Source organism: Cyclopterus lumpus, chromosome 16 (genome assembly GCF_009769545.1).
Source record: "Cyclopterus lumpus isolate fCycLum1 chromosome 16, fCycLum1.pri, whole genome shotgun sequence".
Taxonomy (NCBI): domain Eukaryota; kingdom Metazoa; phylum Chordata; class Actinopteri; order Perciformes; family Cyclopteridae; genus Cyclopterus; species Cyclopterus lumpus.
The window spans coordinates 14,897,712-14,969,800 of NC_046981.1; the positions used below are offsets into that span (position 1 = coordinate 14,897,712).

The following is a 72,089-nucleotide window of genomic DNA, read 5'->3' on the forward strand; positions in this document are numbered from 1 at the left end:
CACACTTTTGTTCAAACATTTCAAGTAAACAAATACATATTCTAGTTTTCAAACTAAGCTGAAAGCAAAAAAGAAGATGTAATAATCCGCTGACGCAAATTGCTCACCTCTCCAGGAACAAAGAAACGTTTACTGTAAACTGTACATTCGAGGCATTATATTTATATTTCTTTATATTAATTTATCACATTACTACGCTCCCACATTAATAGTCTGCTTTAGTTCCAAAGGCACTTAAAAACCTTTAAGAGCATACGGGATGAGGGAGAAAAATGCAACAGAACATTTTGCACTGTAGAATGTGTGAAATGACACATGGGTGTGAAATCCAAATACAATGCATGTATTGTCTAATTGTCTGAAGGGAACATTTACTGCACATTTATCAACATGAGATGGTTTTTAAACACAAACTTTTCTTCTAGTTGTAGTGTTTCTTTTTGTATTTACATTCAGGGTTATAAATTTGGTCAGTTACTGAGGTGTCACATGAGACTTATGAGAATAGTAAACTGTCCATCAACTAAGATGTTGTCCCAACTTGCAGTTGACATCGGTCATCCTTAAAAAAGGAGGGATTTTTACCAGAGGTTGGATCAGAGCGCAACTCACAACTCCTTGACCTTACTTACTTACTTGACCTAAATGGGCGTGAATGGAGAGGACGAGAGCTCGGGCCAAGCCACAGAGGCAGACTCCAAACCTCGCCAACGAGCACCAGCCCTGTGAGCGTCAGCTTGGGACACAGATGTATGTTGTTGTTGTTTTCTTCCCTTTCTCCATGCACAGCTCATCGGCCTTCAGTGCACATGAGCCGCTACAGCTGCTCTGCTGAGGAGTCCGTATGCTCTGTTGTGGTACGCTACAATAGGAGCAGAACACATTGAGACAACACATATCACTAGTAGATGAAGAGTCTCCCTTGGTGATCTCTGGGAATAGAAAAGATAAACAAGAATAAGAGTTGTCCATCCATATGATGTTCATTGTCTTAGTTCAGCGTATTAGTGTTCAAACATTTGCAAATTAGCCCCGAAACACAAAGTACAGTTGAGGCCGGTGGTCAGTGGCTCCTACTCTGCCCTCGAGCGTCAGTTTAGGAATGAGTTTCCACTCATATCGTGTCTTTTCAAAATAAATGTCTGTTTTCACAGGCTACAAAACCACTTGGTTAGATTTAGGAAAAGAGCACGGTTGATGTTAAGTTGACTGACTAGCAACATCACTACTAAGTGGCTACACACTCACATGAATAGCAAATGACGGGACATTAACCTTTACTTTTTGTTTGTTGGGTTTTACATTGAGTTCAAAGTCGCCGAGGAGCACTGACCAACCGGCGGTATGCGACGAGTTGTGAGACGGGGTTGGTTGGGTCATTAGTCATTAGTCATTAGTCATTAGTCTGGTCATATACCAAATATTAGACACATTGACATTTTAACTTGATGACGATGTTAGAGGAGAAGTCAGGGGATCAATGAAGTCATAGAGATTCATCCTCTGGGAAACATGAATGTCTTTGTCACTGAGCAGAGAAAGAGGACAGGACCAGGTCTTATCATAGGACAAATTGATCTTTAATATACATTAGATGCTGTGTTGCTGCAGATGCTTGAGCAAGAAAGCATTTCTAAGACGATGTGTAATCACTGAAGATGACAAAGAACCGTACTTGTTATTCTAACGCCAATAAATTAGGGCTCCAACAGATAGGTTAATATAATCTTTAATATTCCAACACCAGACGTATCTCTGGGTTTTCTGTTTGTTTCTGTTTTCTTGTTTGTGTAATTTAATGTTGTAGTCTATTGAAATAAAGGTGATCACTTGAATAACACAATCAAATATTCTCACTATGACTTGACTTGATCTGATATTTAGACATCCAATATACAGTATGAAATGTTTACTCTATGCCATTTGAGAGATAAAAGAGACTGAGTTTTAACAGAACGATGATGAACTATGAATATTTTCCATGGTGGAACATGGAGGCTGCCATAGCTGTCCAGAGACAGAGTTGAACCCTCTGGTTTCTTCCTGCTCTCCCCTGGCCTGTGTCATTACTCAGTGTGGCGTTAGGTGTCCACTTGACAAAGTGTACTGGTCCACCGCACTCACGTCTGTCATATGTAACCTCAGCAGACGTGGGTTAACCCCAAATGTTTGAGGGATTAAACTTTCATTGGTAATTCAGCATACCTCAGTGACTACTTGTTTGCTACTGGAGAAGCTGGAAGATGGTGATACAGAGTCGGAATGAAATGAAGTTACAACGCATGACAGTTCATGGTTTCACTCACATATTGAAAATGTTCCATTGGATAAGCAACAGGGAACAAAAACAGTTGCAAAGACCAGTTTAAAGACACATAGTGATGGATCAATCATGTATTCTATTTATTTAAATATTGGGTGTTTCGTTAAATAAATTCATTATTTGAATAATTCTAAAATACAGTTATTTTCTTGATTTTTAACTTCAGTCAAGTTTGGAAAGTCAAAGAAAAGCTAGAACTCTGGTAGGAACCCGAGAGGTTTATGGATCAATGTGTTTGAGTTTGTGACCTAAAATTACAGCTCATTTTGATGCTTTGCTACTTCAGAAAATATGTTCTGAGATTTTGGAGGTACTGAGGTGATAGCATATTAACAATGTTAATCGGCATTGAAACAGAAGGCACATTTAGAGACAATTGGTGTAAAGGTCCTGCACACGCACGCACGCACGCATGCACGCACTCACACACACACACACACACACACACACACACACACACACACACACCACAGACCACACACGACACACACTTTCACTTACTGTTGGCTACTTGCGCCTCTGCTCATTTTTCTATTGAGGAATGCTGGGAATTATCTGAGGTCACCAATTACAATGACAAGGTGGTCCGAAGAGGTGCAAAATCAAAACATTGAAATGAATTGTTATTTTTAGTTAACCTCTCAATTTTGACTTCCCATATGTGATCACATCTCCTTGTAGACCGGCCACCTGGAGAGGAAGAATCTGTACATTTTCTTCAAGCATCAGTTCAATTAGGTTTGTCATAAATACCGAGATACTCTAAAATCAATTCAATATAAATGTGTAAATATAAAAGTGCTTCAAAGTAAACACCAACATGATTAATTATGTAAGTCAGAAGCCATTAATCGCCATAAATGGATGCAAATAATAAAAATGTTCACACTGCAAAATCTTTAAAAAAAGTCTTCGAGGTATGTTTGACTTGACCCTGAAACCCACAACTCAATTGACATGGTGTCTATATGAACCACAGACCTTCTGTAAAGATTGTCTTTATCATTTTATATATTTTTTCTTTAAAATGCATAGTATGAACCGCGACAATCTGTCATCCAATTCATCCAAGAGAACATAAGCGATGCCTCGAATTTGTATATGTTCAGCAAGCAAAGCTATGAGCTCCTAGTGTCTTGCTCAGGAAGTTAAGTGCCCTTCAGCAGTGAAGTTAAACTTTGTGATTCAGGCTGATAAGACAAGTTAAATTTCACACGCAATATAAACTTTGACATGATTCAAATAAACGGAGCCGTGTTTAGTTTGTGAACTGCACCCGGGTCTCTCTGTAGTAGAAATGTTAAATGACATCACTGGCAGACAGCCTGACATGTTATATCAACTATAGATGGCTGAGGAGGTGCGGCTAGGTCTACTAGGTCTTACATGTCATGTTCAGAGCCTAAATACAAGTAATGCTGTTTGTTTTTGTATCAATGGTTGACGTTTTAGTGAAATGTTCAAATGTGTGGGCCTAATATCTTTTGTGTGAAGAGGTCAACCTCTTGTGAGACGCAAGCAATGCCGGGATTTGCACACCTTGAGTAAATAGAAAAGTGGCACTTTCTCAGACATGTTCTGTTTCTCGGGACTTCTTGGTAAACTTGGGTGACAGCGATAACAAAGATACGGGACGCATTCATCGAGAAAGTGGGTCAGAGGGAGCACGTTGTTGCTGAGTATCAGAAAGGCAGATTTCAGATAGTAATAGATGTAAAAGTTGAACGTTGGCGCGGAGTGCTTGTACCTTATGATACAGTAAACGTCTCTTCTTCTGACCCTTCCTGCTAGCCGCCACCTCCTTCCAATAAATCTAAAGGGGGCCGTGTGTGGAGCCCCCCAGTGAAAGTGCCATGGAGCAACTCCTTCTCTTTCTCGCTCCCACACTCTTTTCTCTCCCACTTCCACCACCAGTCCCCCACCCCCTTCTCCCTCCCTCGTGCAGCTACGAGTTTTTCCATTTCCTTTTTTGGTGAAAATATCTCAAACGCTGGCAGGGAGGAGGACATTTCACCAACTCCGGCAGGAGATTGTGTCTGGCGGTCGGTGTGTGTGTGTGTTCTTCATCGCAGCAATGAAACAGTCGACTCAGCATAAACAACGGTGTTTTCTATATACACACACACACGTTCAGGCACAAACACACAGAGACACACGTCTTTTGCTCTGTGTCTCTCTCTCATACACACACATACAAATATCTTAAGCCTAGAGACACACACAAACGCTTTACTGTCTTTTATTACACACACACACATGGTTTCTCTCGCTAACACTTTCTCACAGATTTATGTCCGTACCCGGTGAACTCTGTTTTTTTTCTCTCAAACACACACACACACACACACACACACACACACACACACACACACACACCGACCGAAAGCTAAATAGGTAATCGATAATTCACTGTAACCAAAAATACACACAGAATATAAACATGTACATTTATTTATTAAGTCCTCGCAAATAAAAATAACCATTTAGCCGTATCAATTATTATCTTTCTTTTCTTTTCTTCTTTTTTTTTTACAGTAAGTTCAAACTGTTATTGCCTCAATGTTGTATTTTCCATCTTAAAATGTATTTTTGCCAACTCTGACTCACTCAAAAAGCTGAAATTATGAAATACAGATATTTTTGTACCTACTAACTTTTCACATACATGTTACAAACTGACAATGAAAAACAGAACACTAACAGTGTTTAGAGCAACACAATAATGACTGATGCAATACACAACGACATTTCATTTCAGCTTCTTGGGGTTAAATGCTGGCTCCTTGAGCAACGGTGCTAAAAAAAAATAATAAACATTCATTACAACAAATGAAAAAGACAGAAATAAGATGAATATGTATGTGTCATTGCAAAGTTCAACACAAGCAGATACAGATAACAAGAAAAGTGGTCTGTGTGCCATGTTTTTTAGTTGTGTTTTAATGTGCACATAACATGGTAGCAAGAGAATATCTTATCAAAAGTGCAAAGGACTTTAATGATCATAACTACCATAAACTGACTACCTCACTGAAAGCATAATTAGCAAAGCTTTTCCACATTTTGGCTTTGTTTTTACTCTCTGGCATATTCTAACTAAAATGCTTAAAACTGCAGTTATAAGAACATTAAAAGAGACAAACAGTATCTCCACCATACTTTGAAATAAGACTGTGAGGTTTACATACTATACTGTAATAGTGTTCTGCCTGTCCTCCCCAGAGTCTGATCTCTACCTGAAGTGGCAACTATTTTATATAAAATATGACAGATCTTTTTGCAAAGTGACTAGCATTTTGCATTTCTTTGGTTCAATAGTGCATAACATACAAGTGTGATGTTATTCTTACGGCACTCCATAAACTTTGTTGCATAAAATCATTAACTTTTTTGTTAAAGAGGAAATCTTCGTGGTGGTTCATTGAAACAATGCAGCACTGACTCATGGATGAAAATCAAGGACCACAAGGAAAAACGGATCTCTTTATATACAAACAACCTGAGAGGCGGCATTTGTTAGCCTGCGTTACCTTCCTCGGTAATGACTTGGGGTTCTTGAAATGCTTTGACGAAGGGTGAAAGGTAAGTCAAGAGATGGGTGACAATGTGGTGAATGACTGCTCTATAGGTTGCTGTTGCAGTCGCGGCACAGGATCCTGTCTGGGCCATCAGGGAAAAAGCCGGCGCCCACAAGTGAAGCAGAGCACTGGGAGCAGGTGAAGCATGGCTGATGCCACTGGCGTTCCTCAAACGAGATGTACTTACCTCCTCCAAAACCTAGGGCAAGAAGAGCAGTGAGATCAAACTGGATGTTGAGCTTTAGAAAATCATGCATGCTTCAACACATAGCTATTGGGAAAATAAATTGGAGGGGGATTTTTGTAGTTTGAGTAAAAAAATGTAAAGCCCCCGAATTATTTCTTTGTAACGCTGATACCCATGACAAAATAAGCACAAATCTGAGTTAAAATAGTTAACCGGCTGCCAACCTTGGAGTCAATCTATGTTTCGCATTTAACCCAAACACAATATCAAAAGTGTGCTCGCACAAATCAATATTATCGTGGAGAACAAAGTCACGTCATCTTGCCTGTGATTGGTTTGCTGCAGGCCTCACACTTCTTGGCATACAGGCTGCCAAAGCACTTGAGGCAGTAAGGGCTCTCGTCTCGGGAGGTGAAGTGTTGCCCCGCCAGCTGTGTCTTGCAGCTGGTGCACACAAAACACTCCTTATGCCACGGCTCCTCCCGATAGGTCACACCACCTTTAGCCAGCGTCTTAAAATGAGAGAGGTCAAAGATCCTTTCAATGCACTTCTAAAACATTTTCCCCGAGCATGTTCCTGCGTGTGCCACACACTTTATTTAGTGCATACCAGGTGTTAATATCAGGCAATCGGGATAGGGCGCCATCCATCCATCCATCCATCCATCCATCCATCCATCCATCCATCCATCCATCCATCCATCCATCCATCCATCTATATAACCCCACTCATGTGTCTCATTCTTTGCATTTTCTATTTGACTACCAGGCGAGGGTCAGTGGGAATTCTTTGATATCTTTACTGACCTTTTTACAGCGTGTGCAGCGCGGGGCGAACTTGTCCTCATAGCAGGACACGCAGTAGTGTTCATCCTTGTCGGGGATGAAAGACTTCGAGCCAATTGGCTGTTCGCAGCTGTGACAGATGAAGCAGCCCTCGTGCCACGTAGAGCCTGCGTACTCCAACTTCTTCGTACCTAGCAGAGGGAAAGAGTGATGACAGGAGGCAGAGAAAGACAAAGAGAAAGGAGGATGGAAAGCAGAGGGAGACTTCACTTTTTGTGTATCTTTCGTCGTCTTTCTTAGGATTGTTATGGACATTTAGTTTTTTTTGGCGGTAACTTTATTGAACTATGAAATGATACACTTCAATTGCTTAAAGGCATATAAAACTCATTTTGTTTCTCTAAGATTTATTTCATTTTAAATGATAATACCACAGGCCCCAAACTTCTTCCCTACTGCTGGAAACTGGCGGGAGGCCGTACAGAAAGGGATAATGTCATTTCTTCTATCCCTTAGCTGTTGATCTTTGTATTATAACGGTTGGTTTATTCTACTGTGACACTATCGTTCCACTACTTCAGGCTATGTGCTTAAGCTGTGTCTCTAGTCCAAATCTGAAAAAACACCCCAGGTCATAAACTTACAGGAATTACAGTGGATCAAGGTGGAACATATTAGCAGTTAGGTATTTGACAAATAGAATAAAAGCGAACAAGCTGAAATGCTAAATAGGTATAAATCTGGGGGTTATTTTAGGTTATTCTCGGCAGGTTACGCATGCACAAAAAACTACAATCTTAGGTCCAATAATTGGTTGGACTCTAAGGTGAAAGGAGTTTGTTCTATTACGGTACTTGGACCTGAAAATATATGCAGGCTAGATTCAACCGAAAATCCATTCATCTCGCTCGCTTTGTTATTAAACACAAACTGCTCCTAGAATAATGCACAAGAATGTCATGTCTTGTTGCCTTTTTTTGTCTTTATGTGTGTCTACTGAACCTCTTCAGTTGATGAAGATCTTATTATTGATTTGATCTGGTTCAATAAAAAAATAAACATTCCATTTACATGGTGTTGGTATTAAGTTTCTTCTCTGCTTCAACTTCAGCTGTTAAACAAAGAGAAGTGTGTCTGTCTGTTTTGAGGGTGAACATATTTTTTTATCACAGCAAAAAGGGGCTGTTAGTTCTTTTGTTGGAGCAACACTCTCTAAAATTGCTCCCAAAGTGCATCTACATTGTTGGTGAAACAGTGATGCTCAAGAGTTTGCAGTATTGTACAGTATACTACTAAATCCCAGAATATTTCCAAGTTAAGATATCATTTCCCCCTCAAGGTGACTCAACTGAACATAATTTTACGTAATGCACATTTGTGATCTTGATAGGAAAAGATACGATTACCTACTGTACATCATGAATAAAGGGGACTGTGTGGGGGCGCTGCAGTAAGTGACTTGCTTTTCTTGTGTTATCATCAGTCTGCTGGCAGCCCACTAGCCCTTGGGATCTATCTGTCTTACAGACAACAAGTCAAGCAGACGGTCAATTACTCTGTCAAATTCAGCCTTGGCTGCTGCTGCTGCTGCTGAATCCTGAACCCTCCGTCTCTTTCTTCTCTTCTTCTCTTTTTTCTAAAACCTCTGTTCTTTATATATCTACTTGATCTGTTACTTTATACTTTTCATTTGTCCCTGCTTCCTGGAATTTGCCACATCATCATTTTCCAAAGTCATTTGCCTATCTATCTTGAAATTTGAATTTGTATACAGCATGGAAAATAACATGTGGGTCAACGAGAGTAATGCTTAGTGGCTGAGTGAAATACCATAATATATGGCACTGTCAAATGCATTTTGCGCAAGGTATGTCACTCCCTCTTTCTCACTTGGGTTTTAAACGAAGCTAGTTCACGTCCAAAGAAACTCCATGTAGTTGGAAAAAGAGTCATTCAGAGATGGGGTAAGCCTTATAGCTCGACACCCACATTTCTTTAAGCACTTATTTCTTGCACCTTTACCTGGCATGACGACTTTGTCGCAGGCCACACACTTGGAGGAGAACTCATTACAGTAGCAGTCATTGCAGAGCAGCGCCTCCTCCTGGCTGGTGAAGGGCTCATCCGCCAACGTGCGATCACAGCGGAAACAGCGGAAGCAGTGCTCGTGATAGTGCCGGTCTTCGTAGAAGAGCTCCTGGCAGGAGAACAGGAGGAGACAACAACAAAATCAAATGACCTTCATTATTATCAGTCTTCCAAATCTGTTTTCATGTTTTACAGTTTTAGAATTGAAGCAGACAAGAAATTTAACAGCAGCAAAGGTTTCTGGTTGGATGGGTGTGGCAGTGACAAGTACTTGGTTACACTATGTGTGTGCACATGTACAGAATGGACTGCATGACTCTGTTAAACACACAAAAAAAAGTATCACAAGGATGAGGAATTGATTGTCTGAAGGTCACTGAGCCAAAACAATGCTGGCTTTATTGTTCATCCCACTGCCCATGAGGGAGTTGAACTCCTTGGCCTCCTTAGCTAAGCAAACTACTAAGCACTAGAGCATGCCCCCTCTGTAAACTCCACTAAGCAGCATATGTCAGTCTTAAATGATCCACTTCATGTTAGTATTTTCCATTAAGGCAAGATTCCATTTAAACTTGATTGTGGGGATTAGAGGGAGAACCTCATGCTGCCTTTTTACAATCTGAGACAAAATTAACCCGTTGGCTTATGTGGATTTAGTGGAAATTGGCTGTATAATTGCATGTTAAATTAGCCTTTACTGTGTCTTGCCACCCAAAATATATAGAACACGCCTCATTTAGCATGAATGATGCATCATTAAATGACATAACTTATAACGATCCAAGGCGATGTCAAAACATGGTAAAAAAGAAATGGCGTAAACCTAACCAGGACTTTAGATTTGTTCCAACTTCTAATATGTGGCTCATATTGTGGAAAGACAAAGGTCACGAGTGCGGTTCATTCCACTGCATGTTTTATGGAAAATGAATCTTACCAGACATATTTAAGTAACATGTAATGTTTTCTTCTTTTAATCAAATCTAAAAATGCTGGTGTTGCAATTGGAACTGCGTATAAACTCCACATGTTACTGTTGAGGAGCAGATAAGATGATTGCAGGTCTGATCATGTCAAAAAAAGATGCCTTACCCTCGCGTCATGGCCGATCAGCTCTTTGCATTCATCGCATGTGTTTGAGAAGCGGCTGTCGTAACAGGGGATGCAGTAGGGGCTGTCGTCTGACTGGATGTACTTGCGGCCATACAAGGACTCCTTGCAGTTGGCACAGTCAAAACTGTCAGCCATTGTAATGTTCTTTAAACCTGAAACAAAGAAAGGAAAGCAACATTTAAAATTAAAATTAAAAAAGACAACAAATGCCAACCAATTCAAACGAGATGAGGAGAAGAAACAAAGGGATGAGACAAAAGAGGAGGAAAGGGGGAGAGAGTCTCAGTCACCTTTTTCCGGCCCAGCAGTAGAGACTTTCACTGACAATGTTTACGCTGTAAATACTTCGGCTTGTACCAGCGATGAAGCCGAGCTCAAACAAAACAGGGCGTGCAAGTGGGAGCAAGTGGAAAAAGAGAGAGAGAAAACAGCAGCACAGAATCACTATTAACTTTTATTGCCTTGTGATGAAAGTGTGGCTGATGCGGAGGGAGGGGGACAAGCGAGGGAGCTGTCACTTTGCTCTCTCTCGGTAACGACCAGAACTCTTTCCTGTCGCTGTCGACCGCTCAGAATCTGCAGCACGGAGATCAAATGCCAACTGAGCACCTCCTCTCATGACTGAGCGGGCATACGGTCGCGTGGCCTTGCATGTGAAGCGCGCACATCACGCACAACCTGCAAATATTCATGAGCCAAGAAGGTATCTGCGAGTAGAGCGTGGACCACCAACAGATACAGAAACCCCGTGAAGCGTTCGCGAGACACTCGGAGCTGTTTGAACACCACTCCCGAAAAAGTGGCTTCCTGTCAGCATAAAGACGCACCGGCAGTAACACGCATGTACACACGCACAGAAAGTGCACTGTCACGGTGCACCGTTCTCACCGCGCGATAGGCCCCTCCATCACGACTAAGCACACAACAAAGTGACAGAATAATATTGCGAAAGCATTATGGCAACAATATCGGGTTGCCATAACATTACAGCATGGCTGGAGGAAAGCCCACTGATAAGTGATACAGCCCTCGGGCACAGTGCGCTGCTGGCTATTCGTTCCCACCACCCAGTAACAATAATCTGATATATTATTCAATCAAACCGCAAACTTGCCCCCGTGCTGCCTGTCTTACACACTAGCACACATGCATAAAAAAAGTCCAACTCCCCAAACGTCATTTACACAAAGCACGTATAGGAGACATGCGAACACACTAAAACACAGGGCGACGCAGAAAAAAGGGAACAAAGACTAAAAGCCAAATCACACGAGATCCTCTCATGTTTCATCCGTCTCAGCCCTCTGAGACAAAAGCTCTTAATGAGTCGGGGTGAGAAAGCCAAGACCCAACAGACTTCAACTGCTCGCAGTATTCATATTTAACCTCGTGACAGGCTTTCTGCTCACACAACACCCCACACCGGAGAGACGCTCTCAGCACCCTCCGATAACATTAAGACGTTAGAAAGTGTAAATGCTCGGCAGCCCTGCAGCCATGTGTGTACACTGGCTTGCATCACTGGGCCATATCTTTCTATCTAATGACTGAATGGATACACTTTTCATCCCCCTGATTGGATACCCTCCATTAGGGGGTTATAGGCAAAACTATCAGAGTAAGCAGCTGTGGTTGGCCTGTGTATTGTACAGCAAGGTGCTGAGTCAGAGTTTTACCTTACATTTCAATGCCTTTGGACACACAATTCTTCAGACTTTGCCATCAGCCCATGTAACCGTAACCTCAGGATTAGATCAACAAAGCAAAGAGCTGAAAAAGAGCATGGTGACCTTAATGTTATCTGCAGTGCTAGTAGGTATGTGCTGCGTTTGCTTGCCAGGTAAGAGAACGAGACGGGGCATGACTCACAAAGCCGGGAAGCCAGTGCTATGACGTCTGATGTCAAATTTAATTTCCAAAGCAAATCAGGCAGCTGTTTATCGCCCTCCCCTATTTCCTATGTATCATCCACATATCCATTTACTAAGAGGTTACAGAAAGTAGGTCATGAAACATCTCAAACGCAGATGTCTAACTAGCCAACCGTCCTGTACCTGAGATGGATCACTCAGGGTGTCCCTGGTTGCATTATTTCCTTCACGACACGTGTTTTTAGGGTCTCCAGAGGGATGTTTGAGCAAGAATAACTATTTTGCCAGCAATATGGTTCATATTAAGAAAAGGAGAACTCACTGAAGCACAGATGGGTATGTTACGCTCAATTGCAAAGATTCCAAAGCAAAGCCTGAAACATAAATATGTAATCCTTTAGAAAGCAGATGAAGGGCTTGTAATCCAGAGAGATTTCACTTTGAATATCATTGTTTGAGTAGCCAATGCAGAGCCTGACATGAACTCCTGATGGCACAGGCTCCCACAGAGAGGGACATGACGTCAGTGCACTGGCCACCCGGACGATGGACTAAGATGTGACTGTGTAGAGTAATCGCTGATTGATGATCCAAAACCCACAACGCAAAAGAGAGAAGAGAAGAGAAGGATCTGGGTCACAATGAACTTCAGTTCTCACAAGCTTTGTATCTGACTGCTACTGTATATGCCAATTTCCCAGCAGAGGTCCATCTCCTTCATGTCCAGAACCCAGTGACTAACAACCCTGCTCTGGGTTAATATTCTTCCGAAATACCAGCGCTGGGACGGAATTTAGCCCCCTGGGAAAAAATGTGGGCTTCAAGGAAATCCCCACGGCCTTCCCACAAGACAATGGTCTAGAATTATTCTACTGAGTTTAAATATAGCATTGCAGCATAAATTGTGAATCTCTATTTAATATAGACAACAGTGCATTCCATTCGCAATAATGAATCAGAGGGAGTTCCTCTGAGAGAGAAACTAAGATGTGTATTTTTAATGGTCAGTTTGAATGACTGTAGAAATATATTCATCTGGTTTTCTTTACCATTGCAAGTCTGTCTGCTGGATGAAAAGCCTTCCAATGGTATTCTCATTGGGCAGTCAATTAGTCTGTTTGTCAAAAGCAAGTCTATCCAAAGCAGATGGATGAATTTGCTGCGGTTGTGCCTTTACGGACGATCTCTAAACCACACAAGCTCTGCCGCTCAGAAACTATATTTAGTGATTTTTCCCAATGAGAAAAACACCATCAAAATGAATTGTTTGTGTCAATTAATTAATATAATTTCTTCGGATTATACGTATATGGCATTTTGTTGGCCATAGTATAAGCATGACAATACCCGCTTGTTGGATATTATACCTTACTTGATGTAAGCAGGCATTTAGACTTTTCATTTATTTTCAGACATCTGACTATGAGATAAAGAACGCCAATGCTAGAGACTCATCACAGCCCTTCCTGACTGGCATACAGGGGTGAAGTTCAGGGCCAATAGCAACAGACCAGTGCTAGAAAGCAGGCTGTATACTGTTGCCGGGCAACATAGTCCCAGTTGGTCACCGACGGATCAGTAGATATACCCTGTCCAGTCCAGTCTGGTCCCAGATAGGCCCGTTAATCCCCAGCCAAAACTTTGCTTACGCTCCGCTTGATTCTAAATGATCAGTCTGCACCGCTTGCTGGGAACGAGCCCGCCAGTGCCTTCCACCCTTCCCCCGCCATGCATGAGTAGAATGCCTGTTTCACTAAGACAAGAGAAATCAAATGACATCATGCTACGTCAACAGAGGAGGGAGATCACCTTGGCCGTAGCGGGCGGATGGCTGTATGCTGCACAAGCTGAATGACAATGTCAACCATAACATGTCATCTTTTCTAATGTCACTCAGTACGCTATTCTTTACACCAAAGGAGAAGATTGCACTATTGTGTACAGACTAAGTAGAGAACATGTATTGTGAAGTGCAATTCATTAATTGCACTGAAAATGTTCACACGGGTAGGAATGGCATGTAAAAGTCTCTAAATGTTTAGAAGGTATGCAGGAACCTATTGTGGATAAGCTTGTGTGTCATAGAATTCAAGTATCATTGTTCTATTGTAATATTGCATCAGGCAACAGCCCAATTTATAGTTAAAGGTAAACAGAAAAAATACAAAATCTAACTCTAGGTTTACAATTAAGCACAAACTCCAGAACACACAACATTTTGAGTTTCCTACTATAATGAAATTAAATTATACTTTAAGCTAAATGATGAGGATTTTCCAAGAGTCCATACAGTTAATGTCACTTGTTGACATCGTGTCAACAAGTGACATGCAGCTCCCTCTGTTCTTTTCTTCTTTTTCTTACAACAACAACAACAACAACAACAAAGCACACATTGTGTCTATGATATTGCAGGGGCCAATGTGAGAATGTCATATCTCTGACACACAAAAAAGTCACATGGCGAAAGTGGTGCAACTGTATCCACCCTGATAAGACAACATGACTCAGTCGGACGATGATCCATGACACATTTTCAGATTGGATTATTGCCAAGTGGGAAACTGCTGCAGAACGAGGTCTGCAAGTAATACAGTTAGTCGGAAACCATTTCACAACCAGGGCAACTGCTCTATTTGTTAGGTCTGTGTTTATTGGTCCATTGTGACTCGTAGGCTTTTATGTCCAAGTGTATGCTTTAACAAGTGTGGATGTTAGCGTGCAGAGTGATTAGGTCTGATTTACTCTAAGAAAGTGGCGGCTACAAAGCCACTTAGTCACCTGTAACTGTTTGATCGTTCTGCAGTAAACGGAGAACGGAGCGTGTTGAGGGTCCTCCTTCATAGAGGTCCCAGAGGAAGTGATGGAGGAGCGGAGGAGAAATCAAACACAACAGCGGGACAAGAGACAAGAGAGAAATAAAAGAAAGGTGACAGTTTAGAAGCAAATGAATGCTGGAGCAAGTCTTAAATTAAAGTAGAGTATAGTATAGAGGAAAGTACACATGTACATTTTTTTAAATAAATAAAAATAGAAAACCTTCCTTTTATAGAGCATGCTCTTTGCACTTACATGTTAAGTGTAATTAAAAAAATAAAATGTATAGACATAAGTAAATACAGACATAGTTGTTTGAAAGACAGATGTGGGATTCTGTGAAATGCACATAAAGTGCTGTTAAAAAAGAAATGATGCTTGAAAATGTCAACAGAGATTGCCTCTCTAATGTTTCGGGGTAGGCAGTTTCACAGTTTGGGAGCGTAAGTGAAAAAAGATGCATCTCCATTTTTTTTTTTCGAGTGGTTTCGAGGAACTAGAAACCCTGCAGTGGAGCATCTGAGGGTTCGTGGAGGAACACAGACCAACAGGGAGTGTGTGATGTCGGCCGGTCCTAAGCTGTTTAGAGCTTTGTAGACAAGTAAAAGAGCTTTAAAATCAATACTGCATGCTAGAGACAGCCAGTGCAGCAGAAGTTATGGGTTTGCTCTTTTTTTGTTCTTGTTAGCAGTCTTGGAGCAGAGTTTAGGATAGTTTGCCTCTCAATAGATTTCTTTAGGAAGACCAGTAAAGAGTACATTGGAGTAGTCTACTTGAGATGATGGCGTGCATTACGTTTTCTGCATTGTGTGTAGAAAGTGTCCTCGATGGACGAAGGCCACTTTGGTTACTTTATTAATATGGGGCACAACACCTCTGTTGTGGTTTGATTAGGTGAGTTAGATGACCACGTTTCTCCAGTAAAGCATCCCTCTTGGGTTTTTGAGCCAACTAATATAATTGCTGTCGAAAGAAGTGAGACGGCTGCGTTTGGATAAACACGTCGCCTTCTGTCCGATGTCTGGACATCCTCCAGAGACAGTAAAGCTTCTTGGCTGGCTTTGAGATGTAGAAAAAGTACAGCACTTGAGGGCCTGGTTGAGCGTATATCAAAAATACAATGTCAAAAACACACTTCAGAATAGTTCATTTGTGTCTTCGTCCAGTTGCCACTTGAAAGGAGCCTGATGGAGAAGTCGTCTGATCTTATTTATTCCAGCGCCTCATGACCGTTGAAGACTTTTCCATTTCCAAAAAGACTTTTTTAATGGTTCAGAACTGTCAGAGGGTTTACATTCATGTTTTACTTCAAGGGACAGGAAACTGAGGTCAGGTCCTCTGGGAGAAGCTTCCAGATCCACACTATGTGTGAAACCAGGCAATACACAAGCTAAATCACATCAACATGGCTGAGCGTGTGCATGGACAACTAGTCACATCCATCCGGGGTCAACGAATAAACAATAAAACAACCCAAAAGGTGGACATTTAATTATTATATTATATTTGTTATATATTAGCCGAAGGTTTGGTGTGCATCAGATAAATGTAGACCAGTAATTGAAACGACACACAGCGGCAATGAGTCTTATCACAGGAAGCGGAAAAGAAATTGCTCATGAAGGAGAGATAATGCTCATTCATAAACAGATGTCCTTATTTAGACAAGCTTACAAGTACTGGTTATGGACATAAAAATACAAATAATTCTGATGTTAAAAAAGAATTTAGCTCATAAAAAATGTGAGTTTAATAAAGCACCATGCTGTCGTCGTGACACGGATTCCAAGCCAGAAAAAACAAAACTGCAATCATAACAGTGACATTTACGGCTTTGAGCAATGTGCAGTCATAATTTTATACGATGGTGTCAGCACTCAGCGGATGTTCAGATGAAGTTGGAAAACAACCGGTGGCTCCACTAAGAGTGTTGTCATTTTTGTAATCTCTCCGTCTTGCATGAGAGGAGAACCATGGCCACCCACATTCTCAGGACACGACTGTGAGCCTTTGAGCACGAGGCCACGGAGAACAGCTTCATTTTCTGACTTTTCTTCTTCTTCTTCAACAAGCTGTGGCAGGGCAGAGGGGCGTAAGAGTGTGTGTGTGTGTGTGTGTGTGTGTGTGTGTGTGTGTGTGTGTGTGGGGGGGGGGGGGGGGGGGGGGCACCTGAGACTGCTTCTCTGTGGGAAACTGGGTCAGACTTGAAGACACAGCACAGGCTGCAGGACCAGACACTGGAACGCTAACCTGTTATTGTCCCGGAGTGTTTAAACACCACTTGGTGGAGTGGGACAGAGCAGAGGGCTCAAATGAAAGCCAACATCGTAAACGTAAAGGAGGAAAATGACTACCTGCAGCGTAAAATGTCACCATGGCCTTTGTAATTTGTCCCTCCTTGGCTGCTTTTAATGAGCGTGCTCGCGTGGGGATACGACGTGATGTCTTCTAATATTAGTCTTGAATCTGTTGTGCGGTACACCCTGCAGAGCTAGAGCAAAGCTGGAAGTAAACTGTACGTCAAACCTTCTGGACTCAATTATTAAAGAGATTTAATGTGGTGATTTAAATGTGTACAAAAAGATAAACAAAAGCACAGCACAAGCCGGCGCTGACGTATGTTTGGTTATACTTAAAATATACATTTGTCATAATCCAACAGTTGTTTGGCACACAGAAACTTGAGGACGTGCTAGCGAGGAGGCCTCCATGTGCATATGGATGTCAACGCTTTCCGAAGGAGAGAGCAGCTGAAAAGGCAATTGTCACGACTCATCGGTCCACTTCCTCAGGCCTGTCCCAATCCCAATGTTCCACAATACGCCACCGGCACCAAACAATAACATCGCAATTATTTTAAATCACACAGTACTGCTCCAACCACCATGAGGGAAAGTTTGGAACTCAGGAATGGATCTGAATTTATTTTTAAATCACTGCGTCTCTGGATGACCAGGAGACTACATTGTTGGCCTACATTTGTCTTCCTTTGAAGAAAAAAATGTTGCCATACATTACTGCTTCACATCTGGTTTGCATTGAGGAAACTATGCAGTCAACTCCTGTGTGCCAGGGGAGGTTTTAGAGAGTCACTGCCTGGAGAATGCAAGAAAGGTTCTCTCTCTCTCTCTCTCTCGCTCTCGCTCTCTCTCTCTCGCTCTCGCTCTCTCTCTCTCTCTCTCTCTCTCTCTCTCTCTCTCTCTTACTTGCGCTCGCTCCGTGCTGGTATTTGTCAGTAAATGTTTAGATGGCAAAGGGAAAACTGCAGCAAGAGTGATAAAAGAGAAAGAAAACATAATCTAGACAGCATGCTAGCTGATCTTTGGATAGGAGGGTGAGGAATGCAGAAACAAAGGAGTTAAAAAGAGTGTGTGATAAACTTCCAATAGACAACCAAAAGATTAAAAGCCGTTGCCTGCTCAACAAAAGTGCACCGCCACAGAGATAAGAATACTGTATATAAGTAGAAAGGTGCTGAAAGATCTCAGAGTAAGTTTTCTCTTTTTAGAATAAATAAGTAGAGTAGGGTTGTTCTAAGGCCTCTCTATGAGAGGACGGGTATATTATTTGTCTTTGAACAAACATGGCCAATAATCCCATGGACCCCTTTACTCCAGAGTTTCCCAGGGCAGATGTGTGCCCAAAAATGGACATCTTAGTCATTATCCTAATATCTTCACATCCTCCCTGTCATCCATTACCCTGTGATCCAAGGGGTAGGGCATCCCTTTGAAATGTCAAGCCTCTACTGTTCAGTGGAGACCCATCTCAGTGTTGACACCTGCTTTGTTTTGCAGAGAGCTGTTGTTTAAATAAATGCATTCGATTTTAAAGCACCCTGTCCGACACACACATCCTGCACTTAACATGTAACACAGTCCATTCATATCGGAGTAAAACGAGAAGAATGAGGAGTGAGGTCAGGGTACTTTCTCTTGCAAGCTGGGTGATTCCGTTACTGGTTTTGCAAGCCCCTGGAGAGGATGTTGTTTTCACAGGCCAACCTCCAGAGGGGGGACAGAAAGAGACCTTCTGATGCAATATCTTCAGTGACAAATCTGAAATATCAACGCTTGTGTGCGTCTTTGTGCCTTTAGAGGCCAGGCAGACATAGCAAATGTCCTGCAAGATGCTACAGTGGAGAATGACCTCTGGGCCGCTCCTATAAATAAAAGAAAACTGCTTTCAACTGTCAGAGCCAAGACATATAGAGGCCAATCTGGCCTCCTTTGATTTACACAGGTCCCAAAATGGATTTAAAGGCACGTGCCTTTGAGTTGTTGCCATGGAGTTTTGGACCCTGAAATCTGATCACGGAGGAATGAGGATGCTTTGACTTTGTCGTTTGTGTTTTTTATATGATAGAAAATCGGTCATGGACCTTTCTCTTTTTCTTGTATTGAGCTTTGGCTATGTCTTTATTGTTGCACTTTGGGAGAAGTGCATGTTATGCAGTGTGTGGCCTTGACATAAGCCCAAACAATACAGTTATATCAGTTGGTTTTGTGTTTTGTCTTCACTCTCATCTCATGGTAATGATTTAGATCTCATCAACTGAAATATAGAAACAGTTCAATTATTATAGATATGTATATGAACAAAGTATATCAGGCTGTTCTAATACAACGTTATGAAAAGTGGAGCACTATTATTTGTATACAACCCACTTACTCTTGAGTCAACACCGGGGACGCAGAGCAAAGTCAGCATTGGGAGGAGATTGGGGTGGACGGGTGGAGTCAACGTTAACTTATTTGTCACTTAACTTCCAAACCACAATCTCTTCCTGAACCTAACCAAGTAGTGCTCTGCAGGGGCTCGTGCTGGACATTCATAGGAAAACTAAGAAAACCACTTTTCCTAAGATATCATAACAAAGTTGTATGAGGATACATTGCAGTCGTGGAGGACAGAAAAATACCCCACATATGCTCACTCTTTAGCTCAGCTGATACCTCTTTGAATGCAAATGCAATTCAATCTGGTCAGGATAAAATTATAATGCATTTGTATAGTATGTCTTTATACTTTAAAATCAACTCGTTAAAAGGTAAAAAAAAAAAAAGAAGAAAGAAGTAAAAGCCCAGTAAGCATGACGACAATGACTGCACCATCATTTGTGACGTAAAGGTGACAACGTGTGTTCGTTTGATCCCTCTATCTACCCTCTAACGCACTACCTTTGTGGCTGACCCACAGGGACCGAGGACCAAGGCTAACTGCGAACCAAAAGACCTAAAATGGCTCCGGCAGACCGGTCATTCCCAGGTGGTCTCCTAATGTTGCTGAGTCAGCATAACCAGGCAGGACATCAAGGAGCTGGGATATGGTTTCACAGGGCGCACACTCAGCAATCTAAGCGTGCCACACACAACTGTGCAGAGCACACCCACAACTGCAAGCAATTATTTATAACACATTCAGACTTGCGGCTCGTGGCTGCAGTGATGGCACCTGACCTTGAGGTTAATGCCCGGACAAGGCTGGTAATTGTTAACGCCTACATCCCGACATCCCCAGACATGAATATTCACCATGTTGTTAGAAGCACGTGGATGTTTCCAATCAGTGTATGCTTTTCATGGGTCTTGTACAATATAAGCAGTAAGAATGATCTACGTCCATTACAGCTGCACGAATCATCTCCTACAACAGACCAACATACTCACCTCTCTTCCTGTCTGATTCTGTAACCCTGAGAACCCGTGTGGGAAGATCATATGAAGAAAGAAAAAAAGGATTACGTTTTCTTAGAAAATCGAGAGGTGCCTGCCAAATGTGAAAAAGACTGGGATGCATGTCCAAGAAGTCATTTCCAGTATATACCGCCATTTTTTTCCCCCCTCTCAGACACATTTCCATGACAACGTGCAAACAGTGCCCTCATTCCCCTGGACCATAAACCTCTTGGCAGTGGACGCTCAGCTCTCGTTTCATGCTGACTGAGGGTGCAACCCAACGTTTCATTGTGGCAATGTGAAAATGGATGTGTTGTGCTATAAAATATATTGAAGCCACCAGGGAACTCAGATATCAGTTATTAATACATTCCAAAAGTTAGATCACTCAGGGAGATTATAGTTCCTGCTATTTTGAACACAGATGTAGAACATCAGGTCAAACTTACCTAAAATAAATTAGACAGTTCACCAGGACATACAGTTAAATGTATACTATTATATTGGTATTTCAAATCACCACACAGTAAAATCCCACAGCATAAAACCAAAGATCTAAAGATAGACATGATAATGTAAGTTGAAACATCCATGTGCACCATTTTACTGTCATAAACACACAATGTCTTCTTCCTTTACTCTGGTATGTGTTGTGAGAACCAAATGTGGGTTGATTTCCTACTGGGCAATAAACCCTTTTACACACACACACACACACACACACACACACACACACACACACACACACACACACACACACACACACACACACACACACACACACACACACACACACTGTGCTTCTTCTTCAAGACATCTGTAGGACTTCTCAGAAAGTCGGTCACACACATATTTGCAAAAACACAGTCACAATGAAAAAGCAGCCGTATTATGTCTGCAGACACTGACACAGTCCTGCAGAAGGACAAAGTCACAAAGTCACAGAGACACAGACACACCTGCAGCCATGTGCATGAGAAGTCACACACCTACTGTAGTGTGCACACGCACACACAAACATGCAAAGCTGGGGGTAGATAGAGGGATCAAACGAAAAAATAAACAGAGCAGCCGAACTGGGGGACAATGGGCGACTTGTGCAGGAAGAGCAGACACAGTGAGCAGCTGCATACACACACCCTCAGTTTGTTTAAGTCCCTTTGTGGGGACTTCCCCTCGAGTGTAATTACTACTCATATTCACAATCCCCGGCTTTTCTGCTCACATGAATGGAGCTGATAAGATCAAACAATTTAATGTATTTAGGAAATGAGTTTCAAACAAAGTGGGAAGATCTTGGTTATGACAATCCAAACACATCGAGTAGCTGATAAATTCTAACCAGACTGAGGCACTGGGACTGACTACTGCCAAGCCACCCGTCTTAGTCCTCAATCCTCACCATCAGAGCAGAAGATGGAAGCTCTACTTATTCAAACAATGATGTCATCCTTGGTGAGACTACTGGAGCGAGAGATTTAAACGGCAAAGAATGATGAAATCTGTTTCCATTCAGACTGTACTGCAGATACTATACATTTCCCTTGATAATTCTGCATACTGCGGCAAAGAATAAATAAATAGCTGGGCTCTGTAGGAACACATCTCTCTTGACACAATTTTTATGATCCCAGAGAGGAGACGCCTGCTTTTTCCTCTATGTCACTCTCCCTGTTTCCTTTGACCTCCAAATAGGTCACTGTGGAGGGAGTCACGAGTCCATTGGATGCCCTTGCAGCTCATTTCGGCTTGTTGGAAACCAAACACACTGATGAATTGCCACATAATCAGGAAGTGCATATGTGAGTGGTATAGTGGAGGTTGGTGACCTCAGGGTCATTTATCCCCCTCGCCGCACCGCCAGGAGAAGGTCCCTGCTCTGAATGCAGCAGGCAAGCTGTGTGGCTGGAATGAGCTCACTTCAAAGGTGTCCATAAATCATGCTGCCATGCATCCCAACACTGCCTCCACCCTCCACGTTCCCGAGACGCTCACCCACCTACCCTTTCTCTTTTTCTCTGTCGTCTGTCCAGCCTAGGTTCACCGAGACCTTGAGCCTTCGTGCGTTACCATTTCTTACTTCTTGCTTACCCACACCGCCAGGAGAATTGCATTTGATTGTGTGGTACTCTGGCGGTTAGCAGGTCGTGTAGAAATCAATAGTAGCAGAACAGTGGAGCGGTGGAGTGGTAGCGATAGATGTAAACATGTACTCGCCCAAAACTGATTAGCGGTGGTATCAAAAAGCAATACTCCCTTTGGTAGACAATGGGTCCCAGGGGATTTATCTGAGGTTCATTTAAGTCTCGAAGAGCTGCAAGTTCACAAATCCTATAGCTAGTTTCTCGACTTTGCCAGAACAAAGCTGCAATCCGTCAGGTCCTTATCTCCCAGTGTCACACACTGGGATCTCTTTATCATGCAGCCATGCAAAACACCATTCATCTTCCCCACCTAATTCATTATCAGGGATAAAATGCAAAGACCCAGCTGCAGTTGTTAAATGGAGAGGCGACGTGGGAACAGGTGCTTTGGTAAACACTGATAGCGTGGTTGAATTATGTTGCTTCGCCAGCAGACCTGTCTATCTCTTTCAAATCTAATAACCACAACTCTCGGCCGACTCTTGTCCGACCTCATTCCGCCTTTATCCCGCTTCTCTTTCCTACAGGGGTATTCTTGGCTGCGAGGGATGCGGGAAGACTGCTGAACACAAAACAGACACAAACAAAGTGAGAGGCAGCTAGTTGAAGGCACCGTGGCCTCTTCATCCATCAAGTGAAGTGCAAAAGTATGGCACGCATCGTGTAAATTATATGCCTCTGCCTTGATTATTGGACTGGCAGAATCCAGTGGCACTGGTGGATGAAGGTGAAAAGAAACACAGACTCTAACTTACAAACAGGGTTCTGTAATACTCCCCTGACAGATCACCACGAGCACAGCGTGGTGTGACCAATGATCATCATCGTGCATGACATCTCATAATGTGGGACACTTTTTCTTCAGCGATCATTAAACCTTGAACCGTTTCCACTCACTGTTGAGAAAGCGTACGACAGGATGAGGGATGGGTTCTTTTTCCAGGGGGGTTGAATGCTTCCACAGTGAAGTCATGGTGCTTGTGTCATTGGCCCTCTGCTATGCTTTGCTCACCGTCTGGCCCCCATTTTACCCATTGATCTCATTTCCATTGCCAACATTGGATGTGGTTCTGTTTGAAGCTGAAGGCTTAGGCCCATTAAAGCACTGACAGAATTGCAAACGTATGGTGGACCTTAAGAAAAGTAAAGAAGAAAACAGCACAGTGATGCTTGCCAGACCCTTGGAGTAAACAGAATGTACAGATTTGAGTGAGGTGGGAAAACCTTCGATCCTTCTTGTTAATGAGCTGCTTGCATCCTGGCTCTGAGCTGGTTTCAAGTCATGTTAATGAAATGAAATTGAAATGAAACTAAATCTGAATTCTCTTTCCCTCACGAGACGACTAAAATCACCATTTATTTTGTATATTGATTGATGTTGATGCCCAAGCAGCATGCCGCCTGTTTGTACTGCTTGTGCATATTTCGGGGTTTGCGTGTCACAGCTTATGCAAATGTCTGTAGCATGTACATTTAGATTGATGGAAGAGATGTGTTACATTTGCTCTTTGCTGCTGCTAAAGACAATAATAATGCGGTCAAGCGACATCTCTGTAGGTGGTTTGGCCGAATGCCCAAGACATATACACTCCATCAAGCTGCCACTTGTGCTGGAGGTTTTTATCTGTCACACAAGTTCACTGTCATCACAGAGAAGGCTTCATTTCTAGGAATGACTCTAGGAATCTTAATGCTCAGATAAGACTAAATACACCACACCATCAATAACTTTTGGAAGGGAAAGCTACGACTGAAGACGTTATTAAGGGTCTGTTGATGTTCCAGAAGATAAAAAGAATGAATGACAGGATGAAAGACTTTCCAAAGACACAAACATATGCATTTTTTCAGGTTGAAGATACCATTCACGACAATGAGGTCCAGACATCTGTAATTTGTGCCCGTCTATTGAAATGAAATTGCTACAAAAGTCACTGTTATTCTACTTCAGTGTACCGTCTGTAAATGTATTGCAGAACCATATGCAGTGCAGCGAGTGCTCCTGACTGTTCCCATCTATGCTTTTCCAGAGAGACAGAAGGATATCGTTTGGAGTTTCTTTTCATATAAACTACATTTATGATTATGCATATGCGTATTTTTGTCATCTCAAAACCAGAAAAGAGTAGCATCGCAGGACTACATTTTCTTTGCTGTAAAAATATATTTTTAAACGTTTAAATTCTTTATTGGCTTCTGACTTTAACGTACAGCTCCTTATAGCAGTTAAATCGATAGAAAATAGGTTTTTACTGTATATGTATTTTATGGATTATTAGGGGGATTTATGGATGATGTTTTTTTGCTTCATATATCTCAGATGCACATACTGTCCATAGAAGAAATATACAGGAAAAATGCAGGGACAGGCATTTAAAATGTAATAGTTGTTTTTGAGGATGACCGCCACGTCCGGGCCTAAATCAGAAGACGAAGAAGAAGCTTAGTAAAAAGAAAGATGGTCTGGCTACAGCCCAGATTTCCTGTTTATCTAAAGGGTCTTTCAATAACAGATGATTAAGCTACAGTAACAGTCAAAGCAACAACAAAAAATACAGAATGATCTGGTACTGGAGGTCTGTGAATCATTTGGTTTGAATGTAAATGCACTGATCTCCCACTGTACTGAGTTATGTCCAATTACTACAAACATCCTGAGCTCAATATGATGTATTGGTTATAAATACGCTGTCAAAAAAAGCAGTACTTCACTGTAATGTTTTCACCGCAACACTTTGGAGAACTTCAATGACATCCGGTGAATGAGAGCTGATGCCGGATGCTTTGGGGGGAGTCACAACATGTTCTTTCTCCTGTGTACATTTGTTATGATGAGCGTAAATACTTTCTGCACACCAGCAAAAACGTTCCCAAGATGGAGAGGTGTGAACTAACCACAGTACGGACTTGCATTCGTCTTAGATTACGCCTTTCTGTGTTGTCAGATGTGCCCGCTGGCAATGATAGTGCACTCGAGGCTCTCCTCATCAGTTCATTCTCTCCCTCGACTTCACCCGAAGAAGCCAAGAAATCCCTCCTCAGCTCTCTGTGACTCGCCTCTTTCGTAAATCAGCGGCATCTTCTCATCGGGGTGCTGACGTTCCTTTTATAGCCACACCAAGGACACTTTCTGCCATTTATGGGTCCTCCAATGCACCATGCGAGGGCCGTTTAGTATCCCATGAAGGTGAGGGAACACAGGGAAGCAAAGGAGGCCAAGAAACATTCTGCCCGCGTTCTTCCTGTATTCAACACAACTTTGACAGCTCTCAAAATGTGTGCCAAAGTGGGGCCCGAGAAGTGCCAAGTGCACTCTTTGTGTATTTTGAAAAAGGTGCTGTGTCGAATACAGTCCAATTTACGGACTAGTGACTGACATGAGTTCACACCACAGTGTACGTAGCGCGTCTGGCTTGTCTAAGCCTGTCTCTGTCGAGGCCTTTGTCTGTCCAACAGAGCCATGGAGATGAAAATGAGAGGGTGAGACAGTGTGTGTGTGTGTGTGTGTGTTGTGTGTTATGTAGCGGGAAAGAACGGCGATGGTGTAAGACAGACTGGGTAAGTGGTCACATTCTTGATCGCTCGCTAGTTTCATCACGCAGAGCAGGCGTTTTTTAACAGTGTTTACTTTCAGCGAGGGGAATGCTCTCGCTCACGGCTGCACTCTAAATAAACAGTCTTGTGTTCATCAGAGACTAGATAATACACATCTAATCAGGACGAGTAGCTGCAACAAGTCCGGTCCTTCTGGTTCACCCCTACAAGACGGTTGCCCAACCAAGACAGCATTACTGCACATTTGAATAAAAATGCACATGCGAAACCGCAACACTTTGCCATACGGCCACACTCTCATGGCGGCACGTCCTCTGCCATGATGTCAGTCTGGGTTCATTATTTGCAGATGTGGGAACCAACCCCATAACGCTTCTGGGAAGCAATCAACACTAATGCAGTTGGCATTGTGGCAAACTGAAGTTACTAGCCATAAAAAGACATTGAGGTATAGTGGTGGCATGGTGGAGCAAACAAAGCACGGATACAGTGCCAAGGCTTAATTACCTCTCCAAGACATCTGTTATGAGAACAGAGTCCTGCTAGCATGCTGTTGTTTCTCAGGGGTTTGAAAGGTGACATTTTGAGCCTCAGGCATCGTTGCCTTGTTTAGTGCCTGCTGTGTATCACTGCGTGGTTAAAGACTGCATGACACATGGTCTCAAATTATTGCCCAATTAACTTAAACTTAAACCTCCAATGGGAAAGGTGACGACATTGCTGCTCCCAGAGAGATAAAACCATTCTGCTCTTTCTAAGGTTGCTGTTAAATGATCGCAGACTAAAACGATTTACTGAGTCGACAATCAGCAAATAAAGCAATGTTATAGTGATTCACTTTTGACAGAAGCCATGGTAATTGTAGGTCCGTGGACCAGTGATTCCCTCAACAACAACATTATCCAGAAGAAGATCCCACTCTTATCCCCGATATAAAGATGTGGTGTAACAGTATGAAGTGCAAGCTTTGGCTTTTAACTGTGTCATCTCTCTTGGTGAAATAACATCTTATTGCCTTGCGTACGATAAATTCTCCTCACCCAACATTCTTGGGTGCCTCCGTTAACCATAGGTTATCCTATGATTTAGCCATTAGCCACAGCCCGACATAACCATTAGTTATATGAATTCATAATACACATCCCATTACCAGTTGTATAAAAACCACTGCAATTTGTCCGCAGACTTCAAATTTGTGCTTCCCTCTCAATCCTCCCTCCTCCCTGCTGCTTGAAGGGACTTACGTAGTTGCCTTTGGCCAGTTTGCTGACTGAATATATCCATCTGTTTGCTTATTTATGGGCTTTCGCAACATTTATTCGCTCGTGTAGAAATGTACCATTTACCAAATGACGTCTTTTTATGGGTGCTATTGTATTAGACAAGCAGTAACGTGAAGCAATTCGAGATAGATTTGTACACTATTTGGCAATGATTCTTTAAAGACCACAGCAGGGGTCAGGGAGTTTAAAGGAAATAAGAAAAGGTTTGTATGGGATCTTATTTCCAAGAACAAATTGCGTCAGGTACATGAAAGTGGAGTTGGTAACAGTCGCACGTTTTGCATCATAGCATTCCTTTCATCAGAAGCTGCACATGCCACACTTCCATTGGCGCATGACCCTGCCCTCCTCCCTTAAGGCGAGGGTGCAGGGCACCAGTCATGCCTGACTCATACCTTTCCTCAAGCTCACAACATGACCGAATGTGATGACGCAGCAGGACTTCTGCACCCGAACAACATCCGTTTCATGTGAATCAGAGCAAAGAAAACACCGATAAGTGATTAATAATATAATAATGTGTAATAAATATGGCAGACAAATGAGGCAAAATGACGTAGATCAAGTGATGCAAAGCATAGCCCCATTCTTTCATAACATATTATTAGTTTGTATTAAATTAGTAAGTGTGTAGTTATGAGGGATCAGCAATTCTGTGCTTTCAATTAGGTATTTCCTTTGAAAACAGCACTTCCTTTGAGTGTAGCAGGTAAGTGCTAGGTATAGACCTGTAATTGAATCCCTAAAGGAATGTAATTACCCCATTAGCACAGAGTCAGTTACCTTTCACACTCCAGAACTGCCCGTATGAAGTTTATTTTCTCTTTATATACAGAGTGAACAAACGCTGTGGAAGAGGGTGCACAACGAGTGAGAAAGAAGAGAGGGAAGGAGAGCGAGGAGGCAGGATGACTGGATTGTGAGGGGGGGCATATTACCTCCCACAGGGGCCCTGGCGCAGCGGATCAAGTTTCAGACGTTTACCAACAAAGCATCCATGGAGGAAGCCTTGCGCCCCTCACAATAACAACCCAGCACCTGGCTATCCCCACACAGGAAACCCGAGGACACTTCCTCCCTTTCAGGGAAGTCAGACACACTCCTGCTGCTAGCCACGCGGCCCCACAGCCTACTGGAGAGGGTGCTGGCCACCAGGGGGAAAGACTCAGACACACACATGCAACAAACTGAAAAGAACGTCTGAATTAGGATTAAAAAAGTGCAGCCAAGGTTTCACCGATACAGTTCAAAGAAGAGTTGTGTGTTATGTTAACACCAAAGGAGAAAAGGCTATAATTTGGTCTCACATGTAGCACAGATGTGATGTTTTTTGTGTGTGTTTGTTTTAGCATTCTGAAGAACTAAAATCTGGTTTGTTTAATTTTGGTTGGAGCAAAGGCTGAAAACAAGATATGCATCTTAATAGCTGTGCTCAAACTTATGGATTCTCAAAATGTTTGCAGAAATTTGGACAAGACCCTACGAAGAGAAAACAAGAGGTTGATGATTCGAGAGACAAATCAGCAGAAGAAGCATCATAGTCCGAAGTACAAATCATCAAATATGACCAGCAGTTTGGGACGTAAAAACGTACTGATTGAACGAAGCCGGACACAGAATGTGCCCTCTGAAAAAGAGCATGGAGGGTCAGACAGCTGCAGGATGTCCAAAGAGAAAGGCTTCAACATGAAATCTAAATTCTGCTCCATAACCACCTGCAAACACTTGACTGCCGATTCTGCATCAACCCCTAAAAACCAGCCTCAACCCGCCATTTAGCTGCAGTTGGGAGCTGGCCGGGGTCCAACCGCCATGCGGGGCTAACCTTTGGAAAACACTCAGACCTCCGAAGAATGTGACCACGGTCAATGAAGCAGAGCAGGAGAGAGGAAGAGGAAGAGGAAGAGAGCAAACAAACACATTGCGCAGCCCACGCTGTCAAGGCCAACTCCCCAGATGTGGAATGGGACAGAATGACATGGCTTTTGGCTGCAAAGGGATTCTTTCTGCTCGTTACTGTGACAAACAGTTTGTGTAAACATATATTGTCAGCGGTGAACGCACAGCGTGATGCCTCAGAGTTCAAATTCCTCCAAGGTGTGACTTCTCTAGTAACAGACCGAAAAGAGATCTTCATTATTCAAGCAGTAGTTTTTGCAATGGCTGTGACTTGCAGTTTGAGGAACTGAGTGGTCTTGTATCAGAAATGTTCTATTTAGTCCTTCATCCTACATCAAACTGGCCTGTATGGCTGTATGTTAAAAAACAATTAAAGCTTCACTAATCCATAGTTTTACATTAACAATGTATCAAGTGACTATGGAATATATAATGATTTGCTCGTAGTGACAAAAATGATCAGCCAACTCTGCAGTTCTCCTTATCCCGACAGAACATTGTTGCATCTCTCATTAGTTTTTTTTAGGGCCTGCAAATGTATTGTTTTTATTCAATGTCACTGCTTGCGTCAACCTCATTTGCAGCAGCAGCAAATTAGCGCTGATAAATCCACTGTACAGTACTTGCACCAAACAGTCAGCAACGTAGCTGGTGAACACCGTGAAGCTAGAGATGGATACAATGTTGCCATATGCTTATAGTAAGATATTAAAAAACGAATTACTTTCAGTCAGGTATCATAACATCAAATGTTCTTCCAATTGTAACTTCCGTTAGTCTTTCAGTGAACTTTAGACAAGCTTAAAAGCAACATTTCATCTTTTTTTTTTCACCATTCCCAAAAGTATTGAAGAAAAGACGACACATTCCCAAAACAACATGTAAGATCTTGATCAAATATTCCCTTTTGGCATGTCCCGACACTTGACTTTCCCAACGAGCCCACTGCGCCCTGATGACGCAACAGGTGGAACACCAAACAACCGTCACGAGGATGATACCACGACTACTACTACGATGTGCTGTGATGGACGGCCAAAACAAAACTAGACGCATGCAGCACAAGACACACCCTTCCTTCCCAGATGCCCGCTGACATGACCCACTTCCTGCTGCCGAAGAAAAGACCAGATTAGCTTGAGGGATTTTGCTCTCTCCGGCCTTCACATGCCGCTCAGCTGGGAGCTTCTGTGACACAACAGTTGTTCCTTAATCCTTCCTCCACACAGTTCAGTGGGTCACATGGCCCAATGCAGTCTGTTCCTCCACCGATGGGATACTGACACGAGTGCAGGTGTGAGACTGTGATTAGCTCGGCAGAGAAAAGAGAAGAAAAAGGCTGAAACAAGGGAGGCAGAAAAACATAGAGGCTGACACAAAATGTCCAGACTCTGTCTCCTGTCACAGGAAGTGGGTCCTCTTTAGTCAGGGTTTACTCCCCAGGCAGCATGTTTGACTAAGGTGTGAAGCATCAAGGCGTGTCATAATGTCAAGCCCACGCCTGCCTTAATCTTTACACTCACAGCTGTTTTACTAAACAGCAGCAGAACCTCTCAACATTCAAAGTAAAGAAACAAATATGAACTTAAGGTGTTACGTTATATGTTTACAGATCATAATTACTGTGCAACTAACCATACTGCCACTATACTGACAATAATAATAGAAATATAGATATGAAAATGATTTTATGAGAGGCTGTTATTGCCATTCATTATAGATTCAAAAAGTGATACTATTGCTGTGAAGTTAACAAACTCCAGTGATTCTTTGTGCCATTGATTTTCATTGTAAAACCATAACCACAATCATTACGATGCTTGAAATCAGATTTGGTGATAAACTAGTGAATGTTCCCATCAAAAACACACACTTTTCGAAATAATCCCCGATTGTTTAAACAGATCCTCAAACACCCACTGAGGTCGAAGATCCGGACTCTGAAAAACGTTTTTAAAAAAACCTCTCTACATCGGTATGAATAAAAAGTGGAGTCCTACCGGGAGTAAAGTCAGAAGTGAACTTGACAGTGCAACGCGCCTCCCTGCCTCTGCCAGCGGACACTCAGATCAGGTCTGGGATCAGTCTGCAGGTCGCTACTCCGGCAGCGTTTCTTCTGACAGTAGTCAAATCTCTGCGGAAGAGAGTGATGTCGTTTTGCCGGCTACATTTGTCCTACTACTGAGGAAGTTGCTGATGAGTCACAAGATCCGCCCTCCAAAAAGAGCCTTTCCTCCCTCCCTCCTGCGACTTCAAACGAGACCAGGACGTCGGAGCAGCGGAGGGTGATGGGAGCTCCCAGCAGGGCCCTCTGGCTCTAATAATCAGCCGGTGTTTATTGGTGGAATGGCTTTATTAGGAGATTTCAACAAGGGAGTGTTCTTGACTGTTTCGTGCTTTAGAGCTTCGTTTTAGCAAATCAATTATTCAATGAATCAATCCTCTTTAAGATAGTCAATGAAAAACTACAAGCGTTGGCATTTTTAGCAATATAATCACCTGAGTTTGAAGATAGATTGCACGTGTGTGCAAAGAAAGCCCTTTTCTGACGAGAATCTCCTTAGTTAGGACAAGACCATCTGGGTTCAAATAAACCTTCTGTCAGAGATTCCTGAAGACAAACCTCTCACCTGTGAATCAGAACGGTTGGATTAATCACTCACAATGGGTTTTGTTCACACTTTACTTGGAAAGTCTGAAACTTTGCTATCAAGTGACCACATAATGTCAGTAAAATGTAAAAAAATAAATACATTTAAAAAAACTTCAGGGATTTAGAATGAGAAATATAGCTTCTTGTAGGTTATATTTTAGGTCAGGGTTTGGTTAAATATGGTTCAAAATCAGATTAAGTTGAAGGATAAGCATAAATTAAGGTTTAAATATATATGTAAGATACATATTCTAAAATATTTGAGCATTAAATGGGTGAAATGTAACAGTTTTTGTATGAAATAAAACCACCATATGACTTTTTTTCTGTTTGTACGGAAAATCCTTTGTACGCCCTGAAACAGGGTGAAGAACATGACCCAGCGGTTTCCGCTTCCTTATTCTAGAGTGCGGGTCCTTTCTCCAGTCCTGATGTGTCATTTTTGTCATGACTCAAAAAGAGTGAAGGGTTTTTACAGCTTATCATTTGAGTCATTACGGTAACCACGGTGTTGTTGGCCGAAGCACCACCTGAAGCCTAATGAACACTTAAAGGCTATAGCCTTTATAGAGAATGCCATCGGTCCATCTGTAACACAACCAAAAGGGTCAGATTGTTTGACGAGGTTAGTTTGGCTGCATTATTGAAGAGGTTTCTATGCTCTGCTATCATACTTGTTCCAACAACACTATAGTTTAGGTCTAGTGAAAGTCATACAATTAACTAAGTAAGACCATATTAGCATGAAAACATAATACCAAAAGTAAATGTATTCATTATGCATAATGGCGCATTTCAGAATATAAAATATTGTTGGGTAAAAAAAAATGTCATAAAGTGTTCATCACTTTAAAGGGGCTTAATTCAAAATCAGAGTATTGATACCAACAAACAATTATGTGCAGTACCTATTAGCACCTACTATGTTGCATTTGGGGTTTATACATGGCCCATTACAAATAGAAACATTTCTGAAGGACACACTAAATCCCTTTCTCAGTATTTTCTTCCAATGAAAAGGGTTGGTGTGAATGTCGACACAAAATAATAAATATCGGCCATCAACTAACAGGTTCCTCAACCTCTAAATGACAAAAACGGTATTAAAAAAGGCTGTTTGTCAGTGGCTTCAAAAATAACCTTAAAATACAAAATATAAACGTAGTATGCTATAACTAATTATGTAAGTCACACTGGGTACACTTAATTAAAAGTGTTAAAACACTATTGTAAATTTGTGTTATGTCTTTAGAAATGCAACTCCTTATTATCAGGCTGCTCTAATAAGTCTCTTAAATCCCTCCAGTTGATCCAGAATGCTGCAGCTCGTGTACTCACAAAAACTAAGAAAAGAGATCACATTACTCCTGTATTAGCTGCTCTGCACTGGCTCCCTGTAAAATCAAGAATCACATTTAAAATACTTCTCCTCACCTACAAAGCCTTGATTGGTGATGCACCATCATATCTTAAGGAGCTTGTAGTACCATATTGCCCCACTAGAGAGCTGCGCTCACTCAATGCAGGGCTACTTGTGGTTCCTAGAGTCCTAAAAAGTAGGATGGGAGCAAGAGCCTTCAGTTATCAAGCTCCTCTTTTATGGAACCAGCTTCCACTTTCAGTCCTGGAGGCAGACACAGTCACCGCATTCAAGAATAGACTTAAGACTTTCCTGTTTTATAGTGCTTATAGTTAGGGCTGAATCAGGTTTGCCCTGGTCCAGCCCCTTGATATGCTGCTATAGGCTTATAGGCTGCTGGGGGATGTTTTAGGATACACTGAGCACCTCTCTCCTCTTCTCTCTCTCCTTATGGATGAATTTACATCTCTCCATTGCACCTTATTAACTCTGCTTCCTCCCCGGAGTCGTTGTGACTTCACGTCTCATAGGGTCCATTGGACCTGGAGGTGTCTGATGCCTGGTGAGCCGGCCTCCCACCTTGGCCCTGCTGATGCCCCGCCCCCTCCTCTCTACCTCCTTCTGTTTCATGGATTGGAGTTCCATTCATACATTGTCATATTCATGTAATGTGTTTATGTAACTTTGTAATGCTGTTCATTCTGTACACATGACATCTATTGCTTCTGTCCATCCGGGGAGAGGGATCCTCCTCTGTTGCTCTCCTGAAGGTTTCTTCCCTTTTTTCCCTGTGAAAGGTTATTTTTGGGGAGTTTTTCCTGATCCGATGTGAGGTCAAAGGTCAGGGATGTCGTATGTGTACAGATTGTAAAATCCTCTGAGGCAAATTTGTAATTTGTGATATTGGGCTATACAAAATAAACTGAATTGAATTGAAATGCAAAAGCAGCTGCTAAGTGTGACGTGCATATCTCGTTAAACACAGAAGATCTTTTCCAGCAACTGTTCAAACATGTGACTCCTGTCTTTCGTGGCCCTGTGACAACTGAATGCGTGGTCTGACCCCTGTATTCCTCACAACCCCTTAATTATACATTCTAATTTTACACTCTGAGGCGTGGTCCTGTCAGACTGTGTGCAACAAATTAGAGGATGGATGCCTGTCAATTAATCACGGGACAAATGGCTTGATGACTCTCTAACTGTTTCTTTCTCTGTAAAAAAGAAAAGAAAAGAGAGCTCTTAATAGAGCTCTTAAGGGAAGCTCTTAATAAAGGGGAACTTACAAAGCATCAGTTCAAGGTGAGAAAGTTTATATTGAAGTGAACGTAAAAGGAACAAAAATAAAAATGTATAAAAATGGAAATTGATAAATATTCTTTTGCTAATCAAATGTAACTTTATTTAAGATTTTTTTTCTAAGAATCAAATTCGATTTAAAACCTTCCTTTTGAAACAGCGTATGAACAGTAATGATGACAACTCGACTATACCTTGAATAGGGAAGGTAGCGCCGTAGTAGCACTTTAGTAGCACTTAAATGTCTCTTACTGATAGCACTTTGTAGATTAACTTTATTGAAGAAATTGTACTTTCTTGATTCTTGTTGTTCTGAGTTTGTACTCATGGTTTAATGCACTTATTGTAAGTCGCTTTGGATAAAAGCGTCAGCTAAATGACATGTCATAAATTGTAAACCGTTTGTAGCATTAGTGGGCATTATCTTTAAAATGGCTTTTAAAGATACGATCGAGACAAACTATCAACTGAAAGATCCCTTTGTTGATATTGGTGATAACAGCTCTTTTACGGATCACTTGACGGATGCTTTGCCTCATCTGAAAGCCATCCACTTCTCGCCACTTCACTGCTGTGATGGTCTAGTATAAAACGACTCATGCTATAATAGACACTTCAAATCTCAAGCAGGGAAAATAAGCACTGCATTAGCACTTAATTGTAGACAATTTTTGTTTTACAAGGGTTTGTGGTGATGCTGAGAGTCCCACCCAGGAGTGCATCTACTGTATGGCTCAGGCATCGAGAAGAACAGGGGAATATTGGGAGCTTAGGCCGGGAATGTCCAATAACTAGGGGTGAAAGAAGTATTCAGAACCTTGACTTCAGTAAAAGAACTAAGTAAGTATCAGATATAAAAGTACTTTGCAGGAAAAAAAAGGTCAATTTGAATGTAACATTATTTGATGTTACATTATTAGATCGTTAATACTAATGCATCAAGGACTGAACTGTTGTAGTTGGTTGAGGTTGAGGTAAATTAAAGTAGCAGTACCTCAAAATTGTGCTTCAGTAGTTTCCTTCACAGCCAACGTGTACCTTGTGTTGATTTTAAGAGACGTGTCTAAATCATCGCACAGGAGGAACTTCTGGCTCATGCATTTTTCAACAGGGCTGGCCTGGTGTCTCGCTGCAGATGAGGACCAACCATGGTCAGGGGAGACATACCAAAGCCCTGAGCTCAGCCCAAGTGCAGCAGTCTTACAACATGTCAGCAGTGTTATTTTTACAGGGTCATATTAGAAAACCAAACGGACCTGCATCTGCCCCACAAGGGCATTCCTTCATTGCTGACCCTGAACAAACCCACAACCTCTCGTCCTCCTGCTCTTATATCAGCTTGCTACAAGCCCCTGATTTCCAAAGTAGTATTTACCCCTGTCGTAGCTCACCAGGCAATGCACTTGTAATGACAAAGACTCCCATGAATTAAACAGTAAGTAGTCAAATAAGTCGTAACGCAGACTTATTTGATTACTTGTACCTTTAAATTCTGGCAGCTGTCTGTGCCCAGTTAAACACGTTAGATAGTGGTTGGGTGGACCAGTTGGACCTTGGGCGGAAACCTTCACAGGAATCGGGGTCGATTGGCATCAGACTGATAAACAAGCCTGTGACATAATGTGGAAACACTGATCCCATTCATTGGTCTAATCACCCGCAAAACATTCTACATGCCGGGCAAATCTCACACATATAAAACAAATTCCTCGCGGTTGGTGAGGGGATAGTGAGCAGCCATGGGGGGAAAATGTCTGTTTAGTGGAATATCACTGTCTGTCCTAAAGGCTTCTTCTCCCATCCACAAAGAGTTGGAAGTCTGGGTGAGATTAGGAGACTGGTGCCATTGCGGCTTTGTCTTCTACCCGCTACTCAAAATATCATGTCAGAAAGTTTGATAGTCTTCTCCCCCCAGTGTAGAGTGAAGACCCCCTCGTCGTCCAAGTTCCTACGAGCTCCCCCCCCCCTCCTCTCAAAACGGAGAGAAAAAGTGTGTGAGAATGTTTTAAGGAAAATTACAGAGTTTCTATGTAATCTCTTTTCGTTCTATTGGTTTGGACAGGAATCAGAACAGGGGCCTGGAACCCCAACGGAAACACGCAATAAATGTCCTTGTTGGAAAAACATAAACTTGTTACCAATTAGTGTTAACTGTGCACTCTGGCAAATGCAGGCCCTCATTATAATGACCTAAATAATTTGTACGAACAGTGCAGTCCAAACATATGAAGTCAGCAGCACTGGGATGACCCTCACTTGTTCTAAGCCAAACCTGTGCCAAGCCTGGCTTGTATACAACTTTTAAAATGGCAGATAAATTGCATCGGTCTTCTCTGATGAATATAATTAAACCCTTTTTCCCTTCAATTCAATTCAGTTTATTTGTTTATATACTTCAGGTCTTGAATATCTAAAGCCAGATTGAATATTACAGGGCCTTGAACTTGATCGACATGACATGATCATATGAGAAACATTATTAAGGAAATTGGATGATTTAGTTGTTCAAAAGTTATTGAAACCTCATCCATTTATTCATTATCAAATGATGTATTCACATAATACTAGCAGATGAAGAGGTATTCATATTCTTAACTGAAGTAAAAATAGCACAACACAATATAAAAATACTTTCAAGTTAAGGTACGAGTAAAGGTCCTGCATTGAAAACCTTATTTAATTAGAGGTATAATTTTGCAGCAGAATGGCCTTTGTGAATGTAATACTATATGAATAGTAATGTGTGAATGTGCATTAACATGGGAGATGCATTTTGCTGTTGTAGCTGGTGAATATGTAGCAAATCATACAACTGTAGCGCTGTTAAATCCATGATAAACGTTAATATTTTATAAATGTACCATATGTTTGGTTTTGTAGCTACAATCTTTTATTTATTTTATGCTAGTAACCAAAGCAGTTGTGCAGTTTATGTGGGGGAGTAAGAAACACCGCTTTACCCTGTGAAATGAGTACTGTGGGTATAAAGTAGCTTAACATGAAAACACTTAAGTTCAGTACAAATACTTAAATACTGTATGTAGGTACAGTAGGCTACTTGAGTTAATGTACTTAGTCCGCTATTGCGTCTACTATGAGTGCACTCTAACGTTTTAAATGTATGCAACAGCACCACCTACTGTTTATTACGCGCTTCTGCAACAACACGTAGGACGAATATTAACAAATAACGAATATTACAACACGTTATTATATTTAAAAATCGTTTATTTCGTTTCCATTTCTTGTCAAATGTTCCAAAAATAAATATTGGAATATTATGTTTGTAATAATACTATTATTGTATGTTTCAATGCGGCTTGAGTTGCGAATCTGCGGTAAGGAAATGAAACACAACCCAGTGTGATGAACCAGGCAGGAACCAGGAACCCACATGTTCTCGCGCTAGACCCGAAGCAGCAAGAAGGTTTCAGCGTCTGCGCAGCTTCGAAAAGCTCCGCGCGTACCTGCTTTGACTAACACATTTTGTTTTGTTACGCTCGAGGACATCTTTTCACAATGTCGTCGTTCAAGAAAGCGTGGAAATCCCGACAGAAAAACCACCATGAAAGATCTCAGGTGAGCGTTTCACTGTTTGGCTGGCTAGCTTGTTAGCATGCTAGCAACATTTGAGCCGCCTACATGTTATTACTGACGTATTACATGTGATGCCGATAAGTAAATATGACCACTGAGTGTGTATAACTTGAATTAAATGTGTCGTTTTTGTTCTAACAGCCTGAGTTCAGGAAACATTTGGGATTGCTGGAGAAGAAGAAAGACTACAAACTCCGCGCAGAGTGAGTTTAATGAAGTTTAAGACACATGTCTTATGTTTGGATTGGACTTTTAATGTCACGTTGTCGAGGAATACGTTTTGTAATTGATTTATTTGCGTGTTTTAAAGGGATTACCACAAGAAAGAGAACTCCCTTGCTGCTCTGCGAAGGAAAGCTCTGGATAAGAACCCAGATGAGTTTTACTACAAGATGATCAGCTCTCAGCTGCAGGTAAGAGATGTGTCAGCATCACAAGGCAGAGAACATGAGTTGCCCTTTATGAATCCCAATCATGTGATCTCTGTGGCTGAATGATTTTAATATGCTTGTCTTGTTTTGTGGCATGTTATCAGGATGGAGTTCACATAATGAAAAAAGCCAATGAGGAAGTGGCGATGACGGAGGAGCAGAAGAAAGTGATGAGGACGCAGGATATCAAATATGTGGAGATGAAAAGAGTTGCAGAGGCTACGGTAGGTTTATTTTTCCCGCAATAGAGCATGCTTGGATAACCTCTTGTGCCTGACTAGCTTGATTTAACACTTCAACATTTTGAATAAAAGAACACAACAAAAATGGACTTAATTATGCACTGAAAATAAAAAGTACAGATTACAGCCATTACCCGTGTAAATAATTCTTCTTCTTTTAGAAAATTGAGAGGATGAAAGGAGAGCTCCATCTTCTGGATGCAGACAGCAAACAAAGAAACAAGCATACATTTTTTGTGGGTTCCACGGCGGAAGGTGAATATACATGTACAGTAGTTATTTACGATGTGAACGAACGTCCTTGTCTTTGTGGGCTTTCAAAGTTATTAGGTTACCAGAAAAGTTTCAATGAGCGTTTTTCTGTCTCCCCTCAGTGCAGTCATTTGACCTGGCAAACCACCTGGACACAGCTCCTGAGCTGGTTGACAGAGTGTTCAACAGACCAACTCTGAAAACGCTGGAGACCAAGAGCATCCAGGGAGCTGTAGAGCCTCACAGTTTGGCGGTGTGTGTTTATAATGCATTGCAGTTCAGCTTCATTTGCAGCGTGACCGTCTAAACGGAATACATACGACATACCCACTGATGGTTCATGTTTTCTCCTTACTGACTGTAGAAGTTGGCCAAGCAGAGGAATCACCAGTATAAGATCCTTTCCCAGAGGATTGACAGAGAAAAGAAAATGTTTGTAATCAGCCAGAAGATTCAGACCCGCAAGGACCTACAGGTGAGGAGAAGATGTTCTTCATCACAACAGGCATTTTGCTTTCAATTTCAAATGACTGTCTTAACTTTTCCTTTCTCTGTGCACCAGGATAAGAACAAGAAAGTGAAGGTAAAAAAGGAGACGCCCAAGGCTGCAGCCATCTACAAGTTTGATGCCAAGAGGAAGCGCTGAGAGGGGAGTAATCATCATGCTGAGAAGAAATCACCACGTTTTCCAATGAGATATTGGTAAAATAATGGACTTCTAGATCGCAACAAAGACCACAGACTTGGGATAATTTTCTTTCCCTCAAATGTTGTTGCAATTTTGTACATATTTATCAATGACTTTTTGTTTCTTTCAAATAAATATCAGAAGAACATTAATGTGGTTTCTTGACTTACATTCCATTAGAATTGTGGCAGTAGATTGTATTTTGTTTTGTACCAGTAGGTGGCATTAGTGTTCTTTATCACATTATTAGGGGGGGGGGGGGGATCTGTTGGTGGCTCGAGGCACTGGAATATGCTTCGAGAAAACAAAGAGCTTGAAGTCACTTATTATGACCCAACCTTTAGACTTCAGAGGTTAATTGTGGTTTGATGGTCACTGACGTGCTCTGTCTTTGCCTGTTTCACATACGGCTCTCTAGTTTAGAAGGTTGGAAACAGGACCTGAACCCCCTCATCCAAATTTCAAACCTGTCATAACTTTAACTGATGTTCCATTTCAAAGGCATCCCCAAGAAAGCCATTAAGATGCATTGTTTTTCTGCCAAAATCTGAAAGACACACCGTTGTTATCCCTCACCATCCCCCAGCTCATTGCAGGCAAATTGGTTGCATTCAGGTTGTCTCATTAAGTCAGAAAGTATTGCATGTCATTGTCATATTTATTAGATATTTGAATTAATGTGTTCATCAGTCACTAGTAAAAGACATGATGTGAAGCAGTGAAAATGTCACTCCAATTAACGAATTGGAGCCGGACTAAACTCCCGCCATGATATGTTGTTAATCCCACGGGGATATTTATCTGAGTTTACTTGTCAGTTTGACGGTAATTTGTGTTTTAAAAATATTTTTAGACCACAAATGCACATGTATAGTCCGTGAATGTGAGGCCGGACTCTTGTGTAGTGGAGGCACAGGTTCAGCTTAAGTTTTTGAGGGACACACCTTAGGTACAGGCTTTGATTTAGGATGCTGCATTCCTCTCACATGTCACAGCCGGGTAGACCCAGCTGCAGCTAATAACATTAACTATGATTTAGGGGACAGTTAGCTTGCATTGATAATACTACTATTGTCAATGCTTGCTCATTAGCTCACTTTAATCAAAATTCCCGGCATTTTATTTTATTAGCTACAGCTGTGCTTATGCAAAAATAGCTCTGGTGATAGGCTCCCTTGAGAGACAAATGTAACTATTGTTGGAGCTACACCTGTTTCTACAGTTTATTCTCACTCTTATCTTGATGTGATGCTGCCTTAGGTTTGCTACAGGTCATCAGATATCTTATTATTTATTAACCAAATCAGTGCCCATACTCCTAGGCCTTTTTTTCGTCTTCACAGCAGAGATGTTGACATTGAAAGAAAAGCAAAGGTGTTACATCCAGGTGTCCCAGTAAGCCATGACAGCGAGCCAGCATGCACAATACCAGAGCCAGAAATTGAAGCCGCTAAATGGATTTCAACCGTCACCAATTTAATTAATTACACCTGCAACTTGTCAAAAATGTATTCTGTGATAAAAGCCTACAGGAGCTGTCATTTGCCATGTCTTCCTTACATCGTTCTGTTCTCCCAAGACTCTCCAGCTCAAACAGGCAAGTCGTCTTTGGCTAATTAGACTTCCCAAGAAAGTGTGTGCGTGTGCTGATCAGTTTGCCCGAGTGCCATGGTGGAGTGGGGATTAGTTTAGATGTCTCATTGTAAAACGATCCCTGGTTTACTACTAAGGCCAACTCTTCAGTTGCTCCTCCTGCCATCCGTCCCTGCCCTGACAAGTGAAGTACTCCATGAACTGAGGTACCACATTGCAGATGAGGCAAGCCCGTTTCAATATTTTTCACCAAATGTATCCTTTTCTAGTTCTTTACAGTGCGGTCTTTCTCCATTAACCTCAATGTGGCCATGCATGTGCATGCCGCGAGTACTAACACACAGTACGTGTGGTTCCTCCAGCCTACAGTGGGAAATAGACTGAAGACCTGGCGCCACAGTGACTCAGGTTTGATTGATCACTGTGGTGGCAGCAGCTTCATAAACAGGGCCCATCCATCAGCCTCTCCTGGGAGCCAGTGGAGGGGAAGAGGGGAGAGAGGGAGCCAGCCAGAAATGTCACCGGGCGCAGTGAGAGGTGGAGCGGCTGGAGGAGAGAGACCAGAGGCCTTGGCCCAAACACTGCTGACCAGAGCAAAGGTAAGCCAACACCTCATGACGGGCCAAAAACAGGGGAAATGTAACGGTGGGTGTCTGCTTGGACGGGTTCCTCTCATTTAAAACTCAGCAGTTTCCTAATTACAGTATGACTGTTGATGTCATTCTTTTTAAATTCAAAAATATAGTATATATATATATATATAGTATAAGACATATTGTACACGTACATATACAGTATATGAATGCACATAAGGGACGGCAAAGTCCTCCCAGTGGCATTTCGGTGTTGACCATTCATGTCAGAATTGTGGCGTACCCAGTAACAGAAAGTGATTGACGTCCTTTGGCCAACTCTCCTCCCCGCCCCGCCCTCCTTACTTACCCCTTCCTCCCACTCTCCCGGCCCTCTGCTACTGCGTCACACAGCTGAGAAAGTGTGCGTGTTTCGGGACCCTTGGGCCCAGCATCCATAAGCCGAGGGGGTCGAGGTCGCTGAGGAGAGCCCAGGGGTCAAAACACTGTGTGCGCAGTTCCGGGACCCCTATCCGACTGTGTGACCCAAGACACAGAAAGGCCCCTGTTCCTCCTCAAGCTCTTCTTTCATTCCAACGCAGCAACGGGACTCTTATGCTGGGATGCGGTGGCAGGGCTCCGGGGTGGGCGCAGTGGGCGACCTTCTGATTTTAAAGATATAGACAGACATTTCTCTATTGTCAAAAGCCTCATAACTCATTTGACGACTGGCACAGGCCATCCTGTCCCCCACAAAGGCATCTCTTAAGTTAATGACCCTGGAGGTTTGCTAACAAATAGTCATTTTTGGAATGGGGGGCAGTTAGAAATGGAGTGCTGTGTAGTCGCACAGCTGCAGCGTATGACTTTGACCCTGAAATATAGTAACTGAGAGTAAGTGTGGCCTGGTTAAGAAGGGGTACAAAACAATGGATCTCTGTTCTACAAGTTTAGTTATTGCACATATTAATGAAAAAAACACTCCTTTAAATTAGGGGAACATTTTGTGATCCTTTTCTTTGACGCCAATGTATTTAATGCTGTACTATATTTTAAATTTGAGATAAACTTGCATTGTTTGCAGCTTTATGGTGTCAGTTATAGCAAAGATAAACCTTTTAGATGCTTTGATTAATATATTTATCTACGGGTCAGTTCATGCAAATTACAAAAAATATATTCTCCCACTTAACATGCGTGTATTTTACTGACTTATACATTTGGTTTTAATTTCCCAGGTTTTGAGATGTGTATCGCTGAGATTTTCCGCCACCAGCCCAATAAAGTAGAAGTGAACAAAACTCCCTTCTTGCTACTTGCAGTATTGAAAATGTCATCCTTCTTTCAAGAGACGATGTGCTAGTTATTCTACAGACCTCAGTATGAACAGTTTCCATTGGAACTACTTCCTGCTGAAGCATTGTCCCCATGAGAGCTGTGGACAGTACGTCCTGTGCATTGCCCAGAGTGACAGGGACACGGTTTCTGGAAAGTGATGTAACTGTTACATTTTAAAACATAATATTAACATTTTGACCTCAATTGTATTGGGGTGGCAGCATAAATCTCAGAGATATAAATATCTGAGCAAATAAAAAAAAAAAGCATTTTACTATAATATTCGTGTACCAAACTTAGGTTTTTTTTTTTTTTCATTTTGTGGTCACATTTCCTTTTAATATTAGATGATACAGAATACAATATGGTCACAAGCACTATCACCTCCCCACATGGTTTTAACCTAGCACTTGATCCTTGCAAACCACAAGTGCTGCACCCCCACCCTCCCCATTCACCAACACAGCTCTGCCCTGCTCCAAAGCCAGCGCACAGAGCCAAGGTTAAGGATGGCTAAGGACAATACTAATCGATCCCCCAATTACAGAGAGTTGGAGAGCGAGAGGTGGGGAGAAGAGAGAGGTATAGCCTGGGGTTTGAGTGTTGGGAGGGTGTCTCAGAATGCAAGGGGTGGGGGGATGAGAGGTAGTCTTTATCTTCAGATCCCTCTCCCCTTTAACTTGAAGCTGGGTGTCATGGGGCTTTTGAAGTAGTGGATAGCGCGGAGGGACAGAAGAGGGGGGTTCGGCGTGCAGGCAGGGTCTCTCCATGCCAGGGGGAAGACGTCTGAAGGAAAATCTTTACAGTCCTGACAGTGCCCCTGACGTGTGCTTTTTTGTGTACTTGTGCGTGAGTATTTGGACATGTGTGTGTATCTTAACATGTTTGTGTGTGTGTGTGTGTGTGTGTGCATGTGCGTGTGTGCCTGAGTTGAATGTCTGGCTCATGCAGTGAGGTGGGGATCACAGAGCCCCCTTTTTAAATTGCCGCTAATGAGGCCTGGTTGGCGAGAGGTACTCGAATTGATTAAATTTGCATGGGAGCCTAAATCATGACGGGGGCCTCATACTCGTGCCCCCTTCACCCCCACCTCTAGGTGCACACACACACACACACACACACACACACACACACACACACACACACACACACAGCACCCCTGGTCCCCCCCCCCCCCCCCCCCCCTCCCTCATCCCCTCCAACCTCCACATATCAGACCTACAGGGGGTATCTCTCTGCAGGAGAGAGGGACAGGATAGACCAGGGGGAGGGTGTGTACATGTGTGTGTGGTGTTGAAGGGGGCGTGGAGGGCACCCATCTGCCCCGGTATTACTGTCAGTCCATCATTCAGGGGAATGCCAGGCGCGCGCCTCGGGGACGTGTTCATTACGCTTTAACTACCGGATCTGTCCTTGTCTCGCAGCCTACCCGTGTCATTGTCTGCCAGAGATTGCGCGTCTCTCTCTCTGTGTGTGTGTGTGTGTGTGTGTGTGTGTGTGTATATTTATGCATGTGTCTGCTTGCATCACAATTGAACGCACCCAGTTCTAGTGTATGGGGGTGGGGGGGCATTACTCTGGCAACACACACGCACACCGGACACTGTACTTGGGTTTGATACTTCAGGTGTGAAAACTGCTCATTAGTTCCCTCCTTCGTCAAGCACTGTTACGCTTCATTATAATATTCTCAGTCTCTTCATTTCTACTTCTGTCTTTCACACATACACACTCTGCTCCCTCCATGCACTTTTTTTGTCTCTCAAATTTGTTGGCAAATGCGTGGCAATGCGTGATGAGAGCTACTCTTTGTGTACACGTGCGCCTCGTATGGTGTGTGTGTGTGTGTGTGTGTGTGTGTGTGTGTGTGTGTGCGCGCGCGCGCTGGTGGGGGACAGTGCATGTGCGTGGTTAGCCTGGGTGATTGCAGTAATCAGATGGGGGTGTTAATCAGAGTTTGTTCGTCAGTGGCCTGATGAGGGGCGATGAGGGCCGCTGATTGTAATGCGATGCTTCAATCGGTCTCTCTGACGACGACAGAGACAAACCGCCAAGATAATCATTATCATACCGCACACTTTTTCCCCCCACTTTTGGAACACCACGACAGACTGCCAAAGTGTCAACAAACAAGCAAAACACAACACTTCTGTAAGCATTGAAGTGTGCCACTGAGAAGATGCAGACTCAATTATTATAGGCCGACTCTATTATTATTTTACAGGATCTTTTCATTCCAGTGGACACAATGTCAGACGATGAGTTATAGATCAGTATTTACGTGTCAGTGTCACCCCTGTTGGATAATAATAAGAGCAGGGGGAAGGGATGTGTTAGGTTAGAGGGAAGAAAAGACATAGTTGAGAGAAAGGTTGGGGGTGGGGAGGTAAACGTGACCCCGTGGTTTATAGTCCTGTCTTGTCACTGACAGGCTTGCATCAGATCTTTTTTTCCTCTTTATCTTTTCTATTATTTTTTCTTTTTTTGCAGGGGCCCCGATCGCTGCTGCTATTACGACTGCCTCATCAGCCAAGTCCCTACAAGGGCTGATACAAATTAATTAACCTAATTAGGGGCTGCGATTGCGGGTGTGATTATAGGGGCTGGAAGGGGAGGGATGGCTCATGGTGGTGGGGGTGCGCTGGCAGCCAGGGCCCAGGCGATGATGAGCTGGGAGGTGTGGGAGCAGAGCCAAGATGCTCTGCATGGCTAATGAGGAAAGCTAGCTAGCTTCAGCCTTCCCTCCCCTTTCTCTTTTCAATTCTTCACCTTCTATTTACATTTCCTCCTCTTTTCTTTTTTTTTCTTCCTCTTCTTGTTTTTTAAATTTATATTCCACCTCTGTTACGCTTCAATTTCCTCCTCCTCCTCTTCTGCTTAAGTGTAATTTAATATTACTGCACCCGTTACTCTACTGCAACTTCTGATGTATTTCCTGTGAATTGTATGTGTTGTTATCATTATTCCCCCCTCTATTTTGTCCTTGTGCTTTTATTTGGATGGCTGAATTATGAAACAATAATGCACCTGTTGTAGTGCGCAGTTCAACTGAATGCATTCTGTTGTCTCTTCCAATTAGTGGTTCAGGCCACTGGCCTATCTGAGCCATCTTTTGCGCCTTCATTTTGGTTTGCCGTTGACTTTCAAGACCTTTTGAGGCTGAGAGCTTGTGGCATCGTTGACCATTTCCAAAAGTGAGGTAGTAGTAGAATCCAGATTCCTCTACACATCCTGTGGTCTGTCTTTTGTTGATGTTCTGTAGTATCCCGCTGCATAGGGTGCAGTGCAGCACTGCATATTGTTCGCTTTAACTGTACTCCACACAAGGAACAGGAATACCCACTGGGAACACACACAGTGTCACACACACATACAAGCTCACACAATTCCTCATCCTTCCATGTGCACAAGCAATCGCGGCTCACCACACAGATGCACACTCTCCAGCTCTCTCTCTCTCTCTCTCTCTCTCTCTCTCTCTCCTCCACAGCCACACTCCAGAGGAGCAATATTTAAATCTCCTTCTATTTGTATTGGAAACAGAACAAAGATATTCTTCAGAACCGAAGCAAAATGTGTTTTTTTTTCTTGCCGGCATCAGCAATTTGAATGTTTTTAATTAGTTGGAGGAGAAGACGAGCGACTGGAGGGGTTAGGTACCAGTAAATAAAAAATAAAATAAGGAATCAAAAGAAAAGTAACACCATAAATATTCTTCACAAGTGCAGTTTTGGGGCTTGTACGGTTCTTAAAGTGCGGAAACCCGTGCCAGTATTGTCCGCTGATTGCAATGTCACCTCTGAATATTGTCGCTCTATCTCTGCCACACTAAGCATGCAGTGGATTGTGCCATTTGATTACCAAGATTGTGCCTTTAGCTGTCTCTGTCTCTGTCTCTCTCTCTCTCTCTCTCCGTCTCTCTCTCCTTTCCCTTCTTCTTGTTCACCCTCCCTCTCACGTCCTGTTTCTGCCTTAGTATCAGTTGCAGGAATGTGATTAGGAAGCCACGAGTAGTCATTGATAGGGAGGTGTTCATATCACTGTTCTAATCTGGAAAAAAGAAAGCCCCCTTCTGTTTTCCTCTCCCAAGGATTTTGCATTGTAAATTCCTGCAATGCTCCTCTTTATACATATAAAAATGCAAGACAGCTTTTTATCTTGCATAGAGATAAAATACTGCTGTAATCAATATTTTTATGCTAGCAATGGATGAAATGAATGTGGAAGCTCATAGAGACGAACACAGTGAATTATTGTGCGACTGCGTTGCTCCTCGGCTCTACGGAGCATTTTAGCATCTTGATTCAGCTCATTGTTTTGGTTTTACAGCAACAACAAAAATGCAGTTTTGGTACACGCATCAGAATTGTTTCCAGCACAAGCGAGCTGGTGAGCGTAGTGGAACATTTAGCTGGTAAAAAGCCACATATTTGCTTTCTGCTCTCCCTCACAGCCCGCGAGCTCGACGTTTTCTCGATTCCCCGTATAGCGCACTGCACTACATTTAGCATTTAATACATTTGCAGCATTTTCATTAACATCTTCTTTTGCATTGCTTTTTCTCTCAAAATTCCATGTAGCACATTAGTGATACAAATTATACTAGTTTATGAGCATTTGCACTCCTTGTTCTAAACACCTGGGTGTCAATTACCTTTTTCCAGGAAAAAAATCCTCTGGCACACAGAAAGTGAAATGTTCCAGCAACAGTGAAAAGTCTTTGTTTGTTTGGAATTAATAGAATAATAATTAGCATGACTCACTATAGCCACATGACTGAACACAGGAAATTCCCTTTTCACACACTGTTATGTTGTTTTGTCTTAATGAGGTGTCACAAATGTTGATTTAGGTACTTACTGTATGTTTCATTAGATCATTTAAAGTCCTGCAATTGATGAGAACCAATGTGAAGCATTTGTATTCCACATGCATCAAAACAGGAAGAGAGGCGTCACAAGACGGGTGATGCTGAGGTTGAGAAGTGTGTGTGTGTGTGTGTGTGTGATTGAGGCAGAGGGGCCTGAGCGATTACTCAGGCCTTTGAGAAGTCCCTGTCTCTTGGCTCCAGTATACTCTCGCCTCACTGATAAGCATGAGCCCTGTCAGAGAGGAGGTAAACACGGCACTTAGGGATTCCTCTCTCATTTTGCAGTCACATTTACGCTTTAATTAAAGCCAGCAAGAGAGAACGGGAGAGAGCGATAGCCCTGCAATGAGCCGATGCTATCAGGGGGCCAGGCAGGTAGAACCACTGGGAGATGTGGGGCCGATATCTGGCCTCCGCCCAGTGGATGCATGTGTGTATGTGAACAAGAACAATACGCACAATTTAAATGTGTGTGTATGTGCACATGCACATGCTTTCTGGTCAAAACGTGTGTGTGTGTGTGCGTGTGTGCGTGCGTGCGTGCGTGTGTGTGTTGTGTGTGTTTGAATGTGTGTGTATGTATGTGTGAGACGCTTTACGTTGCTCTTCCAGCAAAACAGCTGTAGCAAGGCTGCTATCAGATATTTATAAGCGGCTCATGAATATGGATGGGCGGCGTGATGGGACTGATGTTTGTCCTCTAAGAGGGGATGAAAGGAGAATGTGCTCCCTTCCCTGAGAGACCCAGTCAGGGCCGCTCATAGAGCAGGGGATGGGAGCTCTGGATTGGGAGTAAAACGGGGATTGGGAAGGGTGCTGGTGGTTCAGGACAGATGGTAAAATTTAATGAAATGTGATTTGGATACTCAAGGCAAAGCATTTCCCTTATGGATTTCTAAATGAAAAACTTGTTGTTTAATATTAACACTCATCAGTATGACCGAGGGTTCTTGCCACCTCCCTCCCATATCTTCCATTTCAAATTTGTATTGCTTTTGAAATTCTGACATATTTACATACATAATAATCAAATGTGATTCTTCACTATAAAAAAAGGAAATATGTTGAGCAGTACTAATTACTTAATTTTTTAAAAATGTAATAATTATAAATGTGTCATGCGCTGTTCTTTTGACTGTCGGTGTGTTGTAGTAGATAATCAGAACCCAGTATGTACAGTTTCTACATTTACATGTGCTTCTTGAGTCCACTTTTGTTAGGTTAGGTAATGAGAAGGAAACATGTGCCTTCCCTAATCTCTATCCACAATTATGTCCTGACGGCCAAATGTAAATTAAATATGCTTTTCAGCCCTTAAAAAAAGTACCTTTTCTTTGTCATTGTCACAGTGAATAACGAATGCCCTTGTCCATAGAGGTCACTCTGATTCCCAGCAGCAAACATTTGGTCAGGGACATGCGTAACTGACCTAAGTATCCACAGTAGAGGTACATTGTAGTGCAGCATTGCTGCACTACAATGTACCTTTCAATGCTAATCACTGAGTCATCTATCAGAGCTAAGACATGGGCGCTAAGCAACCTGTACATGCATTAGACCTCTGCAATTACCATAATGGGTTGGTTTTTAATATGGCTAATAGGCTGGCACGACCTTGCCCATTCACTTAGCAGGTACATGCACCCAGCCAATGTGAAAAGGACATATTTAGAGACTAAATGACCATTAGAGACTTTTAGCTGTTATGGGTCCATAGTTACGCATCTGAATAATGGAAGGAAGGATAGACGGACGGACAGAAGAATAGATGACAAGCAGGAACATTAGTGGCCAAAAGACAATACATTGAGAGGAGAAAGGCTGAAATTGTGATGTGTGCAAAAGAGAATGGATATTATTGGTGGTTTTGTTCTTTATAGTACAAAACACAAAATGGCTGTTTGATGGGGCAGTGTTTTGACCAAGCAGCCTTCTTCATATCTGAATGTGCTGGTGTAGGAGTGGCATGTGGGCATCGATGGGAAGTACGTCAGTGTGGGCACAATGTGGTACCGGGAGGGTGGCTGGGCAGAGAGGGAGAGAAGGGGCAGAATCTGAAAAATGTGCCTACGCAAAACCCCGAGGGGTTAACATTTTGATTTTCTCTGTGTCTTTGTGGTACAAATGATCCCAGGAGTTGAACAATAATGTTTTTATGAGACTCTAAATGTTGAGCTCAACAAGGTCATTGTGGGAGTGTAATGGCCAACACGTGGCCAGGCTTGAACTCCAGCAGCCTCGCAGTTGGTCCGGGGGCCAGGGGTGAGGATAGGAGGGGAAGCAGGGAGGAGAGAAGGTGGGAGGAGAGCAGGGACTCACCCCTCCGGGTTTCTCCAACAAGCCAGCACTTTGTTCCTTATGGAGGACAAGAGCCACTCAGAACATAAAGTACCTAGATGACCAAACTGTGCCGAGCCAGGCCAGACTGGGTCTTGCAAACTGGCCCAGAGAGATAATGTTTCCCTGAAGCTAATCTGTGCCTGGATGCCCACGCCCTGGCATCTAGTGAACAATAACCCCTTCCTGTTTCAAACAAGAATCCTTTTCTTGGTCTCTCTTGGGACACGTCGGACTTTTACTGTCTGTCGCTCCTGTGTGTGTGTGTGTGTGTGTGTGTGTGTGTGTGTGTGTGTGTGTGTGTGTGAGAGAGAGAGACTGTGTGAGACTGTGTGGGTCAGAGCTGAGTGATTTATCTGTTTGTAAAGTCATGATAAAGGACTTCACTGTAGTCTGGCTCACCACTTCACTGTGGAACAAGGTACATAATGGTATCTCACAGAACTTCAAGATGTTTAATATATCCTCATGGAATAAGCTTGGGTCACACATTTGGTAAAGCTGTTGTAAATTCATTGTTGTTTTTTGGTAAAGCTAATAGTATCGGCACCCTGTGACTGATACAACTCTGAGTACGATATGGTGGTGTGCGTCTTTTGGCAATCAGTGCTCTCAGTTTTATCTGATGTTGAGTACTGTAAAGAAAATCTAGAGCAAACTGAGCAGCGGAAGATTTACTTTCATCTGGAAAATTAGTTTCTTAGTACTACTACTTTCCCCTTGTGTCTTTTGTGAATTGAATATCAGTGACATAATTTCATCTGAAAAATGCTGATATGTGACAATAAATTCAAAGATCTAAACAGTCCGAGAGCCTTAAAATGTGTTTGACGAAGCATCGACTTCTTAGATTGGCCGAACAGATGTTTAATAGGACGGAGCTTGAAGAGACAACCTGGTCTTGTCTCTCCTTTGTCTCATTGTCCCAATAGTTGGATTGGTAAATAGATGGACCTTTGGTGTGTGTGTGTCTCTGAGGCCCCAGCTTCATGGTCCCCTGAGTGAAGCCGTATGTCTGCTGTTAAAAAGGGCCGGAGCACTGGACAGATAATCAATAGATCAATCATAACATTTCCACTACAAATTAATTACCCCGTGACTTCCTATCAATCTTTGTTCCTTTGTTTCAATAGAATGTGCTTCATCCTCTCAGAATAATTTGCTTAATTTGATGCATTATCAAGAATGAATCAATTGTTTTTTTTCGGGGTTTTTTGTCTTATATATTACATCATATTTGGTGCTCAACGACAATTTTAAAGCTACGATGAACGATTTGCACAATGAATATTACATCTATGTTTGCAGAGGGGGAATGATTCAAAGGCAAGGAATAAAGAGTGAGAGTGGCAGCGAGAGAGAGGGATGGAAAGATAGAGAGAGAGAGAGAGAAAGTGAGTAATAAAGAGTGAGAGTGGCAGCGAGAGAGAGGGATGGAAAGATAGAGAGAGAGAGAGAGAGAGAAAGTAAGTAATAAAGAGGGCACATTGTTTCCAGTCTGCACGCATGAGCTTGTCTTTTTGACAAGTTGAATTCCAGCCATTCAGATGACTGGAGTGCGTAGGCCAGGCCTCCAACGCGTTTCCCCGTCACCATCACAACAGTTGCCATTCATGAGGCTCCGCTGGCTGTGGGGACATCTGCACCACAACTCTTGTCATCGCAGCACCCCCCCCCCACACACACACACACCTTCTGCTGCACACTGCTCCACCGAAACAAACACACGCACACACACTGGCACAAGTATACGCGCGCACACACTCAACTTCTGCAGCTAAATGCCAACGCAGAGAATCAGAAGGGCATCAGAGATGGCTGTTGTCTGCGTACGCCCTTGTGTGGGTTTGTGTGAATGAGACCCAAGGGTGGGGAGGTCTCTGATACCACAGGGTGCTGACGGGGGTGGCACATTGCTTGGCCCGCTCGGGTGTGTCACGATGCTTGGAGGGTTGAGCGGTTGACAAACTCAAGGTTTTCGACCAGAACGACCCCCTGGCATTCCACACGGGCTTGTTACATCACAGTGGCCCAGGTGACCTTTGAGCCTATGAAGTTCTCTCATATGTGTCCATTGTGCCACTGAATTCAATTCAATTCAATTCAGTTTATTTTGTATAGCCCAATATCACAAATTACAAGTTTGCCTCAGAGGGCTTTACAATCTGTACACATACGACATCCCTGACCTTTGACCTCACATCAGATCAGGAAAAACTCCCCAAAAATAACCTTTCACAGGGAAAAAAAGGGAAAAAACCTTCAGGAGAGCAACAGAGGAGGATCCCTCTCCCCGGATGGACAGAAGCAATAGATGTCATGTGGACAGAATGAACAGCATTACAGAGTTACATAAACACATTACATGAATATGACAATGTATGAATGGAACTCCAATCCATGAAACAGAAGGAGGTAGAGAGGAGGGGGGGCGGGGCATCAGCAGGGCCAAGGTGGGAGGCCGGTTCACCAGGCATCAGACACCTCCAGGTCCAATGGACCCTATGAGACGTGAAGTCACAACGACTCCGGGGAATTCTTTATCAATCGCACATCTGCACAGTATGGATATCATTGGGTTCCTATTGAAAGCTTATGTTTAGACTCAATACAAAGTACTCGCGATACAGCCAAAACTGAAAATGATTCAGATGACTTGTGAGTTATGTATTATTTCACAATATGTACGACAATAAATTAAGTCAAACACTCCTGATCTGCAGTTTAAAATCCCTGAATTATGCTGTAATAAAGGAAAGTATTCTATAAAGTTCCCATTCATGATATTCCCAAGATGGCTCCCCTGCTGGTATTTCACACCATTGGGTACTGGGCGCAAACACAGCGGTTTGTTGGATAAACATCCAACGCTGAGTAGGAGCGCCAAGCATCACTGTTATTGTTACTGCTTAATGCCATGCACTAGCATTGTTGTTTTGCAGCAATCAACACATACATATGTAATAAAGCTGAGAGGCAGTAGGACAATACACGCTATTGTAACGCCCAACTCTGATCCGCACAAAGGCCCCCCACCAGTCCAGATCGAAGCAGACACTCGCTTTGCATAACTGTTTGCTAGGACTGGAAATGACTGTTTCCTATAGTTGAATGTGCAGAATAACGCGATTGGTCCCCGTTGGGAGTTACCTGGCATTTCTCATGATCTTATTGGGAGCCATCTGTTGAGCGTGTTGACATTTTGGTGAATGATGAATGTTGATGGATAGTGATGAGAGTTCAATGGACGGTACAAGTACAAGAGGGGACGGGACATTTTGGAGAGACTGCAACGGTATTGTAGATCGGCCATACGTGGGCGTCTGTGTGTGTGTGTGTGTGTGTGTGTGTGTGTGTGTGTGTGTGTGTGTGTAAGGGCAAACGTCGATGACTGTGTCAGGGGTGAGTGATAACCGTGGTCTTTTCAGCACTGCGGGCGGGTCAGATGGGTGTGATGGATGGCTAGCAGTCTGGCCCCCTTCCTCACGCCTCTCCAGCCCAGTGTCTGGAGATCTGGGCTGGGGTTGAGGGCTGTAGGGGCTGGGCTGGGTGGTTGGGTGTGAACACGTCTGGCCCTTATTAGACAAAGGTTGCCTGCACTCAAAAAAAAAGGAGCTTATTCAGTGGTTCTTTCTAGGCTAAACTAAATAGAACAATCGCTACTAGTTAAACCACTTGAATTTCTGAATGGAGCTGTCGGTTATTCAACATAGCACCTGGAATAGCTCTCAGTTTTGACATTGACAGTTAACAGATAAAAAAGTGCTTCAAATTTATATGGAGAGGTGTTTTTCCTCTGCTTAGAACGTGTGAAAAGTGTTCTTCAACATGTCTATATATGAAAAACACACTTGACAGTAAAAGAATATGAATATTTCAAATACCTTCAAAGACTTTTATAAATCACTTCTTTTTCATAGATGAATTTGCTTTTGTGACTTTTGTTGTTTAGCCTGAGCGGCATAAACGAAATTGAGTCAAGTAAATAATGTAAAATAAATAAAAGTAGGAATATATAAAAAATAAATTGTTATTTTTGTACTCCCGTCATCCTCATTTTCTTCCATTAAAAATTCCTTCACAAAACTCATCCTTTCTTATATTCTTTATCTATTCTTCTTCCTCCTCATCCTCCTTTTTTTCTCCTCTTTTCCTTTCCTTGCTCGTTTCCTCCTTGTCTTTCTCATCGTGTCCGCTCCTCTTTCCCTTCATCTCTTTCCTTCTCCTTTTTAATCCAGTTCCCTCCGTGTCCTCACTTGCCTCCTTTCCTTTCTCTTAGTACAGTCCTCCTCTTCCTTCTCCTCCTTCACCTACACACAATATGCAATTACTGTATGTACACATCTCAGGCACCATTCATCTTTATTGCACTGGCAGAGGTGATGGTGTATCTGACACAGCCATCCTTTTCTGACGGAGGTTGGATTTCCATGGCCGGGCCTTCATTTTCCCTCCTGTGTTTGTGGACTCTGTGGACACTGTGGTCTGCTGCTTCAGGCCCAGGCAGGCATACAGAGGGGCAGACAGCTACCAACACCCTAGAGAGGAGCTACAGTAACCTGCCTCATGTCTTTTCTCAATCTTCAAACACGGGGGAGACAGAGAGAGGGAGGGAGAAGCAACAAAGGCCCATGTGAAAGAGCACGAGGCCTTCGCACACCCGGGCTCACTAATTGACGGCTGCAGGGAGTGGGGGAGACAGTGGAAGAGATAAGAAAGCCACCAGACCCTGCTTATAGTCTGCACATTGTCCATTCAAATGTCCACGCAGACACATATTCACAAACATGCGCACATAGCACAAGTTTTAACAAATATAATAATCTCAATCATTTACCTTCATGGTGTTGATTCTGCCATACCTGTAGTCCCCCACCCCAGTGTTCACACCTCATAAAATCACTTCTGTAGACACATGCAGAATTTGTTTCATCTCTCAGGCATATGCGCTTATTTGTGGGCACAAGTATGGAGAGAAAGGCCCAATTTGCTGCTTTGTCACTGGTTTTGTAATGTTGAACTGAAGGCCCAAGGCCACTATTTAATTGCTTTGGCCATGTGCACCAAAGAGGTGCCACACCAATTAATCCCCTCGGTGGCGGAGTGTCCTGTCCCACGCCTGCACCCCGTGGTAGAGTTGTCCCGCAGGGAAGAGGTGAGTGGGTTGGAGTGGGTGGAGAGGCACATGGGAACCCACTACCAACAATGGGTACCAAATCCATACCACGTGCTCCGCTTCTCCACCATCCCCCCTTCAGCATCAATGGATCACCTTTCATCATATGCAAGTAACGCAGCTGCAACAATCACATTTGAATTGTGAATGTAGAAGCTTGACAACAAAGATCTGACTATTTGTATTTATTGCTAACACTATGGAATAAGTATTCTGATTATTTGATGAGGTGAAAGTAGCAATACCAACAGATAAAGATACTGTTTTACTTGTGTGAAAGTACAGAATCAATGTAGTTATAATATTAAAGTAAACGTACTCATTATGTACAAGTGGCTACTCAAGTGAAATAAGGTATTATTATTATTATTGCTGATGAATTAAAATGGAAGAAACAGTTTTAAAGGTGGAGATTATAACAACTGTATATACTGTTGGATAGTTTAAGCTTTAACATTGCATCATATTTTAGAAGCTAATAGTTTTCTTGCAATCTAAGTGGTAACTATAATTGTCAAATAAATGCATTGGAGTAAGAAATACAATATTTTCTTCTCGATTTAGGTCAAGTAGATTTATCAAGTTAGCAGAAAAAGTAGTGCTTCAGTAGTGTTTGAGTATTTGTATCACTGGTCGCTAATTTATACAATGAATAAACACAATTTCCTCCAGTTACACATCATTCAGGGGGCTATGAAGGTTCAGGATTTGATGAAAGTGAGAGATTCCCATACCCAGTCCTTTGCCTGCCTACCCATGGGTCATGAGTCTTTACCCCAACAAAGGACCTGTCACCTCTACCTATCATCCCCTCATCCCCAGGCCCCTTGACTGTGAGTGGGGAGGCTAACCTGGTCTGACCACTGCAGGGAGAGCAGCAGGTGGACAAACAGACAGACAGACGCAGGCCGATTAGAAGGAAAGAGACAGACAGAGCGGATTGGAGAGAATTGTTTATTTGCCTCTCTACATAGGTTGGAGACGGGAAGAAAGGGGTGTAGAGAGGAGGAGGGCTGTGGGTGGATGCAGCATCTGGCTGATATGCAGCCGTGTACTGAGGCGATGAGGCGCCTCCAGCCCAGGAGGAGGTAGAGGGGAGTTTGTATGAGGCCATCAGAGATAGCCAAATAGACAGACAGTGACAACAATAGCCTCCTGTAGCCCACAGTCATTCGCGCCACTGACGAACTCCCTCGACCATATCGTTCTGTGAACTTCCCTTTCCCTAAAACTTTGCTCCTCCTATTCATTCAGTATCAAAAACGTAGGATCCATCGTGAATAAAGAGGAACCGTCACGTTCAGGGAGGGAGATCACGACGAAGACAGGTCAAGACGCTGACTGACCTTTTGTCTTATTTAAAAATCAAAGGGGTGCCGCTGCCGGGCCCGTGGGGGAATAGGGGTGGGCTGGCTGGAGAAACCAGAGTTAGTGGGGGTGTCTGGGTGTTAATCCATGGGACCATCGATGACCCTTGACCCGTGGGGGCATGGGGTTGGGCTCTACCGAAATGTGTCTGTGAAAGTCAGGCCTTCCCTCTGCTCTTCAGGCAAGCCAGGCCCTCCACAGCCCTCGGCCCAGTAATGATTTATGGGGCAGGGTGCGATCGACACACGCTCAGCCCAAGGGATGACCCTAAATGGTAGTTTTGACACCACTGAGAGACGGGGTTAAAGGTGATCAATAACAAGCCACTGGAGGGGGAGTGGCAGAAGGACAGACAGACCGAGGAGGAAGAGTGTGAGAGATGGTAGATGAGGAGGAGCAGAAGGAGGGAGCTCTTTTTAATTGGCCTCTGCTCATTACTCGGGTCTTTGTAGACCATCGGCTCTTTTGTGCACGTCCCGGCCTCTCGCTCTGGGCACATGTGTGTTGGGATTTTAGGTCTTTTCGCTCAATTCTTCTCGAGCTGACCTCAAAATGTGGTGTTCTCAAAAGACTGGTTTGAAGTTTGACCTGAAAGCGACTCAGACTTGAACAGAGTAGAATTGGAAGACTCCTACTTTCAGTCAAGTGTAGTATTACTTGCTATCTATGCATCTCAGAAAATCTCCATGATGAGGGCTCCTGCCAACTCTTACTCTGTCTCTCCTTTCATTCTCCCCTTTATCTTCGCCTACATGGCGCTGTCTGCTATACTCTACTATACGGTACCCTCTATTCCTCTCATTCGCCATGTGTTTTCATCATTGCAAGTCTTTGACACTAGCTGAGCAGCAAGGGTTCATAATACATGCAGTACAAACAGTTATAGCTCCCTCTTCAACCACTGGTGGCCCCTAATTCTCACCATAAACCGATCCTGCATAAGTGTTTTTATTATTACATTTGTTTTATTCAGCCAGGATTATCCCATTGAGATTTTGAATCTCATTTACAAGGGGGTCCTGGCCAAGATGGCAGCATAAGTGTTTCACACGTGTACCACATAAAAACCACAAATAACATAAACACACAAAAAATACAATAATTGTAGTTTAAAATGTCTTTATAGCTCACAGCAAAATGAGGGAGCTTTCACCAAAAATCTGTGTGGGAACGACGAACCTAATTGGTCCACATGATTGGAGGTTGCATACTGATACTGATAGAACTTGTTGTCAGTAGAGAACATGGATAAGGATACAGTACGTGTAATATGTCCTGATAAAGAAAAATGTACCAATGTTCCATTCTACAGTAAAAGGAGGACGAGACAACTTTCTGTGTGCGGAAACCCGCTTCAGAAACTTTTTTCAGAAACTTGTAACGCGGTGTGATATACCGAATGTGACATTTTCAGCATAGATGCACTTGCATGCATATATTAAATGTCCCCATAATCAATAGCTGACGGAAGCATGTGATCAAATTACGTGTCTGCTCGTACCCATCGCTATGTGTTTCCCCATCTCTGGATGTCTCACTTAATGTGCAAAATGATGTATGCCATCTTCTCTAGTGTACCCTCCCAGCGCTTGTGCTGAGGGGAGAGATGCCTAGTAGTGAGTAACACCCCCACTACTTCTATGAGACACACACACACACACACACCAGCAGTCTTGGAGTATCTCTCAGAAGTGAGCTGATTAGGCCTAAGACTGGGGACTGCTTTGCCTAATCATATCGCTGCATCCAAATCATCTGTGTACATTTCTAATTACACAGTGGCACGCGGTGTCCTTGAGCACAGTGGCAGGTCTCCATTTCATCTCTGTGCTGTGTCTTCCCCATTTACTTGCCTTATCCCCCCTCACCCTCTGCTCCATCCTTATTTATATATTTATTTCCATCATCCTTATCTTTGTTGTTGTTGTTTCGCTTGACTGTGCGCTGAGCAACAGCACTCATTTGCCCACCGATCTTCATCCTTTGAACTCGGCATCGCAGGGCACAGCTGACTGTCGGGGGCAGTGGGATCATCTTTGATGATCTGTTTAATGTCCGGCTCCAATTTGGCGAGGTGCACAATATAATATCCATTCCGGCATGCATAACACGAAGGATCAGTCATGGGTAAATGACCACAGCAAAAAATATTGTTTCGATCATAGGACAGGCACACTACCTCAGTAGATTATCCATATGTCTTCTTAAAGAAACCATAGGGCCGTTCAGGGTATGCAGAGAGGAGGTCTTTCAGCATATTCATTTGTGAACTGCCATATTTTAGCCATGTTTTTTCTTTTGGAATATCCTTGATGAAGGAAGGCCGTCGCAGTGTGCTCCAGGGTTAGATGACCTTCCTATCGTTGATCGCTGTGTCTCTTAACTGCAAGGTCTTATCTTTTCTTTCACTCTCAGCAGTGAACCTTGTTATTGCAGTCAAGAGGCATCGCAATGCCTTTGCTGCAGTTGACAAAAGCCCAACTTGAAGGTGAAGAGAGGGGACAACCTTTAACATGGGAATGGCAACAATTAACTTTGCAACCTTGTGTGATTTCAGACCTGAAAAAGACAAAAAATATTTTTAAAACATTATTATTTCGGCTTCATTTGGTTAGCGTGTTATCCTCAATATGATTCCTTAGGCTATTTGCAACCTTTTGTCAGACATCCTCCAAAATGAAGGCAGCTTGTGCAGTACGGATGATATATATATATATACCTTTCCCACTTTGCTCTTATCACCTGTAAAGCTTGTCATATCCATTGTTTAATACCAACCAGCTCACTGAATCAGTAGTAATTTCTGCTGCCAAATGCCTCAAAAGTATGACTTTCTTCTCATTGTATGCCACCAACAGTAACATCGATGTGCTGCTGCCTGAAGGCAAGTTCCTGAGATATTAGTTCTCCACTCTCGGAACTGTTAGTCACACTGACAGACACCTGAGGTGATATAAAATGTCCCTCAAAGCCATGAAAGAGGGAGACGGGCCACTTCTCTTCTTCAAAACCTCAGAGTGGAGCAAAGAGATGCAGAGGAGTGGGGAGAGCTGCACTTAAACCCTTCTCGCATATAGGGGCCATACCTTGGAGTCGACATGAAGGGGGAACCCATATAGCTACAAGGCCCAGTATCATAAATAAGACACGACTTCTCCTCTCCTGTCTCCGTCTCCTCCAGTTCACTGCTGGAGTGTTTCATATGGTAACTAGGTGTTCACTGTGTGGCCACATTGTTGCCCATCTTTCAAGTGGCTCAGAGGAGGAAACCTTGAGGTATAGGGAAGAGAAGGAATTTTTGATGAAAAAATGCATTATTCTGTTCTTTTTTCCAGTCGTCATCCCACCTTCTCTGCCACTCACATGTGGGAGTGGAGTATTTATTACATAAACGGTAAAGAAGGAGAGGAGAACTCGGCTGGAGGAAGAAGTAGTAATAGAGAGTACATAAGCTGCAGGCTCCTTCGCTGTCAGGTTAAAAATCTGGGTTGGATGGAGGAATGAGCACTTTGTTCTTCTCCACACTCTTCTTACAGTGTTATGGCTATGCAGAGGATGTATAATGTAGAGGCCCTCCCTCTGTAATTTAATCAGTGTCAAGCATATCTCGGTACGGATCCAATATGACATAAAATACTAAAAGGATGCATCTATTTGAGAATAAAGTGTATTTTGAGCCTGCTATGATGAGCACAGTGTAAATGATCCATTTCTTCATGTGCTTCTTTTGCATCTGTTGCATCAAGCTTATAAGCACTTTCTAATAAGGTATGTGTTTTAGTATTTATTGATGGGTAATACATCACGTATTAATACTTTATATATAAGTAATATGTATAATAGGGATAATTCTGGGGTTGTCAGGTTATGGACTTGCAGGATACACACGCGTTGGGTTATTAGGGAGTGAGTTAAATATTAATATAGATTTCTTTCACTGCAATAATAATACGTCTGGAGTTGTTAATGGATGGCTTTTGGTCCTGGTGCTTTTCTTCCCCCCCCCCCCCCCCCCCCCCCCACCCCCCCCCCCCCCCCCCCCCCCCCCCCCCCCCCCCCCCCCCCCCCCCCCCACCCCCATGTGTAAGTGATGAAGTTTGCTATTGGAGGGGTCTTTGTGGTGAATTTGAAAGAGCAAAAGAGAAGTGCTGCTGTAGGAGAATAAACATCAACCCAAGAGGGATTTCACAGTTTAGCAACCCAAAACGTGTTCCTACAAATGGCTTATTACTAATCAATAAAGCAGGCTTAAATATGTATTGAACAGTATTAAAGCCTTGGCCAATATATAAACCCCATAATGCATGCCTTAGAAAGTGGTACCCAAGAACTACAGGCACCTCTGCCTCCCAGTATGTTGGCTCTCCGGCATCATCCCATATCTCCGTACATGAGGATGATCTGGAATCCCAACCAAGTAAATTATTCAGCCGCTCCCATTATTTCCATAATTGCGAGCATTGTAGTGGTGTTTGTAATGTCATTAATAACAGGCGTTGGCGTATAATACGCTTAATGTTATTTATCTGTTGGCAGATAGCTTGATGCTGCTAATCCTCATTCATTTGCTGTGGATCAATGCAAATCCGCTAGCGTGAGTGAAATCCCCTCCCCCTTCCCCTCCCAGAGCTGATGGTTCTTAATGTATTTTCCCACCATTAACCAGCCATAATCCCTGCTAATCATCACTAATCCACATCTCCTGTGTGTGACGATACTTCCCCGATGAAGGAGGCATCGTGTTCACGAGCGCCCGGGCACTGCTGAGGCTGGAGCTCCTCTGCAAGTGCTGCCGAGGGCCCACTCAGTGTAGGAGAGCAGACTGCTGAGAGGGGAAGAGGAGGAGGAGGATGGGAGGATGGAGGAGAGGAGGAGGAGGAAAGGGCGAACTGTGGTGATTCGTAAGGTCAAATAGCTGGGTTTTGCTGTTTTGTGATGAGTTCTGCTCATGTATTATTGATTTATCAGCATAATGGGGGTTGTGTCCCTCCATACGGCACAGAATAAAAAATGCATATCATCATATAATAACAGTTGGTATCAGTCACCACACTCTCTCTTGTCCGGACAACTCTCTGTGGACCTCTATTTCTCCGTCGATGTTCACTCTGTGTGTTTTGCATTGCATTTCAAAGCATTTCTATTGGTCACTTAGAGGCCCTCGGTGGTCTGAGTGGCTGTCCTGTTACTGGGGGGGTTTGAAGTAAAACGAAATAAATGGGGCCTGATGTCTCTCGGCTTGGCTCACTACAGCGATGAAGAAGTGACGACTGAGGTTGAGTTCAAAGCGGGCAATGCCACTTGTGCAACTGCACAGAAACAACAGTTTACCCCCAACAGTGCTGTACACCTTAACCCAAATTATATTTATTCATGTGCTTGATATTTGAAAACGAAAACCCAACTTTGTCTCTGTTGTAAACTTCTTATGGTGCAGAACACCATGCTTGAGTAGGTGGAGTTATTGGTCATGCATGTTTGAGCTGGGCGTGTTTCACAGAAACAAACAGGTGAAATGGTGTTGGCAATCATGAGTGAGTTGTTTTTCTCGTTGTATTGTTATTTCTGTTATTATTTTTCATTTCTATCATACTTGGAGGTAACCTACAGCGTTGGTGATGCAGTACTCTCGTTATGCCAGCAGGGGGCGCCTGTGACCCGCTGTTCTCTGACAATTGGTTCGCTTCCTCACGTTGGCCTCCTCTCTGCCCGTCTTGACTATCTCAGCCAGTGCAAATACACTTTTTTTTTCACTTTTATCACAGAAGCACAAAAGGCCGATTTTAAAACGATCCGGTCTTTATTTTTGTGTCTCGTTGTTTCCAACGCATGGCGTGGCGGAAGGCTTCAAAGGACCGCACACAACATGTTCTATACCAAAACATATATATATATATCGCATTACGCAAAATGAAGGAACATGTTCGTGGATATTGAGTGTCACGAGATGTGTAAACGGCATGGAATTTAATACGAGGCTAGTAAACGTCTGTCTATAACCTGAGTTGCCTTAAGAAGTGAATGTTACATCAAACTTTTTATCGCGTATTCTTTGTTAGATATCGGTTCGCTTCCCCTTGAGAAATTAGTCAAATAAAATATAAAACTATTAAAAATAACGTGTAATTAAAATAATAGCCCAAATATAGACAAGTTTGGATATTTAACTATCTTTAAATGCATAAGCCTCGTGGACGTAGAATTGGTTCCAGCTTTCACTTTTTACTGTTTAAATGAATAAAACCGTTAATGTGTTGTAAGGAATTAAAATTCAGCACCTGCTATGAATCTCTCATGGACCCCAACTGTACACTGGTCTAATGTGTAGATCATGCATAGAAACAATGCCGCTGTGGCCCGTGATTCTACGGAAGACACAAGGGCCTAACTCTAAGACTACATTTAAAATATGATTAAGAGAAACTCAATATTTATTTAGGCTCCAAAAAACATTAAAATAGATGTTGCCTGTGAATGTAGGCCTGTCTCTAGTCCTATTAAAGTTTAGGGCCTTGCCGTTTTTTTTAATTTTTTTTTTTGGTACATCCTTTATGGGTTTTCTCTCTATCTTTGGAAAAGAGGCTGACTTTTTGCCTGCAGGCCTCTCTGTCTCAGATCAAAGATTCGTCACAGTTCGCCTTTTAAATGCATAAAACATGACAAGTTAAGATGATTTATGTAAGGAAAACAGCCCAATATGATGGAAGGAGGCCTCTGCTCCTCAAATAAACAACTCACCTGGCCACTATACTACGACTACTAATACTGCTAATAATCGTAGTAATATAAGTAATAACCACTCAATGAAAAGACAATAAGTCCGTATTGATATTGCACAATTTAATACTGCGATTATTACACAAAGATATGAACAACGTCAGAGACTGTGTGAACTTAGCAGGGAATGCCTGAGGTAAAATACGGTTGTCTGTTCCCTTTAACAGCACATGGACACAGCTTGTGATTTAAACGAGCCCCTGTTACATAACGAATCACTGCTGACCGCCTCGCGCTGCACTTATGCGCATGTTTTACCTTGTTTGCCTGCGAGGCCACAGCAGACAGCAACAAAGGACCAGTGGTTGGCTCTTAATGAAGACAAAAGACCATTTCTTGTATATATGTTTTATGTAAGTAATAAAATATTACTATAACATAAATATAAATGTGACTTTGCAGTCTACATTTAGCAATCAAACATACAACAAATGTAGCTAAACAAAAAGAGAAACATACTGAAATCCACTGCAACATAACCATTAACAGAGCCGAACAAAAAGCTCCAAACACGTTAAGAAATAAATATATATATATAAATGGTCAGATTCATAAATGAAATCATATTAAAATATCTTCTTGGAATTAGTAAAGTGTACAAAACTGCCCGGAAAGAAACAAAAACAAAACAATATCTCAGAACAAATACAAGTTTACATATTGGACATATTTACACATCGGAATAATCCTGGCAACATTTTCTCTAAAATCTTTTTTTTACTATTATTATTTTTTCTTGAAAAAAAAATGCTTCCCTCATCTGTATTGAATAGCACTGCTTTAGACTTTTGGACTGGTCCAACATTGAGAACGACACACAACGCATGAGATTTTCAGATTTCCTTTCAGGTCAGAAAAAAATAAATATATCTAGTTAAGTCCCTTCATCGCTCCCCCTTGAGGAATTATTATTTGCTTTTCTCCGAATCCAGCGTTTTTAATATAATACAGTGGATTTATGGGACAAAGGAAAACGGTGTGGTTGTAACCAGATTGGAACGTCAAAAACACAGGATCCAACAAAACAAAAAAATCATCTACAGGCGTGATATTCCGACATGGGGCACTGAAGTTACCTGAGTTATTATTACTTTTCATTTCGTGACCAATCTCTCTTGAAGTGTTTGGAATAGAACAGGATTATCAGGCAGGGAGCAGTGTGAGAGACAGCGCTCTGTGGTGACAACCAGGGACCTGTAAACATGGGATTTATTGTGTTTTAAGCCTATGGCGATCAGACCCACTCTCAATTTTATTAACAAATATAAAATTGCTATAATAATAATAATAATAATAATATCAACGAAACAATAAGTGCTCCATGCAAAGAAAATAATCAGTTGAATCCCCCCCCCCCAAAAAAAATAAAAAAATAAAATAAAATGCGTTTTTATTTTTAAATAATTCCCCTTTAGCGGTCTGGTGCAGTTTGCAAATGTCGACGTGGTCAGCTTCAAAGCGTGAAATAGTATTTGAAGGCATGCAGTCAGAACTTAAACGTCCTGTTGCATTGGGCATTTTTATGATTTGTGTTTGGCCATAATTATGAGTGTTTCGGGTGCCATAATTTCCATCACTTCACCACCATCAACTCCCACTGAGTAAACAGGACAACAAAAAAAGAGGCTTTCTCTGAAGAGTCACAGTGCCTACAGCAAATAATGAAAGAAATCAAAGAGAGACAAGTTAAAGTATTTCCAAACCAAAACATCACACTTAATAGAACAAAGAAAGTATACACTAATATTCAGAAATCTGGTTAATCAGTTCAAGGCTGAAAAAGCAAAGTGTTCATTCAGTGTAGATCTCGATGTTGGTCGTTTTCAGGCAGCCACCTCGTTCTGGTGAGCGCCGACAGTTCGTGGTACACCAGGAGGAGATGCCCCGGTGCCACATTGAATTACTCCCCATTTGAAATAGCCATGGGATATCACATTTACTTTATATGCCTTCTCCTCCATATCATTTTGGTAAATAAAGATCTTTGTTTCACTTTAAATGCGCACGGAATCAGAAATAGCGAATATTTTTTTGTGTCTTTTTTGTTGTTGTTTTTTGTTGTTTTTTTCTTCCTCTTAACATTTGCTCTCTTTGCCATATATTTGTTGACGATCTCTGAATACTAAGGACACAACTGTTCAACTTTTCCACGTCTCTTTTCTCTCAGGAAAACAAAAGCCAAACTTAAATACTGTAAACTCCATAGTCTCTTTCCCTTTTCTATCCCCGCGCGAATAGTTCATGGAAACAGTCACTGTACAGGACTCTGTAGTGTGCGGTGTAGAGGGGGGGTCTCTGCTTGGGAATATACGTCCTCCATATTCGGGTGAGGGACCCCAATTGTGTCATTCTTTTCTCTTTTCTGTCTTCTGTTGCAAAACCAAACGCGGACCACCTCTTTTTCCAACTGCAGAGTGTTTGGCTAAACTGGTGATTTCATGAGCAGACGGCTTTGGGCATTTTAAGAAATGATTCTCCAGCGCCCCTTTCACCCCCCACTTCAATGGAGGTCCTCTTCTTTCGTTTCCTGCCCTGCGCAGCAATCTTGTCCAAATTGGTGGGAACTGCCCGTGTTTGAGTCTGTCTCCTCCAGCCACTTGTTTAGGAGCGGCTTAAGTTTGCACATGTTCTTGAAGCTGAGCTGCAGCGCCTCAAACCTGCAGATTGTGTCTGAGAAAGACGTTTCCATACAGGGTGCCTAAGGCCAAGCCCACGTCCGCCTGCGTAAAGCCCAGTTTGATCCGCCGCTGCTTGAACTGCTTGGCGAACTGCTCCAGGTCGTCGGAGCTGGGCGCGTCCTCGTCCGAGTGGTCCTGTGGTGGCTGAAACGCCTGCTGGGGCGACTCCATCTGGTTGTCGTGGCCTGCCCGAATCGTCATGGAGGCGGGTCCCGCATGCCGTGGTGGCAGGGAGCCGGTCTGGGGACTCAGCATCGCGTTGAGGTTTGTGTATCCAGGCTGCGAGTAGACCAGAGGCTGGTGGCCCGCGTTGGATGCAGGGGACAGCGGGGACAAGTGGTGCGTCGTGGTGGGCGCCCACGAACCATGGTGGCTGCTCTGCGTCTGCTGGTGCACCAGGTGAGATCTGTGGTGGAAGCCGCTGCTCAGGTCCTCCCGGGTCGCCTGCACGCTGGCTTTGTGCTCCTGCTGTCCGATGTGGGTGCCGCTGGACCAGTCGGTGTTGGAGGTGGGCAGCCACTGGTGGTGCGTCAGGCTCATCGGGTGTCCCGTGTTGGTAGCCGCAAGCCCTTGCAAGTACTCGTGGTGCATCATTTTCTGCACCTCTCTGTAGGTCGTCCCCTGATGCATCCTATCCGAATCCGGATGCATGAGCGGGTTAGACGGCAAGGAGTTATTCCTCGGAATATACTGAGCTGTTGTCGCCATGGCTCCTACTTCGAAAACTGACGAGCACTTCGGAGGTCTCCAGGCTTTAGAGCCAAAACGCAACAACCTGCTCTGGGAGGTCTTGTGGAAGAGCGAAGACACGCCTCCATTCGGCTTGTATTGGCTCCTCTCCGCTCCAAGCCCACTAGGGACATATTCAATAGGCGCGAGGTTTCAGAGCATGCTACAGCACAGGATAGGTAGAGCTCCGATCTTACATATGTTATAGAAAAACATATGTTCTATTTATTAAATGTCTCTTTGAGTTTTTAACCGCACTCGTCTCATTTCGTAGACCTGCGCACAGATAGTCTGCCTTCTATCTGGTACATGTTCTCTCTCTCTCTCTCTCTCTCTCTCTCTCTCTCTCTCTCTCTCTCTCTCTCTCTCTCCTCTCTCTCTCTCTCTCTCTCTCTCTCTCATCTCTCTCTCTCTCTCTCTCATCTCTCTCTCTCTCTCTCTCTCTCCAAAGAAGGTGAACGGTGCAGCAGCGGGGTTTGATTAGGTTTCCCTGAGTTCAGATCGGTTGTTTTGTAAATAACCACGTGGGGGAGTACGGAGATCTTTTTGAAGGGGTTGGCTCTACCTCCCCCCAAACATACACACATGCACTTACAAACACGCACCCGTGCACCTTTATAATAGGTCACTGATGATTATAGCGCTCCTCATTTTAAATAGATTATAAAGCGCGATGCTGCCACCCACACAACGAGAGGCGTGTAAATAAGCGCCCCGTGACGTGCCTGTGAACGTGTGACATGTTTCGGAGCCTTTGCTCTATTTCAAAGCCTCCAAGGATGTCATTTATTTGTATTGTCTCGGTCATTTCCAATGTTGTAGATGATCTCATCATCACAACCCACTTAGTCGACGATAGGCCAAGGTACGCTCCCTCTAACACGCACACACCCTTACACGCACGCGCGCGCGCGTACATATAGTACAGGTGACAAATTATACAGTTCATTTATATCATTCAGTATCTTATTTTGTAATCCCGTAAGATTAAGTCCCATATCTGATAATTATCATTTATCATAAAACAGTCTATTCATTTTTACAAGACATTGACTGGCAAGCTGCTGCTGTTTTCCCTGGAAATGTAGACTTATGCATAAAATAGGCTATATATATATTTTTTTTATCATTTACCTCTCGAAGCATTTTACTGAGCAGCAACTTGCAGAGAGAAACCTTGTGTTTCTTCCTCCTGGCTCCTTCCTCACTACCTCTCCCGGTTGATCTGATTATTTTTCCCTTCACGTTTTGTCCCAATAGCAAATTACCAATTCTATGAATTGCAAAGCAGCCTCAGAGAGGCTGAGGGGTAGAGAGAAGAAGAGGGAGGGGGGATGAGGGGGGGGGGATGCGAAGATTGAAAGGGATCTTTGCAAACACAATCACGTTCTTAAATGGAAATGCGGGGCTTTAAACAAATCTTACATCTCTCCCGTTCCATTCGCCTAAAACTCTGCAATCAGGCACATGTTCCACTCCTTCTGAAACAGGAGCTTTTGGGAAGGTTTTTCACGCGCAACAGTCCCATTTTAATCATTTACCTGAAAGCAATGTTTTGCCTTTTTCTCTCTCTCTTTAAAAAAAAACATATTTGCGGCGTGTTTGTTTGTTGTCATCTTCCCCACGCGACTACTCTGTCTATTTACAAGACGACTCAACTCACTTCATTTTAATCCGGGACTACATGACTAAAAGGTAAGTTGTCTCCTTTCCTTGCTGTCTTGTCTCAGCGTTACTAATATACCGAGTGTGTGCGTGTGTGTCTGTGTGTGCGTGTATATATATATACGTGTGTGTGTGTGTGTGTGTGTCTATGTGTGCGTATATTAAATGTGTGTGTGTGTGTGTGTACGTATATGTCTGTGTGTGTCTGTGTGTGTGTCGGGAAGATGTTGTCGGGGTCACAGGTGCTCGTCATCATCTCTTGAAAGGCGTGGTTTTTGTCCACCGCTCTATATATATATATATATATATATATATATATATATATATATATATATATATATATATATATATATATATTTTGGAGTGGGAGACAATCCCCGCGAGTTATTGGCGTGTCCTTTTAGGGGCAATTTATTAGTAACAACATTTTAAGATATATGAAGATGTTTTTTCACAGCAATGCACCCTTTTTACTGGCTGTATTCGTGATAGATCTCATTTTAAGAAAACACTTCTCATGATTAATCGGTAACATTTAGCAAAACAAAATTATCTTTGATTCTCCATGAATAATAATCTGCATGATTAAAGTGCCCAATTTTAACACGGGATAGATTTAACTATAACAGAATTATGCCAATACATGTATTTATTGATCTCAGCATTATTTATTGCAATAAGACCGGGGGAATCCAATACAACGTAAATAAATAAAGAGTATGATGCACAACACTTCTCTAACGCGACTCATTGATGGCGAGGACGTTTCTTATTGTCGGGGCTAAAACTCCTGAGACGTCAGTGTCTGAGTCGCATATGACTCCATGCAGCTCCCAGTTAATGAAGATGCGTTAGCCATTCAGTCATTCTTGTCCCCCCAGTCTATAAAAAGCACTGGTTTCTGCCACACAGAGCCAGTCTTGTGCTTTGCCATGCCGGCGAGGAGCTGCTGAAAAAGAGAGATCCAGATGCTTTGGCCCTTTTGTAAAGAATATGGCGTGTGCGCGGAGGTGCATTTTTGCCAGGACGCACGAGGTTTCCATGGTGCGCTCGATGAAAGGGATCACACAGAAGTTCGTGCTGAATGACGGGCCGTACAGGAAAAGCGGCTGGAAATGAACACGATATGACGGATCAAAACAGATAATAATAGGAAAGAGTCGCGAGGCACACTCATTGTGAACCGCGGAGACGAGTGTGGAGGAAGTTGGCTGACCCTTTCCCCAGAAATAAGTGTGTGCACAAGTCTCTTCTTTGTGTCACCCTGAAAACACAATTCTCTGATTTGTTCTTCACTTTCTTGCGAGTTTTTTTTTTTCCAGTGGCGTCCTGACATTAAGGGAACATGCAGGAACTGGAGAAAGGAAAGAAAACGGACTCTCTAAAAATCATTTTAACATGCACAGGACACTAAACGTGGCCAAACATAATTTGCTTGCTTTTATTTTTTTGGAAACGATCTCCAACTAAATGCATCGAGTGTATTTCTGTGCTTCTGTAATTTAGGGGATTATTTATTAGAATGAGGGTCTCTTTTTATTTTTTTCTCCTTCAGTCACGTGTTAATCTTCCCCCCCAGCCTGCTTAATATGCAGCAGTTATTATCAGGATGCACCTCAACCAATAGGACCCCATCGACCTTTCAATTAAACAACTTTCTCTCTTCTGTCTCTCGGTGCAGATGCGCTGTAGGCTTAAAGAATAAATAATGATGTGTAAAAATGACCCATGACAACTACAGTTAAGAGTTGTCCGCATAAAATGATGGAATAATGCGGATAATGAAATTGTGTTTTTAATCAGAAAACAACTGAAAATAATCCAAACTTGAATAAGATGTTTTTAAAGCGAAAAAGTTAGATTTTAGGAAAGGTTATTTTGGTCCTCATCCTAAGGTTATAAATATGCAAACATTGAAGTAAAGTTTAAGCTACAAATCGAGTGTTATTAACACCGGTACACCTGCAATAATACGCTCCTAAAACGGCCTCGGCCTCACATTAGATGTTAAATACAAGTCTTCCTCAATTCCAGGGGGAACATTTCGAGCTGCCACGAGCTATGTTTAGATTTTAAAATTCATGTGATGTACCCTCCAACTACAGCGAGTAGAATATTATCCACCAACGCACTCAATCAGATAATTGTATTTCGTATTTGATAGACATGCGTAATAGGCACTAAATATGCAATAGGGGGAAAAACCTGTTTGCCCATCCATTTTGAAGACCAAATCGTCCCGTGCTTTTCAGGTAACTTTTTTCGCTTTCTTTTTTCGGCTAATGAACTTGGGCTATTCTGCCAGCATCCCCCTGAGAATGCAACAAAAGGGGGGGGGGGGGGGGGGGGGTGGGGGGGGGGGGGCTTTTCTTGTGGTAAAAGGTGCGAGTTTCTTCCTCTATCTCTCGGCTAATTAGGCGGGGTCTGAACACGCCAGAATGAATATTCATGAATGGCACCGGTGCGCAATTAGCAGCGGAGAGAGTTCCCAACTTCAATCCCCCAAACAACGCAGCTAGCAGAGGAATGGGGTACCGGTCCCCCCCTTACTCCATGTGTCTCTGCTTCTGCTCAAGCACTCTTTGAGGCCCTCACTTATTCTGTCAACTCTTATCAGCCAGTCTCCTGCTCCCATTTTCAAAGCAGCCACCAACACAAGTGACTTGTCCACTTCATGTAAATCTCCACATTGGGAATAAGTGCTAATCCAATTAGATTTCTCAGTAACTTCTGAAGTGGTCCAAACAGATATTTATCGTGTCACTAGAGGTTTTGGAGCTATTTGGAGTCATGAAAAAATAAACCAAATATAATTGTTTAAAATTTCAATATCTTTAAGGCTGAATTTTAAATACTTCACATGTCTAACGCTCACTTCACGAGGTTGATGATCTACTTGCAGCAGAAACTGACACACACAACTTGAACATGCACCTGCCGCCTGATGACCCATATCATCTAACAACACACAATTTCAAAAGCACCACGCCTCACTATTTCAAATCCCCTGAATTGCCCATGACCCCTTGGGCACACATCCTCTGACATCCCCTGAAGCCTCCCTCTACCTGTCCCGTGGTTCGTGTGTCATGCCGGTGTGAGCCTTAGCCTGTGTGGCTGGCTGCCTGTCCGTCCGCCCGCC

At 42.8% G+C, this 72,089-nt stretch overlaps 3 protein-coding genes across 3 annotated transcripts; 1 reads left to right on the forward strand and 2 right to left on the reverse strand.

Moving 5' to 3' along the window:
- Nucleotides 1-5,610: 5,610 nt before the first annotated feature.
- On the reverse strand, nucleotides 5,611-31,506 carry fhl3a (four and a half LIM domains 3a). The gene is made up of 6 exons (XM_034553964.1): nucleotides 31,323-31,506; nucleotides 10,055-10,227; nucleotides 8,897-9,071; nucleotides 6,896-7,065; nucleotides 6,414-6,600; nucleotides 5,611-6,100 (listed from the first exon to the last, which is right to left on the reverse strand). Exons 2-6 carry the CDS (start codon nucleotides 10,208-10,210, stop codon nucleotides 5,946-5,948), a joined length of 843 nt encoding a protein of 280 aa, XP_034409855.1. The 5' UTR covers nucleotides 10,211-10,227; nucleotides 31,323-31,506; the 3' UTR covers nucleotides 5,611-5,945.
- A 6,510-nt stretch (nucleotides 31,507-38,016) lies between these two features.
- utp11 (UTP11 small subunit processome component) lies at nucleotides 38,017-39,996 on the forward strand. Its single transcript, XM_034553668.1, has 8 exons — nucleotides 38,017-38,213; nucleotides 38,373-38,434; nucleotides 38,542-38,644; nucleotides 38,767-38,886; nucleotides 39,066-39,159; nucleotides 39,279-39,409; nucleotides 39,521-39,631; nucleotides 39,719-39,996. Exons 1-8 carry the CDS (start codon nucleotides 38,154-38,156, stop codon nucleotides 39,800-39,802), a joined length of 765 nt encoding a protein of 254 aa, XP_034409559.1. The 5' UTR covers nucleotides 38,017-38,153; the 3' UTR covers nucleotides 39,803-39,996.
- Nucleotides 39,997-66,126: 26,130 nt separating this feature from the next.
- On the reverse strand, nucleotides 66,127-67,261 carry pou3f1 (POU class 3 homeobox 1). Its single transcript, XM_034554048.1, is given in 8 exon segments — nucleotides 66,127-66,294; nucleotides 66,296-66,370; nucleotides 66,372-66,437; nucleotides 66,439-66,550; nucleotides 66,552-66,739; nucleotides 66,741-66,758; nucleotides 66,760-66,780; nucleotides 66,782-67,261. Coding segments are annotated over 8 exon segments (1,128 nt in total).
- Between the last annotated feature and the right edge of the window lie 4,828 nt (nucleotides 67,262-72,089).

Bases quoted from the DNA above. Each gene is read 5' to 3' on its own strand.
- fhl3a (XM_034553964.1), bottom strand. From the start codon at position 10,210: ATGGCTGACAGTTTTGACTGTGCCAACTGCAAGGAGTCCTTGTATGGC. The intron at 9,072-10,054 runs GTAAGGCATCTT...TTCTCCTGCCAG, and splicing joins TGATCGGCCATGACGCGAGG to GAGCTCTTCTACGAAGACCG. The intron at 6,101-6,413 runs GCAAGATGACGT...TTCTTGCCCTAG, and splicing joins CTGCAGCAAACCAATCACAG to GTTTTGGAGGAGGTAAGTAC.
- utp11 (XM_034553668.1), top strand. From the start codon at position 38,154: ATGTCGTCGTTCAAGAAAGCGTGGAAATCCCGACAGAAAAACCACCAT. The intron at 38,435-38,541 runs GTGAGTTTAATG...CGTGTTTTAAAG, and splicing joins GACTACAAACTCCGCGCAGA to GGATTACCACAAGAAAGAGA. The intron at 38,887-39,065 runs GTAGGTTTATTT...TTCTTCTTTTAG, and splicing joins AAAGAGTTGCAGAGGCTACG to AAAATTGAGAGGATGAAAGG.